General features: G+C 42.7%; 4 protein-coding genes across 4 annotated transcripts; 1 reads left to right on the forward strand and 3 right to left on the reverse strand.

Annotated features, from left to right (window-relative positions):
- Positions 1-16,154: 16,154 nt before the first annotated feature.
- Positions 16,155-23,717, reverse strand: gjc2 (gap junction protein gamma 2). Its single transcript, XM_029641911.2, has 2 exons — positions 23,416-23,717; positions 16,155-18,863 (listed from the first exon to the last, which is right to left on the reverse strand). Exon 2 carries the CDS (start codon positions 18,841-18,843, stop codon positions 17,578-17,580), a length of 1,266 nt encoding a protein of 421 aa, XP_029497771.1. The 5' UTR covers positions 18,844-18,863; positions 23,416-23,717; the 3' UTR covers positions 16,155-17,577.
- A 15,882-nt stretch (positions 23,718-39,599) lies between these two features.
- Positions 39,600-41,941, reverse strand: LOC115114571 (5-beta-cholestane-3-alpha,7-alpha-diol 12-alpha-hydroxylase-like). Its single transcript, XM_029642941.2, has one exon. It carries the CDS (start codon positions 41,884-41,886, stop codon positions 40,348-40,350), a length of 1,539 nt encoding a protein of 512 aa, XP_029498801.1. The 5' UTR covers positions 41,887-41,941; the 3' UTR covers positions 39,600-40,347.
- Positions 41,942-52,957: 11,016 nt separating this feature from the next.
- On the reverse strand, positions 52,958-54,621 carry LOC115114572 (atypical chemokine receptor 2). Its single transcript, XM_029642942.2, has 2 exons — positions 54,487-54,621; positions 52,958-54,378 (listed from the first exon to the last, which is right to left on the reverse strand). The coding sequence occupies exon 2, from the start codon at positions 54,361-54,363 to the stop codon at positions 53,248-53,250; it is 1,116 nt and encodes a 371-aa protein (XP_029498802.1). The 5' UTR covers positions 54,364-54,378; positions 54,487-54,621; the 3' UTR covers positions 52,958-53,247.
- An 849-nt stretch (positions 54,622-55,470) lies between these two features.
- higd1a (HIG1 hypoxia inducible domain family, member 1A) lies at positions 55,471-59,477 on the forward strand. The gene is made up of 4 exons (XM_029642943.2): positions 55,471-55,593; positions 56,101-56,175; positions 56,766-56,900; positions 57,604-59,477. The coding sequence occupies exons 2-4, from the start codon at positions 56,106-56,108 to the stop codon at positions 57,693-57,695; spliced, it is 297 nt and encodes a 98-aa protein (XP_029498803.1). The 5' UTR covers positions 55,471-55,593; positions 56,101-56,105; the 3' UTR covers positions 57,696-59,477.
- The last annotated feature ends 12,612 nt before the right edge of the window (positions 59,478-72,089 follow it).

Genomic DNA, 72,089 nt, shown 5'->3' on the forward strand with positions numbered 1-72,089 from the left:
GGAAGCTCAGGAGACCAAAGGTAACTGGATAAACTCCACATGATAATCCAGAACTCGTAGCTGAATAGGCATGTTGAGTTGCTCCACCTTCCCAGACCTTAGGGGTTGACCATCCAGCACAGTGGCCGACAACGGAATGTCCAGCTTAGTGAGAGGCAGCCCCTGTTGGCGAGCTAATGTATCCAGAAAACGATCCAGAAAACAGCCGGTAGCCCCAGATTCTATGAAAGCAGGAATGTTCAACTGCCCATTGTCCCACTGCAGGTTGGCCAGAAGCAAGGTGCATACCGTGTCGGAAGCTGGGGACTGTAACTGACCCGCCAGTATTCTCCCATCTACTGACGAGTCATCCTGTTTCCGATCAGCTCGGGACAGGAGGCACGGAAATGTCCAGACTGTCCATAGTAAAGACAACGTTAATCAGAACGATAAGCGGAGGCTTTGGGAGTATTCACTCTTGAGATTTCTTACGTCGGCCTCAGAGAGCAAAAGCACCTGGTCATCCGGAGCAGCGACAGTGTTCCAGGATGGCTCAGTATTATCTGCCTTGACGCAAGCATAGAATGTGTTACGCTCGTGTGGGAGGGATGCTTCAGTGGGCACCGCACAGCTGGATTTTCCTTTGTAGTCTGTGATAGTCTGTAGTCCTTATCACATGCACGTCTGAGTTGTCACATCAATTCAAGTTTGAGTCTGTATTGTCTTTTTGCGTCCTTAATGGATTTGCGGACCTCGTACCTTCTTTCCTTGTACACATCACGCGCCACCGAGACATTGGGGTTCATTCATGTGACTCGAGTCCACAACTCTGTGAATTAGTCATTCAAAAATCATGTTAAACACTACTGTTGCACAGAGTGAGTCCATGCAACTTATTATGTGACTTGTTAAGTGCATTTGAGGTCCTGAACGTATTTAGGCTTGCCATAACAAAAGGGGTTGAATAGTTATTGACTCAAGACATTTCAGCTTGTCATTAATTTGTAAAAATTTCTAAAATCAAAAGTCCACTTTGACATTATGGGGTATTGTGTGTAGGCCAGAGCCAAAAATCACAATTCAATCCATTTTAAATGCAGGCTGTAACACAAAAAATGTGTCATATTTATTCATTTATTAATTTTTCACCTTTTATACATTTTTCATCTTTATTTAACCAGGTAGGCCAGTTGAGAACAAATAATTACAATTTAAGAATTAAACACTGAAGTGATATATGTGTAGAAGATAAATGTTCAAGTAGAGATACTGGGGTTCAAAGGAGCAAAAAATAAATAATAATATGGGGATGAGGTAGTTGGGTGGGCTATTTACAGATGGGCTGTGTACTGGTGCAATGATCAGTAAGCTGCTCTGACAGCTGATGCTTAAAGTTAGTGAGGGAGATATAAGACTCCAGCTTCAGTGATTTTTGCAATTCGTTCCAATCATTGGCAGCAGAGAGCTGAAAGAAAAGACGGCCAAAGGAGGAGTTGGCTTTGGGGATGACCAGTGAAATATACCTGCTGGAGCGCGTGCTGCGGGTGGGTGCTGCTATGGTGACCAGTGAGCTGAGATAAGGCGGGGCTTTACCTAGCAAAGACTTATAGATGACCTGGAGCCAGTGGGTTTGGTGACGAATATGTAGCGAGGGCCAGCTAACAAGAGCATACAGGTCGCAATGGTGGGTAGTATATTAGACTTTGGTGACAAAATGGATGGCACTGTGATAGACTACATCCAATTTGCTGAGTAGAGGGTTGGAGGCAATTTTGTGAATGACATCGCTGAAGTCAAGGATCATTGGGATGGTCCGTTTTATGAGGGTGTGTTTTATGAGGGCAGCATGAGTGAAGGTTGCTTTGATGCGAAATAGGAAGCCGATTCTAGAATACATTTTGGATTGGAGATGCTTAATGTGAGTCTGGAAGGAGATTTTACAGTCTAGCCAGACACCTAAGTATTTGTAGTTTTCCACATATTCTAAGTCAGAACCGTCCACAGTAGTGATGCTAGACGGGCGGGTGGGTGCGGGCAGCGATTGGTAGAAGAGCATGTATTTAGTTTTACTTGCATTTAAGAGCAGTTGGAGGCCACGGAAGGAGTGTTGTATAGCATTGAAGCTCATCTGGAGGTTTGTTAACACTGTCCAAAGAAGGGCCAGAAGTATACAGAATGGTGTCGTCTGCGGAGCGGTGGATCAGAGAATCACCAGCAGCAAGAGCGAAATCATTGATGTAATCAGAAAAAATAGTCGGCCCGAGAATTGAACCCTGTGGCACCCCCATAGAGACTGCCAAAGGTCCAGACAACAGGCCCTCAGATTTGACACAATGAACTCTATCTGAGAAGTAGTTGGTGAACCAGGTGAGGCAGTCATTTGAGAATCCAAGGCTATTGAGTCTGCTGATAAGAATGCTGTGATTGCCAGAGTCGAAAGCCTTGGCCACGTCGATGAAGACTGCTGCACAGAATTGTCTTTTATCGATGGTGGTAATGATATTGTTTATGGCCTTGAGCATAGCTGAGGTACACCCATGACCAGCTCGAAAACCAGATTGCATTGCGGAGAAGGTACGGTGGGATTTGAAATGGTCGGTAATCTGTTTGTTAACTTTGCTTTCAAAGACTTTAGAACGGCAGGGTAGGATAGATATAGGTCTGTAGCAGTTTGGGTCTAGAGTGTCTCCCCCTTTGAAGAGGGGGATGACTGCGGCAGCTTTCCGATCTTTAGCGATCTCAGACGATACGAAAGAGAGGTTGAACAGGCTAGTAATAGGGGTTGCAACAATTGCGGTTTATAGTTTTAGAAAGAGAGGGTCCAGATTGTTTATCCCAGATGATTTGTAGGGGTCCAGATTTTGCTGCTCTTTCAGAACATCAGCTATCTGGATTTGGGTGAAGGAGAAGTGGGGGAGGCCAGTTGCTGGGGGTGGTGCAGAGCTGTTGACCGGGGTAGTAGTAGCCAGGTGGAAAGCATGGCCAGCCGTAGCAAAATGCTTATTGAAATTCTCGATTATTGTAGATTTATCGGTGGTGACAGTGTTTCCTAGCATCTGTGCAGTGGTCACCTGGGAGGAGGTGCTCTTATTCTTCATGGACTTTACAGTGTCCCAGAACTTTTTGGAGTTTGTGCTACAGAATGCAAATTTCTGTTTGAAAAAGCTAGCATCTGCTTTCCTAACTGCCTGTGTATATTGGTTCCTAACTTCCCTGAAAAGTTGCATATCGTGGGGGCTATTCAATGCTAATGCAGTATGACCAACACAAAAACATCTTGTGGCAAGGGCAAGCAAGTCGGAAGTGAACCAAGGGCTATATCTGTTCTTAGTTCTACATTTTTTGAATGGGGCATGCTTATATAAGATAGTGAGGAAAACACTTTTAAAGAATTACCAGGCATCCTCTACTGACAGAATGAGGTCAATATCATTCCAGGATACCCGGGCCAGGTCAATTAGAAAGGCCTGCTTGCTGAAGTGATTTACAGAGCAATTGACAGTGGTGAGGGGGGGTCATTTGACCACGGACCCATTACGAACGCAGGCAATGAGGCAGTGATTGCTGAGATCCTGGTTGAAGACAGCAGACGTGTATTTAGAAGGCAGGTTGGTCAGGATGATATCTATGAGGGTGCCCGTGTTTATGGATTTAGGGTTGTACCTGGTAGGTTTCATGATAATTTGTGTGAGATTGAGGGCATCTAGTTTAGATTGTAGGACAGCGTGTTAAGCATATCCCAGTTTAGATCACCTAACAGTATGAACTCTGAAGATAGATGGGGGGCAATTAATTCACATATGGTGTCCAGGGCACAGCTGGGGGCTGGGGGGGTCTATAACAAGTAGCAACAGTGAGAGACTTTTTTCCTGGAAAGGTGGATTTTTAAAAGTAGAAGCTCGAACTGTTTGGGCACAGACCTGGATAGCATGACAGAACTCTGCAGACTATCTCTGCAGTAGATTGCATCTCCACACCCTTGTCAGTTCTATCTTGGTGGGAAATGTTGACGTTGGGGATGGAAATTTCAGAATTTTTGGTGGCTTTCCTAAGCCAGAATTCAGACACGGTAATAAGTCAACAGGTGTAAATCCTTTCTAAAGGCAATGTATATTCCTCAATGTTAATGGATGAGTCCAGGGTGGTTGAATCTTTGAACATATTCCAATCAGCATTCTCAAAACAATCCTGCAGCATTGACTCCAGCACCTCACTATTCTCTGTGTTTGTGGCTCCCTCTGAGTTGCTGATTGTAGGCGGGAAGTAGGAACAGAGAGATTTAATCTGATTGGCCAAAATGGGGGCGGGGGTGGCTTTGTACGCATCACAGATGTTTGTGTATTCATGTTCATGCACGGCGGATCCTCTTCTGGGGAAGGACACATGTTGGTGATATTTTGTGAAAATGTGTTTTAGACAGGCTTGGTTAAATCCACCCGCGACAATAAGGACTGCTTCCGGGTGAGAGGATTCTTGTTGGCTAATGATCCTGTACAGTTCACTGAATTCCGCCTTGGTGTTTGCTTGTGGCGGTAGATGCTGTGATAATAACACAAGTGAATTCCCTCGGCATATAGTGGGGTCGGCATTTTAATATCAGAAACTCCAGTTCAGGTGAACAGTAGCTTGCAATGTTTTCAACTTCAGTACACCAGGAATTGTTTATGAGGAAACATACCCCTCCTGACTCTTACCAGGAGCCGCCGATCGATCCATTTGGAATATGGAGAAGCCATCTGGTTGAATAGCAGAGTCGAGTATATTGACTCTAAGCCACGTCTCAGTAAAAACAAATACATAATGTCCCTTTGCAATTGAAGCCTTTCTCTGAGTTCACAAAGTTTATTTTGCAGCAATTGGACATTAGCCATCAGGATACTAAGAAGAGGAGGCCATGTAGCCTAGCTTGGAGTCCCCCTTTCCTTCCTCTTCTTTGTTGCCTTAGGTCATCTTGGCCAAGAGCAACAGGTAAGCCAGCTGTGCAGGGAACAAATCCAGAAGTGTTTGTCGGTCATAGAAAATAATTGCACAAACATTCTGAGCTAACAAAGCAATAACTCAAAAATAAAATAAAAAAGCAAAGTTGAGAAGGAACTGGAAAGATGCGCACCCTTGTCACGTTCTGACCTTTATTTCCTGTGTTTTGTATTTAGTTAGTATGGTCAGGGCGTGAGTTGGGTGGGCAGTCTATGTTTGTTTTTCTAGGTTTTGGGTATTTCTATGTTTTCGGCCTAGTATGGTTCTCAATCAGAGGCAGGTGTCATTAGTTGTCTCTGATTGAGAATTATACTTAGGTAGCCTGGGTTTCACTGTGTGTTTGTGGGTGATTGTTCCTGTCTCTGTGTTTGCACCAGATAGGACTGTTTTAGGTTTACTCACGTTTGTTGCTTTTGTTAGTTATCTCATGTGTAGTTTCTTTATAAATTAAAGAACATGAATAACCACCACGCTGCTTTTTGGTCCGCTTCTCCTTCACCACAGGAAAACCCTCACAACCCTCCTCAGCGCCGAACATATTATGCTTTTTACCTGTGCAACGAGGTGGAAAAATTCAAGATCACCTTTACTCCACACACACAAATTTGGCAAATATCCCCATGACTCTATCCTCCTGATTCCTGCTTACAAGCAAAAACTCAAACAGGAAGTACCAGTGATGTGCTCAATAAGGAACTGGTTTGATGAAGTGCATGCTAAGCTACAGCACTGTTTCGCTAACAAAGACTGGAATTTATTCTGGGATTCATCCGATTGCATTGAGGAGATTATTAATAAGTGCGTCAACGTCATCATCCCCTCAGTGACCGTACATACATATCCCATGGATTACAAGAAGCCATGGATTACAAGAAACATCCACACTGAACTAATGGCTAGAGCTGCCACGTTCAAAGAGCGAGACACTAATCCGGGTGCTAATAAGAAATCCTGCTATGCCCTCTAATGAACAATCAAACAAGCAAAACATCAATACAGAACTAAAATCACATACTACTAGACCAGTTCTGAAGCTCGCCAGATGTGGCAGGGCTTGCAAACTATCACGGATTACAAAGGGAAACCCAGCCGCAAGCTGCCGAGTGATACAAGCCTACCAGACGAGCTAACCACACTGCACACTGCCCTAACCCATCTGGACAAGAGGAATACCTATGTGAGAATGCTGTTCATCGACTACAGCTCGGCATTCAACACCATAGTACCCTCCAAGCTCGTCATCAAGCTCGAGACCCTGGGTCTCGACCCCGCCCTGTGCAACTGGGTACTGGACTTCCTGACGGGCCACCCCAGGTGGTGAGGTTAGGCAACAACATCTCCTCCCCGCTGATCCTCAACACTGGGGCCCCACAAGGGTGCGTTCTGAGCCCTCTCCTGTACTCCCTGTTCACCCACGACTGCGTGGCCACGCACGCCTCCAACTCAATCATCAAGTTTGCGGACGACACAACAGTGGTAGGCTTGATTACCAACAACGACGAGACGGCCTACAGGGAGGAGGTGAGGGCCCTCGGAGTGTGGTGTCAGGAAAATAACCTCACACTCAACGTCAACAAAACCAAGGACATGATTGTGGACTTTAGGAAACAGCAGAGGGAACACCCCCCTATCCACATCGATGGAACAGTAGTGGAGAGGGTAGCAAGTTTTAAGTTCCTCGGCATACACATCACAGACAAACTGAATTGGTCCACTCACACAGACAGCATCGTGAAGAAGGCGCAGCAGCGCCTCTTCAACCTCAGGGGGCTGAAGAAATTCGGCTTGTCACCAAAAGCACTCACAAACTTCTACAGATGCACAATCGAGAGCATCCTGGTGGGCTGTATCACCGCCTGGTACGGCAACTGCTCCGCCCTCAACCGTAAGGCTCTCCAGAGGGTAGTGAGGTCTGCACAACGCATCACCGGGGGCAAACTACCTGCCCTCCAGGACACCTACACCACCCGATGTTACAGGAAGGCCATAAAGATCATCAAGGACATCAACCACCCGAGCCACTGCCTGTTCACCCCGCTATCATCCAGAAGGCGAGGTCAGTACAGGTGCATCAAAGCTGGGACCGAGAGACTGAAAAACACCTTCTATCTCAAGGCCATCAGACTGTTAAACAGCCACCACTAACATTGAGTGGCTGCTGCCAACACACTGACACTGACACTGACTCAACTCCAGCCACTTTAATAATGGGAATTGATGGGAAATTATGTAAATATATCACTAGCCACTTTAAACAATGCTACCTTATATAATGTTACTTACCCTACATTATTCATCTCATATGCATACGTATATACTGTACTCTATATCATCGACTGCATCCTTATGTAATACATGTATCACTAGCCACTTTAACTATGCCACTTTGTTTACATACTCATCTCATATGTATATACTGTACTCGATACCATCTACTGTATCTTGCCTATGCTGCTCTGTACCATCACTCATTCATATATCCTTATGTACATATTCTTTATCCCCTTACACTGTGTATAAGACAGTAGTTTTGGAATTGTTAGTTAGATTACTTACATTTACATTTACATTTAAGTCATTTAGCAGACGCTCTTATCCAGAGCGACTTGTTGGTTATTACTGCATTGTCGGAACTAGAAGCACAAGCATTTCGCTACACTCGCATTAACATCTGCTAACCATGTGTATGTGACAAATAAAATTTGATTTGATTTGAAATGCCTTATATGCTCGCTTCGAGGCAAGCAACACTGAACCATGCATGAGAGCACTAGCTGTTCCAGATGACTGTGTGATCAAGCTCTCCATAGCTGATGTGAGGAAGACCTATGAACAGGTTGACATTTACAAGGACAGAAGGATTATCAGGAATTGTTCTCAGAGAATGCGCTGACCAGCTGGCATGCGTCTTCACTGACATTTTTAACCTCTCCCTGATCCACTCTGTAATGCCTACATGTTTCAGGCAGACCACCATAGTCCCTGTGTCTAAGAACGCCAAGGTAACCTGTCTAAATGACTATCGCCCCGTAGCACTCACATCTGTAGCCATGACATGCTTTGAAAGGCTGGCCATGGTTCACATCAACACCATCATCCCAGACAACCTGGACCTACTCCAATTCGCATGCTGCCCCAACAGATCCACAGATGACTCAAAATCTATTGCACTCCATGCTGCCCAGTCCCATCTAGACAAGAGAAACACCTATGTTAGGATGCTGTTCATTGACTACAGCACACCATAGTGCCCTCCAAGCTCATTACTAAGCTAAGGACCCTGGGAACCTGGGACTGAACGCCTCCCTCTGCAACTGGGTCCTGGACTTCCTGACGGGCCGTCCCCAGGTGATGAGGGTAGGCAATAACACATCTGCCACGCTGACCCTCAACGCAGGGGCCCCTCAGCAGTGCGTGTTAAGTTCCCTTCAGGACTGTTCAACCTTGAATGCGTCGCCGAACACCATCATTAAGTTTGTTGATGTCACAATAGGGGTTGGACTTATCACAGATGATGATGAGACCGCCTATAGGGAAGAGGTCAGAGACCTGGCAGTGTGGTGCCTGGACAACAACCTCAACGTCAGCAAGACAAAGGAGCTGATCTTGGACTATGGGAAACGGAGGGCTGAGCACTCACCCATTCATGTCGACAGGGCTGTAGTGGAGAGGGTCGAGAGCTTCAAGTTCCTCGGTGTCCACATCACTAAGGATCTATCATGGTCCAGACACAGAAACACAGTCATGAAGAGGGCACGGCAATGCCACTTCCTCCTCAGGAGGCTGAAAAGATTTGCAACCGAACATCAGATCCTCAAAGTTCTACAGCTGCAGCATTGAGAGCATCTTGACTGGCTGCATCACCACTGGGTATTGCAACTGTTTTTCATCCAACTGCAAGGCGCTACAGGGGGTAGTGAGTACTGCCCAGTACATCACTGGGGCCAAGCTCCTTGTCATCCAGGACCTCTATACCAGGCAGTGTCAGAGGAGAAGGCCCTAAAAATTGTCAGACTCCAGCCACCTAAGCCATAGACTGTTCTTTCTGCTACCGCATGGCAAGCGGTACTGATGCACTAAGTCTGGAACCCACAGGACCCTGAACAGCTTCTACCCCCAAGCTGTTACAGCCTTATTCTAAAATTTAGTAAATTGTTTTTTACCCTCATCAATCTACACACAATACCCCATAATGACAAAGCAATATTTTGAAATAAATAAGTAACTGAAATATCACATTTACACAAGTATTCACACCCTTTACTCAGTACTTTGTTGAATAACCTTTGGCAGCAATTACAGGCTCGAGTCTTCTTGGGTGTGACGCTACAAGCTTGACACACCTGTATTTGTGGAGTTTCTCCCAATCTTCTCTGCAGATCCTCTCAATCTCTGTCAGATTGGATGGGGAGAGTTGCTGCACAGCTATTTTCAGGTCTCTCCAGAGATTTAGATCGGGTTCAATTCCGCTCTCTGGCTGGGCCACTCAAGGACATTCAGAGACTTGTCCCGAAGCCAATCCTGCGTTGTCTTGGCTGTGTGCTTAGGGTCATTGTCCTCTTGGAAGGTGAACCTTCGCCCCTGGCTGAGGTCCTGAGTGCTCTGGAGACGGTTTTAATCAATGATCTCACAGTACTTTGCTCCTTTCATCTTTGCCTCGAACCTGACTAGTCTCCCAATCCCCTGAAAACACCCCAACAGCATGATGCTTCCACCACCATGCTTCACCGTAGGGATGGTTCCAGGTTTCCTCCAGATGTAACGCTTGGCATTCAGGCCAAAGAGTTCAATCTTGGTTTCATCAGACCAGAGAATCTTGTTTCTCATGGTCTGAGAGTTTAGGTGCTTTTTGGCAAACTCCAAGTGGACTGCCATGTGCCTTTTACTGAGGATTGGCTTCTGTCGGGCCACTCTACCATAAAGGCCTGATTGGTGGAGTGCTGCAGATAGGGTTGTCCTTCTGGAAGGTTCTCCCATTTTCCACAGAGTAACTATAGAGCTCTGTCAGAGTGACCATTGGCTTCTTGGTCACCTCCCTGACCAAGGCCCTTCTCTGATTGCTCAGATTGACCAGGCAGCCAGCTCTACGAAGAGTCTTGGTGGTTCCAAACTTCTTTTTGTACTTTTCCCCAGATCTGTGCCTCGACACAATCCTGTCTCGGAGCTCCACGGACAATCCCTTCAACCTCATGGCTTGGTTTTTCCTCTGACATGGACTGTCAACTGTGGGACCTTATATAGACATGTGTGTGCCTGTCACGCCCTGACCATTGGAGTGCCTTTTTATTCTCTATTTTGGTTAGTTCTGGGTGTGGGTAATCTAGGTTGTTTTATTTCAATGTTGGCCTGGTATGGTTCCCAATCAGAGGCAGCTGTTTAGCGTTGTCTCTGATTGGGGATCATATTTAGGCAGCCGTTTCCCCACTGGGATTTTATGGGATCTTGTTTATGTGTAGTTTCATGTGAGCACTCCATAGCTTCATGTATCGTTTGCTTTTTATTGTTTTGTCCGTTTCACGTCAATAAATATGTGGAACCCATATCACGCTGCACTGTGGTCCGAATGTTCTTACGACGATCGTGACAGAAGATCCCACCACACCAGGACCAAGCAGCGTGCCCAGGAGGAGAAGGTATCCTGGGCTTGGAAGAGATCAAGGAGGAGAAGATATCCTGGACTTGGGAGGAAATAATGGGAGAACACGAAAGCCTGCCTTGGAAGCAGACGCAAGGAGAGAAGGGAAGACAGCGACAACACCGGGCTTCGCGGCCACAATGAAATCCCAGAGAACAGCCCGAAGACAAAATTTAGGGGGAGGCACACAGGGTGGGTGGCGGAGCCGAGGAGTGAACCAGAGCCAATCTAGGAGAAGATGGAGAAATTGGAGGTGAGTGAACGGAGAGAGTCAGAGACCGTCAGTGAGCTGATGGAGAAATTGGAGGAGAGAGAGTTGTTGTGTTAGTGTATGATGCACGGCATTCGCACTAAAGAGCGTGTCATCAGTTTTATGCCATTTGAGTCAGCTCTCCGTACTCGTCCTGAGGAGCGTGCTAGCAGTCTGGTAAAAACTGTGCCGGCTCCACGCACCAGGTCTCCATTACGCCTTCACAGCCCAGTACGTCCTGTGCCAGCTCTCCGCACTCGCCTTGAGGAGCGTGTCATCTGTCCGGTATCATGTGTGCCAGCTCTACTCACCAAGTCTCCAGTACGCCTTCACAGCCCAGTACGTCCTGTGCCAGCTCCCGCACTCACCGTGCAAAGTGTGTCATCGATCCGGTACAATTTGTGCCGGCTCTACGCACCAAGTCTCCAGTACGCCTTCACAGCCCAGTATGTCCTGTGCCAGCTCCCCGCACTCGCCGTGCGGAGTGTGTCATCTGTCCTGGACAATTTGTGCTGGCTCTAAGCACCAGACCTCCAGTACACCTCCACAGCCCAGTACGTCCTGTGCCAACTTTACGCACTAGGCCTCCGGTGCGCCTTCCCAGTTCCGTACGTCCTGTGTCTCCTCCTCGCACTTGCCCTGAAGTGTGGGTTACCAGTCGGGTACCACCTGTGCCGGCTCCACGTACTACTTCTCCAGTGCGCCTCCCCAGTCCAGAACCTCCTGAGAACGGTCCATGGTCCGGAACCTCTTGCGACGGTCAACGTTCTGGAACCTCCAGCGAGGGTTAACGGTCTGGAGCTTCCAGGCAAGGTGTCGAGTCCAGCTCCAGGGCTGGAGCCTTCCTCTGCGCCAGTGTCCAGTCCAGGCACGGTGTCCAGTCCTGCTCCATGGCAGGAGCCTCCCTCTGTGCCGGTACTCAGTCCGTGTACGGTGTCCAGTCCAGCTCCATGGCCGGAGCCTTCCTCTGCGCTGGTGCCCAGTCCAGGCACGGCGTCCAGTCCAGCTCCAAGGCCAGAGCCTTCCTCTGCGCCGATGCCCAGTCCAGGCACTGAGTCCAGTTCATTTCGAAGGCCGGAGCCTTCCTCTGCGTCGTGGCCCAGTCCGGGCACGGCGTCCAATCCAGCTTCAAGGCCGGAGTCTTCCTCTGCACCGAAGTCCAGGTCAGGTCCGGTGTGCAGTCCCACTCCATGGCCGGACCCGTCCTCTGCACCGATGTCCAGTCCAGGCATGGCGTCCAGTCCTATTCCATGGCCGTAGTCTTCTTCGGCGCCGGTGCCCAGTCCAGGCACGGGGTCCAGTCCAGCTCCAAGGCCGGAGCCATCTTCGGTGCCGATATCCAGTCCAGGCACAGCGTCCAGTCCCGCTCCATGGCAGGAGCCTTCCTCTACGCCGATGCCCAGTCCTGGCACGGTGTCCAGTCCCGCTCCATGGCAGGAGCCTTCCTCTGCGCCAAGGTCCAGTCCAAGCACGGCGTCCAGTCCGGCTCCAAGGCCGGTGCCTTCCTCTGCGCCGTTGCCCAGGCACGGCGTCCAGTCCCGCTCCAAGGCCGGAGCATTCTTCTGCGCCGGTGCACGGTCCAGGCATGGTGTCCAGTCCCACTCTATGGCAGGAGCCTTTATCTGCGTCGATGTCCAGTCCAGGCACGGCGGCCAACTCAGCTCCATGGCCGGAGCCTTCCTCGACGCCGGTCCCCAGTCCCGGTGAGGCGTTCAAACCAGCTCCATGGCCTGGGCCCTCCTCTGCGCCGAGGCCCAGTCCGGGCACGGCGTTCTACTAGGCTCCATGGCCGGACCCGTAGTCAAGGCAGGGGCAAAGTCCCGCACCAGAGCCGCCACCAATTGCGAATCCGTGAGCGGAGTGGGTACTTTGCCCCGCACCGGAGCCGCCACCGGCGCTAGATGCCCACCCGGACCCTCCTCTATAGAGTCAGGTTTTGCGACCGGAGCCCGCACCTTTGAGGGGGGGGGGTAGTGTCACTCCCTGACCATAGAGAGCCTTTTTATTCTCTATTTTGGTTAGGTCGGGGTGTGACTAGGGTGGGTAATCTAGGTTGTTTTATTTCTATGTTGGCCTGGTATGGTTCCCAATCAGAGCCAGCTGTTTAGCGTTGTCTCTGATTGGGGATCATATTTAGGCAGCCATTTCCCCACTGGGTTTTTGTGGGATCTTGTTTATGTGTAGTTGCCTGTGAGCACTCCATAGCTTCATGTATCGTTTGCTTTTTATTGTTTTGTGCGTTTCACGTCAGTAAATATGTGGAACCCATATCACGCTGCACTTTGGTCCGAATCTTCTTACGACGATCGTGACAGTGCCTTTCCAAATCATGTTCAATCAATTGAATTTCCCACAGGTGGACTCCAATCACGTTGTAGATACATCTTAAGGATGATCAATGGAAACAGGATACACATGAGCTCAATTTCGAGTCTCATAGCAAAAAATGGTCTTATGTAAATAAGGTATTTCTGTTTTTTTTTTAAATAAATTCACAGAAGTTTAAAAAAAAATGTTTTTGCTTCACCATTATGGGGTTATTGTGTGTAGATTGATGTTATTAGATTGATGTTGTTGTGTGTAGGATGTTTATTTATTTAATCAATTTTAGAATAAGGCTGTAATGTAACAAAATGTGTAAAAAGTCAAAGGGTCTCAATACTTTCCGAATGCACTGTAGTTATCGTGAACAATAAAATACAGTTATTGAATTGTAACTTGTGCACTTATTAGTTCATTTTACATTACCAATGTTTCCATCAAACCATTTCATGTGAATTTATTACTTGATGCATGACAAAAGTTACAACCGGCTGTTGGAAACATGAAATGCCAGTACAATTTTATAAATGCTGACAGACAATTTGTTCATTTGACATGGTGGGATCTTTTTGTGTCGGTAAAATTAATTATTTGAGAAATGACGGTGGAAACGCAAATATTGATATAATAACCATCATATTGAAATAAACTTGGAGTCACGTGATATGTTGTGTGGTGATGAGGTTGATGCTTCTTTCCAATAAATATTGAGGATCTTATTCTGGTGATATGATGGTCGATGCTTGGCTGCTGTTTGACAAATATAAATAATATCGCTCTTATCCATAATAATTTCATAATGTAGTTAGCCTATCTTTACTGTATATGCAAGATGTTGGCTAGGCTAGAGCGCATGTGTCAATATCAGAGTGGGCACATTTGCAATATAATGCAAAATATTTTGGGACAACACGATCAGTAGAGTTGAAAATGTGATGGAAACCCATTTCAATTGTATTTTTCATTTGGTACATGGGAATTTAACGTAATTTAACTTTTTTTTAATGTGCACAACGTCATCACGCACAACCTTTTTCCCTCAAATAGTAATTTTGATGGAAACACATCTCTGGTGGGAAAATTCACATATTGTTTTATGCAGATTTTAGGAAATTCACATGAACATCTGTTGCAAATTGGATGGAAGCCTAGCTATTGATTATTTGTTTTATGTTTTCCTCCCATGTTAAACTTTTTGCATAATTTAGGTGCTTTTTCACAGGCAGTTCTGACTGATAACCTGTCTCCATAGCTGAGAGAAGTCGAGGAGGAGTATCACTTCGTCCCCAATAATACTACTAATATTTCTAACTGTACCGGTGAGAAAGAGAAGGGCAGACTTATCCATTGTCGCTGAACTGTGTTCAGACAATTTTACAGTGACATTATGTTATCAGCCACTAGTCACATGTTCAATAAGGTATTCTGATAATATAATCACAATAATTACAATGAAGTGCTTTGAAAGGCTGGTAATTAACACCATTATCCCAGAAACCCTAGACCATCTCCAATTTGCGTACCGCCAAAACAAATCCACAGATAATGCACTCTATTGCACTCCACACTGCCCTTTCCCACCTGGACAAAAGGAACACCTACGTGAGAATGCTATTCATTGACTACAGCTTAGCGTTCAACACCATAGTGCCCTCAAAGCTCATCACTAAGCTAAGGACCATGGGACTAAACACCTCCCGCTGCAACTGGATCCTGGACTTCCTGACAGGCTGCCCCCAGGTGGTAAGGATAGGTAACAACACATCCGCCACGCTGATCCTCAACACGGGGGTACCAAGGGCTGCATGCTCAGCCCCCTCCTGTACTCCCTGTTCACCCACGACTGCATGGCCAGGCACGACTCCAACACCATCATGAAGTTTGCAGACGACATAACAATGGTAGTCCTGATCACCGACAATGACGAGACAGCCTATAGGGAGGTGGTCAGAGACCTGGTCGGATGGTGCCAGAATAACAACCTCTCCCTCAACGTAATCAAGACAAAGAAGATGATTGTGGACTACAGGAAAAGAAGGACCAAGCACGCCCCCATTCTCATTGGTGGGGCTGTAGTGGAGCAGGTTGAGAGCTTCAAGTTCCTTGGTGTCCACATCACCAACAAATTAGAATGGTCCAAATAGACCAAGACAGTAGTGAAGAGGGCACAACAAAGCCTATTCCTCCTCAGGAAACTAAAAAGATTTGGCATGGGTCCTCAGATCCTCAAAAGGTTCTACAGCTACACCATCGAGAGCATCCAGACTGGTTGCATCACTGCCTGGTATGGTAACTGCTCGGTCTCCGACCGCAAGGCACTACAGAGGGTAGTACGTACGGCCCAGTACACTGGGGCCAATATTCCTGCCATCCAGGACCTCTACACCAGGCGGTGTCAGAGGAAGGACCTAAAAATTGTCAAAGACTCCAGTCACCCTAATCATAGACTGTTCTCTCTGCTACCGCAAGGCAAGCGGTACCGGAGCGCCAAGTCTAGGACCAAAAGTCTTCTCAACAGCTTTTACCCCCAAGCCATAAGACTCCTGAACAGCTAATCAAAGGGCTAACCTGACCCCTCTTTTAAGCTGCTACTCATCTCCATTTATTATTTACTCTCTGATTATTATCTATGCATGGTCACTTTAACTTTACCTACATGTACATATTACCGCAATTACCTCGACTAACTGGTGCCCCTGCACATTGACTCTGTACCGGTACCCCCCGTATATAACCTCGCTATTGTTATTTTACTGCTGCTATTTAATTATTTGTTACTTTTATTTTCGATTTACTAATACATTTTTTACTTAACATGTTTTTCTTCTTAACTTCTTAAAGCATTGTTGGTTAAGGGTTTGTAAGTGAACATTTCACTGTAAGGTAAAATGTTGAATTCAGCGCATGTGACAAATAACATTTTATTTGACTAGGTATCCCCTTTCACATACAATATACAATATACAATGACATATAATTAGAGACACACATAATCTAGGTTTATTTATTTTTTAATTAAACACAGGAACAATCTTAACCGTTTGAGGCACTTTGGACTGGAGTATCATAATGCTAAAGGCAGAATTATGTATCTACTATGAAAACAATGCAGAAAACTACTTGATTCAAGACAAATTCCTAAATATAGGAAAATATGGAGTCAACTTTATGGGGATAGATTTTTGACTATGTACATTGTATTGTATGTCATATGTGTAAAAAATGTAGCAATGTTTTAAAGTAAAAGCATGCATTATATGCCCCACAAAAACATCAGAAATTATCAGAAATTGGTTTACGGTAAGTTTTCAATACAACAACTTACCTTTTTCTTCTTTAACTAATTTATTCCGACAATGCCTAACGTGACAAAGCTTTAAGAAGTGGAGTGAATTAAAATATGACTTTATGGAGAACAGTGTAGCTCAAATCTTTGCTGCTGATGGAACACCATTTGTTCCATAACATGTCACATCTCTTCTTTCAACAAAACCCATACTAACTACATCCAAAATTTCTTAAACAAATAAATTATTCATGCATCATTTCTCTAAATGTCATAATACAACTCAAAATGAGTTAAAAAGTTACAAGTGCAAATCTGAACAGTTCTGAATTTCTCAACAACAAAAATCTTCACATTTGGTTGACTGTCCATTTTTCAAACATCATGATTCAAGCATAGTACCATTAAACAGTGCTTACCGCTGCATTGCTTTTAACTAGGCTAACGAGGCCACAATTGTTATAGTTAAAACCATTATAAATATATTTTTTCAAATTAATCCAGTTCAATAGCTAGGGTAAAATTATATTGCCAGCATGGTTTATTTTATATCGCATTAAATTACAAAAGTTTGACATATGCAGATATTAATTATGTTCAGGCTATGGCTTTAAATGGCTATGGCATTTAAAGCACACAATAACATACTAATAATAGGATCCATACTACTGTATTTGTTTGTTTGTTTGTTTAAAAAAAAAATGTTTACTATTGTTCTGAGGTCACAATGTGCCTATTTTGTGTGCTCCTGATCTGACATGTCACACTGCTGGTTTCTGCTGGTGACAAAAGTTAAATCTATACTGTAAAAAGAAAAAAGATGTTGATTCAACGTACAGTAGGATTGTGAGTTTGCTCAACAAACATGTTGTTGAGCAAACTCACAACAAAACGGTTGTGTGTGAAAATGTTGTTTCACAAACTCACAATCCTATTGCAGCTAGTTGCCTTACAATTGTATGTTGAATGAAATTGTACTTTTTACAGTGCAGTGCAATCGATTCATGCACCAAAGCCTTTAATATCTTGTCTCATCTCACAAATCTTCCAGTATCCACAGAATATGGTCCTGGAAATTGAAAAATGGCTTTTCAGTATGATTACAGTACCACGTGAAGTTAATCATTCTTAAATCCACACAGAAGTCTTTCCGTTCTTTACAATGGTCGCAGCTTTCTCTGTAGTGGCTGATTTCGGCCTGGCTCCTTGGTTCTCCTGGGCTGTGTTGACCCTGTTCTGCTCTGCCATGGTGCCCCCAGACACTGGACTACTTGTCCTGGAGGTGGGCTGGTTCTTGTTAGTATTGTAGGTCTGGAAAGCCATGTCAAGCTGCTCTTGGGCCACCCGTAGGTGGCGGTGCAGGCTGGCCAGGTCTGAGGGGATGTTCTCGTCTGGACTGGTGCACTCTTGGTGATGTTCCAGGGCATTGTTGGCCATGTTCTTCTCATGGTGGGTGATAAGACTGTTGGGGATGATCCTGTTGGGCTTGTCTGACTTCATGACCAGGTTGTACATGGGGGGAGAGGTGGGGATGTTACGGGAGTACGGGTAGCTGTACGATGTCCGTCGCCCCCCCTTGTTCCTCCTCTTGCGGAGAGTGTCCCGGAACTTTCCGATACCCAAGTGGAACATCTCGCAAACATTAAGGAGCAGGCAGAGGCAGCTGACCACGTACATGATGAGCAAGAATATGGTCTTCTCTGTGGGCCGAGAGATGAAGCAGTCTACCCTGTGTGGACAGGGCACTTTATTGCACACATAGAACGGATTAACATGGAAGCCATAGAGAAGATACTGGCCCACCAGGAAGCCAATCTCAAATACAGCCCGGGACAGAAGCTGCAGAACGTAGATCCTCATCAGGCCCTCTTGCATGATCCGCCGGCGGCCGTCATGTTTCTGCGGCTTGGCCGGCTCCAGCTTGACCTCCTGGACTTCCACCACGTCCTCCTGGTAGATCATGGGCTCTGCATCATCGTCCTCATTCTCCAACACCTCCTCAAGCGGGTGGCTCTCCCTCCACCTGTGGGCCTGAATGGGCTTCTTCCGGCGGTGGAACTTCCGGCGCTCCACCTCGGAAGTGCGGGCTATCTTGTGTATGGCATAGCCCAGGTACATGACAGAGGGGGTGGAGATCATGATGATCTGGAAGACCCAGAAGCGAACATGCGAAAGTGGAGCGAAGGCATCATAGCACACGTTGTCACAGCCGGGCTGCTTGGTGTTGCAGGTAAACTTGGTCTGCTCGTCCGAGTAGATGGACTCGCCCCCCACGGCAGTCAGCACGATACGGAATATGATGAGTACTGTAAGCCACACTTTCCCCACAAAGGTGGAATGGTTGTGGATCTCTTCCAGAAGACGAGTTAGAAAGCTCCAGCTCATGGTGGTCATAGAGGCTTTTCAACTAGAATCTGGGAACACAGAATAAGTATAATTAGGGGTTTGGTTCATTAAAACTTTTGCTTTTCTTTTAAAGGCCCAGTGCAGTCAAAAATTTGATTTTCTGTGTTTTATACATGTTTTTACACTATGAAGTTGGAATGCTACTGTTAAGTCAACAGGCGGTCAATTAGTTAACAGACCAATAAGAAAGAGGGTTCCAAAGCTCTCTGCCAATAACTACTAGTTTTTGGTTTTCCCCTCCCCACTCACTCCACTCTGACAGTCCTATCAAAATTCTGCTCGAGAAATTGCTCTTTGCAAAGAAACTATTGTTGTTTCTTTTTAAGCATTTTAATTGAAAACAATCATAGTAAGGTAATTCATGGTTACCCAGAAATGATTTGATATTGAGATAATCCCAACATAATCCCATGCATTAAAATGATATATTTTCACATAACTTTTGCTATAATAAATAGTATATGATGCCAAAGTTGCTTGGTAAGGCAAGCTGAGGCATTTAATGATCCTCAGCCCATCAGCAGTCAAGATAATCCAATTAAATTCACACTACAGTGTCAACCAAGGCGTTGGACATGCAAGACCTCAGAGGGACACAACACAACAGACTAATGTTAATTAAAAGCAACAACTATGAAGATAATCCCTGGGCCCCGTTTGAAATTAATCAAATGATTAATAGACTGTTCCCACTCACTTCCATGTGCAAAAAAACGATGTCCTAATTTGGCTTTCTTGTATGTCCTTTCTTATACACTCTAATTATTAAACGCACATAAAACTATTGGAGTCATTCTTTTTTAAATAATGTTAATGATCAATTCAATTTAGCTAAAAACACACAGATGTTTTATGACATATCACACAAATTCCTACCAGTGTGACAATGATACAACTCATTTAAATTGTAATCCATTGCATAGGCTATACCTTAGACTAGTCAAACATATACATACATAGTGAGGGGTACCTAACTTACTGTAAAGATTACTCTAAAAGCTTCTACTATTCTTATATTATTTAATGATGCAGCTTCTGATGGCTGAATGAAGGGATAACTAGATGAATTCTCCCCAGGTTAAAGGAGTGTACTGAGTGATGCAGCTGGGTGATATGACGATAGGAGGCATATGGAGGAGGAGAGAGAGAACACATATGTGGAGGTGTCTCTGTGTGCTGGTCTCGGTATTCTGAGAGAGAATTCCTATAGGTTCCCTTGAACATTGACCTGGGTCTCTCAGATCGGCTGTTGAATCTTAGTCTAGAGACGTCTGTCTACCTGTTAAATGTTTGTCATGTCTTAATGTAAATGTAATTTTTTGCAATCTCTTTTAAGTTCTATGGACCCCACGAAGACTAGCTGACGCTATGGCGTTAGTAAATGGGATCCTAATAAAAATTCAAATTCTAGAAGTCAAAAGTAAACCATCTATACCCCAGGATGTTGTCCCACTAGTGTTACTACTCCCCTCACACACAGAGCAGGCCGACTGCCCGCTTTGTGAGTTGATAGTATCATGACTGTATAGCAGTACTGTTTTCCCTGGCGTGGGACGTGCCATCTCCCCTGATCTCCCTTCGCTGCCATTTGAGTGAACACAGTGAACAGGAGAGGCTTGTTCATCTGTCTAGCTGCCACGAGGCCTGCCCTCCAGACCCAGTGCTGCTGCTTCAGTCTCACACTGAGGAGGGAGGGAGGATCAGCTAGCACCACATGGCCAGGCCACAGATGGCAGCTACTGTGGGTAACTCTTCATCTGCCCCAGGACCAGGGGTGTAAAAAATAGGTGGGTGAACCCTTATTTGAAACACTTACCTAGTGTAATAAGTTAGTAAACCGTATCCGTAAAATTACACTTCACTAAAGTACGTCACTGCTTAGATCTTGAGGTAAGGCAGGTTTGTTTAACTGAAGCCCAATCGAGGATTATGACTTGGCTTTATTATGAATAGTGCCCCAATTAGGGCTTGCTTTAGAGGTGGAACTGTATACAGCAATTCAGTGGTTTGTTGGTAGTTTGCAACATTATTTATTCAGTTGGTATTTCATACAGTTGAACTTGAAAAGGGAATATGTTTTTTTTGTAGCTTGTTAACACTACTCTTCCGCTGTGTGATATTGTACTGTTTTATTGTGGGGTCTCTAACACGTACTGTATATATACCATGCTTAATGTCAGAAAGAGCAAGTTACCCATGCAAGAAAGCAATACACATGTTTTCATGCTCACAAGTCTGCTAACAGAGCCTTTGGGGAATAACAATATTTACTTTCTGTAAACAACATGTCTTAACAAAGTATTGGAAAAACCATGATTTGAGAATGCTGTATTAATGAACGCAATTACCATCTTTATGTGTTAGTTTTAATTGTAGGCATATCTTATTTCATTCCCTTTCCTAATATAAATTCATCTTGTAAATATCGATTTCAGTATCTGGATTTAGCTGAAGGAAAAAACAACAGAGTGATATGACCAAAAAGATGCACTGTTATTATGTAGGCTCTCTTTCCATTTCTGTATTACAACATATGCTTTAGGCTTCCATAGGGCTGAGGTCAATAAGAATTGGAGGCAGTCAATTCAGAAAGTGATTTTCATGTATACATTTTTTTTTTTGGGGGGGGATCTTTGAAATACTGTAAATAGCTTCTACTCCTCAGTTTATTGAGAAGTCATTGAAAATAGATACATTTTTAGTTAAGTTTACTTCCTGAACTGACTGCCTTCAATTTGAATTGACCCCAGCCTTGTTCTCCCATTGAAGGCAATTGCACCTGAGGAGTGCAACTTGATTTGCCCTCAAGATCTTGACCTTGACCTTTGACCTGTGTCCTATTATGAATAACTAATGAAAAGTTGTAGTTTATCACTTTTATTCATCATTGAACATGATCTAAACCAATATTTTGAACACGTCAAATATATTCCAAATCGTACAAGTCTGTATAAGGTGGAAACAATAACAAGAACTATACCTCAATATCTTACAACTGTAGAACAAGCATTTACAAGTCTGGTGTAAACAAGTTGCAGTAGCACATGTTGCTGTAATTGTGTGGAATTTCTTCTCTGGATTTAATCTCTATCCCCATTATTGCACAGGTTGCATCACCATCTGTCTCTCCAACTGAGAACCACCAATATTAGAAATGAACAAATGTTGAGGTTGTAGCTGCCTGAGAGAATATACATGATAAAGAATTGCAAATAACTTGGTATCAGATGCAGGGGCACAACCTTGGTTTTAGAAGTGGGGGGGGACATATTATTATTATTTGTAAAAATAAAATATCCGGTCAGATAAACTCTCCAACAGCCTACCCGACCGCACGGAGGCGTCCGCATGGTCGTAAAGCACACCGTTGCCACCTTTTGTATCACATTCCAATGATAAAACTGGGAGGGACGGGTGTCACCCCGTCCCCACTGAAAGTTGTGCCCCTGGTCAGAGGTGTATGTCAAGTTGAACTACTTTTTTTTTTGCTGCAAAATACATTTTACACAGCAGGACTAAAGGATGCAGATGTTTGAGATTAAATTGTTGTCAGAGCGAGGAGGCATATTGGGCTTTAAAGTGATGAGCATAGTGATGGCGGAAAGGATTGATACATTTACATATAGGTATATTTTTGACGATGTATCTTTTTTGACAATATCGCAATATAATTTTTGTGCTAGTTGGCTGTACCAAAACTCCAGTATTTTTCCTTCATTTACATTTTAGTCATTTAGCAGATGCTCTTATCCAGAGCGATTTACAGGATCAATTAGGGTTAAGTGCCTTGCTCAAGGGCACATCGTCAGACTTTTTTGTCGAGTTGGCTCAGGATTTAAACCAGTGACCTTTCAGTTACTGGCCCAAAGCTCTTAATTAATCACTAGGCTACCTGTGGCCCTTTATAGATTGTTCTCAATCTTATTTTTAAATAGTGAGCCAATTTGTTTTCAGCACTTTTATTTCCCTGACTGATCAAAACTTGTTCTCATGGCTCTCTCTTGTCCCTCTGCAACAGACATATGGTCAGCAATATGTTTGAAACATCGAATCGCAATAAAATCACAGCATCGAATTGCAATACATATAGAACCATGAGAATCGCAGTTCACATCGTATCGGCACCTAAGTATCGTGATAATATTGCATGGTGAGGTCCCTGGCAATTTTCAGCCCTAGTTGAGCATATGGAACAAAACCCTTGAGTATTTCTAATAGACACTTATCTCAATGTTATTTCTAAGCTATACTTTTACCCTGTGGATTTAAAACGGTGGTACACCTGGCATAACAGTTTCATTTTACATTCTACTTTTGCATTTTGCATTTTTACCCAGACACAGTTCTTGGAATTTCATATTGCATTTTCAGTCTATAAAAAATAACTATCATTCAAATTCAATCATTAACAATCAGAGACAAGTTCTTTATGGGTTGAAGTCAGCTTTCTATTTCCCAAATACAACACCTACAGTATGACAGTGGAAAATATGGTAACTCTGCAGAGATAGGCATCCTAGGGTTTGGCGAAAATTTTGACGGAGAACTGAGAAAACCCACCTGGAGAAGAAGTTGCACCGCACGCTCTGTTCAAACATAACTTTGTCCACATTTCCACGGCCATCTCTAGAGTTCCCGTGCATAGTCTCCACAACAGCAATGGCATGGAGGGTCCATCCTGATCCTGATCCTGATCTGATGCCGTGACCCCCACTAGCTAACAACAACATTAGCTTCCCCACATAGTAAAAACAACAAACATCTTATAATAAGACTATATGTTATTACAGCATTTTCTGTCTATCCTCTCTCTTTTCTGTTTATCCACTGAGTGAGGACGGAACTGAACTCTTTCTCCTGTGAATGCCTCACATTCTGACTCGTGTCTGGTTTCTATTACGCCAGCCTTCTGCCCAAGAAGGAAGTATAAAAAAGAGAAGAAAAAAATCTCTCCCTCCCTCCCCTGGCAAGTGACCCTCATCAGAAGGGTCAAACTTAAGGACATCTGACTGCAGTTTGAAATGAACACCCACCCAGCTGAGGGAGGCTTGTTAGTGGCAATACCCCCACCCTTTTCTTCCCCACCCACCCCCTATAGCTCAACACTGCTCAATACCCAGCCCCTATAGCTCAATACTGCTCAACACCTACCCACTATAGCTAAACACTGCTCAATACCTAGCCCCTATAGCTCAATACTGCTCAACACCTACACACTATAGCTAAGCAAAGCTCAATGCCTAGCCCCTATAGCTCAACACCCACCCCCTATAGCTCAACACTGCTAAATATACCCAGCCCCTGTAGCTCAACACTGCTCAACACCCACCCCCTATAGCTTAACACTGCTCAATACCCAACCCCTATAGCTCAACACTGCTCAATACCCAGTCCCTATAGCTCAACATTGCTCAATACCCAGCCCCTATAGCTCAACACTGCTCAATACCCAGTCCCTATAGCTCAACATTGCTCAATACCCAGCCCCTATAGCTCAACACTGCTCAATACCCAGCCCCTATTGCTCAACACTGCTCAACACCCACACCCTATAGCTCAACAATGCTCAATACCCAGCCCCTATAGCTCAACATTGCTCAATACCCAGCCCCTATAGCTCAACACCAACCCCTATAGCTCAACATTGCTCAACACCCACCCCCTATACCTCAAAACTCAGTAACACACACACATGACAGGTCCCCATCTCTCTGATCTCAGCAACACATGGTTATCTCCACACAAGTTCCTCTCCTCACCTCCCCATACCTAGGCTACCTGTACAGCTATAGTTCTGTATGTGATAGCTTGCCTTGAAAATGCACAATGTGTAAAGTAGCCGCATCTTCACAGTAGTTGGCATATGGCTAGTCATGCATGTGAGTGCTCTCACTTTCTCTCTTATTCACACACACACACACACACACACACACACACACACACACACACACACACACACACACACACACACACACACACACACACACACACACACGGAACAACTGTACTTCTACTTATATGTCATAATTATAACAGGTGTCCTCAATTGTAACAATCAACAATGGAGAAAGAGAGTGAGAGGGAGAGCCTGCTGGGATATCCACTCTCCAAAGTGCCACCCAGAGATAAAAACCACATTGCCTTACACCAGATTCGTTTGAATGTATCCAACAGGTACGCTCAGTCATATCAGATGTCCAAATATTTAGACGTTCCATCCAGGCGGATGGCCAAAGATGGGACTGGTGGACAGGTCCCACTCTGCCCTACGCTCCGCGTCTTTTCCGACATGGTGTTTACGCTCAAGGCTTTTTGTCAGGCCGTAGAACTGGAACGCAATAGCACACAATGTTAAATAGTGCATGTGCCAGCTTTTTTCACATGACTAAAATAGCATCTATGTGTACAGTGGAAGCAAACCATGCCTTATTCATATTGTATTGTTCTCTGCCCATATTCTATATCCCTACTTCATAACTATTCAACCTGGACTCTGGGGTAGAGCTAATATAGTAAACCTAAATCTGTCTCCCTCCATTTATCATGATATGTTACACTTTGTATGGTATGTATACATGTTTTGGGCTTAAGTAACCTTCTGTCTTATGTAAACATACCAAATGCAACATATCATACTTTTGAGAATAATTTGATTGTCACAGATTTACATGTATTATGTTACGTCCAGTCTTCAAGGCCAGGCTGAAATATTTGTATCCAAGGAGATATATACATAAGTTGTAATTGGAAAAATCATTCCCCAATGTGCTAGCCATTGTACTGTATGCTATTTAATACTGTAAGTGACCTTGCGCTAAACTCAAATACCTTTGGTGCACAACAGTATAAAGAAAACAGTATCTGGCTAATGTTAAAATACATGTATCTGGCCAGTGTTACAATGAACATATAGCTGTGTCGTGTAGTGACTTACAGTCTTCCTCCGAAAGATACCTCAATGATGCCAATAATCACAATTAAATTAAGTATATCTGGATACAAAGCAGATGCAAGCCTTATCCATCTCTGTTGTTAGTATACTGGGGTGTGTGGGTAACAGATTTGTCATTTGTATCAACTGTAATTTGATGTTTCACATCAATGTTTTATTTCTGCTCAGACATCACTGGAAACCTCGGACGCAGGATTAGGGTTACTGGTCATATTTTTCATCTAGGGACAAGTATTTTCAGAAAAAAAGTAATTATTTAACAGTTCTTAAAGACAAACGTTGGCTATTTTTGAACTTCCTGTTGAAAAGCAATATCCCATGTATAAATACAGTAATGTACACACACTTAAGGGGAACAACATATGTTTACACAACTGCAAACTTCAAGGAGAAGGCTATTCAAGGAGTTGATCTGATGTGATGTCATTGGCCTCCCCCCTGGCTTGCAGGAACAGTAGAAGACAAAAGAAGCCCACTTGAAATATACTTTTTTTTTAAATTCAAGCATGAGAGTATGATATGGGAGTCCAGTGAAAAGTGATCCGACTTAAGAGAGAGTGGAGAGCCGTGTGAGAGTGTGGAGAGCTTTCTGAGAGTGTGGAGAGCTGGGTGAGAGTGTGGAGAGCTGGGTGAGAGAGTAGAGAGCTGGGTGAGAGTGTGGAGAGCTGGGTGAGAGAGTAGAGAGCTGGGTGAGAGTGTGGAGAGCTTTGTGAGAGTGTGGAGAGCTGGGTGAGAGTGTGGAGAGCTGGGTGAGAGAGTGGAGAGCTGGGTGAGAGTGTGGAGAGCTGGGTGAGAGAGTAGAGAGCTGGGTGAGAGTGTGGAGAGCTTTGTGAGAGTATAGAGAGCTGGTTGAGAGAGTAGAGAGCTGGGTGAGAGTGTGGAGAGCTGGGTGTGTGAGTGTAGAGAGCTGGGTGAGGGAGTGGTGAGCTGGTTGAGAGAGTGGTGAGCTGGGTGAGAGAGTGAAGAGCTGGGTGAGAGAGTGGAGAGCTGGGTGAGAGAGTGGAAAGCTGGGTGAGAGTGTGGAGTGCTGGTTGAAGGAGTGGTGAGCTGGGTGAGAGTGTGGAGATCTGGGTGAGAGTGTGGAGAGCTGGGTGAGGGAGTGGTGAGCTGGGTGAGAGTGCTCAAGAAGAGAATCTTGGCCATTTTAGTGGTTGAGACGTGAGGCTGTGTGAGTGAGTGGACAGAGTCGGGTGCTGGCTCTGAAACCAAGCCAGCTGGGCCTGAAGGACCCATCCTCCAGAGGCCTTGCTTCAAAACATCCCCTCCTCTACACATCCCTCCCTCCCCTAATCTGACTGAGGAGATCTAGAGGAGAAAAGGGGATGCTGCTGGAATGACTGGAGCATTAGGAGTTCATCTAGCCAGCCATGTGCTGTGCTGTCCCTGGGGGAAGCAACACAGTCAGGCCATCACGTGGCTTCTTCTCCAAATCGGATCACATGCACAGCTCCAAAATCTTGCTGCCATCCAAAAGACACAGATGGTCCAGTAACTAGCCTATTTATATACATGTTCTGGTTATTATAAGTTAGTCATTATCTATTAAGTGGTGCTCACTCAGTTAATAACTAAGACAGTGTATGAAACTTTCTGTTCAAGCTCGGCATTTAATGTAATCTCCAATTGTAATCTCCGTCCCTAAACCGGGACGGTTGTTGCTCAATATGCAATAATGTGACTAGAAAACGTTGAATACAACAGCCACATTTCCGAGACATGTCTTATATGGGCAGAAAGCTTAAATTATTGTTAATTTATCTGCAGTGTCCAATTTACAGTAGCTATTACAGACATAAAATACAATGCTATTGTTTGAGTATAGTGCACAACAACGAAACACTTTTATTACGGCAATTGGTTTGATACATTCACCTCTGAAGGTAAATGAATGTACTTACGTTCAGTAATCTTGCTCTGATTTGTCATCATGAGGGTCCCAGAGATAAAATGTAGCATAGATGAAATGTAGCATAGATTTATATTTAAATGTAGGATCTGGGTTCCACAATTTGACCCCACTACTGTCTCTGACTCCTCCCTCCCGGCCATCTAGATGTGTGAAAATTAGTGTATTTTCTGTAGGGAAGCTAATGATCCATCATATATGACATTCCTGGGAGTGTGTAAACTTAATTTTTGTATTATTATAGCATTTTTGTATGTTCTGTATAGTTATGTACTTGAAAATGTATAAATTGACCAATTCGGCACGTTTGTGCAAACTCCTGGCAGACTTGATACAAAATATTGTGTAGGGATGTAATTCTTCACTGGATCAGTCTGAAACGTTGCACACACTGCAAAATCTAAATTACACCTAGGATCCTAACTTAATGTATGACCTTTCTCTTGCATTTCAAAGATAATGGAACAATTTTTTCTGAAATTATGGAATGTTTTGTTTGTATTATCTCTTACTAGATCTAATGTGTTATTCTCCTACATTCTTTTCACATTTCCACTAATGTCAAAGTGTTTCCTTTAAAATGGTATCAAGAATGTGCATATCCTTGCTTCAGGTTCTGAGTGAAAAAAAGGGTCAGATCTTTAAGAGGTTGGTGATGGTAAACTGACAGAAAATGTAAGTTTGTGTTGGCTATCCCATCCAAGAATTGTATCTACTCAAAATAAAAGTACAAAATGATTTGTTGAGTTGACAAACAGATTCATTTTAGTGTCATCTTTTGCTGCACAAAATGGTGCATGCTGTTCAAACAACCCTTTACACAAGCATTTGATAAGCGCACAAATATACAATGTCAATCAGTTATCACCTTCAAGAGGTCGTTGAGAGTTATGTCGTCTGTCTGCAGTGGAATTTAAATGATGCAACAACAAGGACAACAAGAAGTGAACATCTCGACAGCTTTCCTCTCCTCAGCCCTTAGCCAATGTCACCCAGACACAGAGAGTTTTTTCTCTCTGCAGAACTAAGTTAATGGGAGCCGACTGGGGGCCACAGAGGTCTGTGTTTATGTAACAGATCAAGCACAGCCATGTGACTTGGACGGGTCCCCCAGAGAAAAGAGTGACACAAGACACCAGAGAAAAGCATGCAACTCTATCGGTGCTTGCCCCCCCCCCCCCCTTCTCCTTTCCCCCACACCATCCAACTGCTCTTCCCAGGCAGCACAGAGCAGAGTGGGGTATATCCTATAGGCTTCCTGAGAGTGGTGGCAGTCCTCTCTCATTTGTTCACTTTTCTTTCCGTTTTTTATCCAAGCCTATTCTATCCTACCCCCTGGCTCTGTGCGTCCCGTGCCAGTTTGATGGAGGCTCCAGTCCACTGAAGCGACTGGGGATAAAGAGCCTAGAGGTGAATGCCAACATTATCCCAGAAAAACTTCCTTCAGCTGAGCTTGGATGTCTACTCTTAGTCAACAAGGCATTGCAATATAGTTGTGTAGGACGTGGTAACATATTGCACAAGATCCCTGACATTTTGCTGTACATTTATATAATAGAATAATGTACATCTGATGTAGAACATAAATAGCCTGTAAACTTTGACTGCCCCAAACAACTTGAGAATGAATTGGAATGGTTGAAGTACTCTTCCTCCAATGAAACCCTTGCTTATCATTACGTAAGAACTATGCATACGCTGTAACTCCATACAATTTCTTAGAACAAACACGGACAAAGAGGACATTTCTACAACTACAGCCAAAAAGGATGCTCCAATAGAACATTGGGCCTGCTAAATATCTAACTGGAGGTTTTGGTTGTATTGTGTTCAGATAGTATAAACACACTAAGAATGAAGTCTTCTCTATGCAGACATTCTGTACTAATGTATATTGAGACAGAACCTCTCGCCTGAAGACTGGCATTGCCTGTAGGGTTGACATGATGAGCAGACATCCATGTCCCGTTAATGTTTATGCAAGTTGAGAGAAATAGTGGAAAAGCATATGCTGCTGTGTCTATTCTGGGGTCAGTAGGAAGTGATGTATCAGTGCTCTGTCTTTCAGGCAGATGTTGCACTTGGAGTGAGTGAGATGTAAGCCTAAGGACTGTCTTAAATTCAGTTTCTGCAGATTAAAAGGGATTTGTTTGTTCATTTAATGGATGATCCCAAAAATGTAATTAGTATTACCTGAGCTACACCAATCCTATTTTCTGCACGTTTGGTAGGTAGCATCTAGAAAACATGTATTACCTCACCCACATACAGTCAGGTCCATAAATATTTGGAGTTATTATCATTATTTCTCTGTACGCCACCACAATGGATTTGAAAGGAAACAATTTGAGGATACAATTTGAGGATACTTACATCCAAATTGGGTGAATAGTGTAGGAATTACAGAACTTTTATGTGGTCCCCCCAATTTTAGGAGCTCAAAAGTAATTGTACAAACTTACATATTAATACATTCAATTGTGAGTGTTTATACTTGGTTGCAAATCCTTTGCAGTCAATGACTGTGTGAAGTCTGGAACCCATAGACATCAACTGCTGGGTTTCTTCCCTGGTGATGCTCTGCCAGGCCTTTACTGCAGCTGTCTTCAGGTCCTGCTTGTTCTTGGGGCGTTTTGCTTTCAGTTTTACCTTCAGCAAGTGAAATGCATGCTCAATTGGATTCAGGTCAGGTGATTGACTTGGTCATTGCAGAATATTCCACTTCTTTGCCTTAAAAAAGTATTGGGTTGCTTTCGCAGTGTGCTTTGGGTCGTTGTCCATCTGCACTGTGAAGTGCCATCCAATGAGTTTTGAAGCATTTGGCTGAATCTGAGCAGAGAACATAACCCTAAACACTTCAGAATTCATCCTGTTGCTTTTGTTAGCAGTCACATCATCAACAAATACAAGAGAACCAGTTCCATTGGCGGCCACACATGCCCACGCCATAACTCTACCTCCACCATGCTTCACATATTTTTTATTTTATTTTACCTTTATTTAACCAGTCAGTTAAGAACAAATTCTTATTTTCAATGACGGCCTAGTTACAGTGGGTTAACTGCCTGTTCAGGGGCAGAACGACAGATTTGTACCTTGTCAGCTCGGGGATATGAACTTGCAACCTTTCGGTTGCTAGTCCAACGCTCTAACCACTAGGCTACCCTGCCGAGGTGGTAAGCTTCAGATCGCGAGCAGTTCCTTCCCTTCCCATACTATTCTCTTCCCATTATTCTGGTACAAGTTGATATTTGTCTCATCTGTCCATAGGATGTTGTTCCAGAACTGTACAGGATTTTTTTAGGTGTTGTTTGGCAAACTCTAATCTGGTCTTCCTGTTTGAGGCTTAGCAATGGTTTACATCTTGTGGTAAACCGTCTGTATTTACTCTGATGAAGTCTTCTCTTGAATGTTGACTTTGACACAGATAGGCCTACCTCCTGGAGGGCGTTCTTTATCTGGTCAACTGTTGTGAAGGGGTTTTTCTTCACCAGGGAAAGAATTCTTCTGTCATCCACCACAGTTGTTTTCCGTGGTCTTCCAGGCCTTTTGGTGTTCCTGAGCTCACCAGTGCGTTCTTTCTTTTTAAGAATGTACCAAATAGTTGATTTGGCCACACCTAATGTTTTGCTATCTCTCTGATGGGTTTGTTAAGATTTTTTCACCTAATAATTTCTTGCTTCACTGGCAGTGACAGCTCTTTGCCACCCTTGAAATCAACTCTAGACTTTTTTTCTGCTTACTTGTAAATTAACTAATGAGGGAATAACACACACCTGGCCATGGAACAGCTGAGCAGCCAATTGTCCAATTACTTTTGGTCCCTTAAAAGGGGGGGACCGCATATAAAAAGTGCTGTAATTCCTACACCGTTCACCCAATTTGGATGTAAATACCCTCAAATTAAAGCTGAAAGTCTGCACTATTTCATTTAAACTCCAATATGCTGTGGTAGACAGCTAAAATAATAATAACTTGGTCAATGTCCAAATATTTATGGACCTGACTGTATGTTCTAACAAGTGCTTAGTACTGTCTGCTTGGTACGGACCATGTCTCTCGATTGTATAAAACACACTCTAAGCCGCTTCATGTAAAACTGCATGAAAAATGCCAGAAAAGCACCCAATTGTCCATTCACCTAGGTTCTGAGGTGAAAGCACCAGTCAATTTATTCTGAGACGTTCTAGTATAGCTTCAATGAGGCAGCAAGAGAAATGATTTGCTGATGTCTAAATAGATTTTCATGCAATATTTTTGCATTTGAAAAAGTTATCCTTTTTAATCTCAACATTAAGATGTGATCTGTCTAGAATAAATGATTAGATGATTAGAGATCTTTGTAACATTACTAGCCGACCATCAAATCAAATCAAATTTTATTTGTCACATACACATGGTTAGCAGATGTTAATGCGAGTGTAGCGAAATGCTTGTGCTTCTAGTTCCGACAATGCAGTGATAACCAACAAGTAATCTAACTAACAATTCCAAAACTACTGTCTTATACACAGTGTAAGGGGATAAGGAATATGTACATAAGGATATATGAATGAGTGATGGTACAGAGCAGCATACAGTAGATGGTATCGAGTACAGTATATACATATGAGATGAGTATGTAGACAAAGTAAACAAAGTGGCATAGTTAAAGTGGCTAGTGACATAAGAATGCAGTCGATGATCTAGAGTACAGTATATACATATGCATATGAGATGAATAATGTAGGGTAAGTAACATTATATAAGGTAGCATTGTTTAAAGTGGCTAGTGATATATTTACATCATTTCCCATCAATTCCCATTATTAAAGTGGCTGGAGTTGGGTCAGTGTCAATGACAGTGTGTTGGCAGCAGCCACTCAATGTTAGTGATTGCTGTTTAACAGTCTGATGGCCTTGAGATAGAAGCTGTTTTTCAGTCTCTCGGTCCCAGCTTTGATGCACCTATACTGACCTCGCCTTCTGGATGATAGCGGGGTGAACAGGCAGTGGTTCGGGTGGTTGATGTCCTTGATGATCTTTATGGCCTTCCTGTAACATCGGGTGGTGTAGGTGTCCTGGAGGGCAGGTAGTTTGCCCCCGGTGATGCGTTGTGCAGACCTCACTACCCTCTGGAGAGCCTTACGGTTGAGGGCGGAGCAGTTGCCGTACCAGGCGGTGATACAGCCCGCCAGGATGCTCTCGATTGTGCATCTGTAGAAGTTTGTGAGTGCTTTTGGTGACAAGCCGAATTTCTTCAGCCTCCTGAGGTTGAAGAGGCGCTGCTGCGCCTTCTTCACGACGCTGTCAGTGTGAGTGGACCAATTCAGTTTGTCTGTGATGTGTATGCCGAGCAACTTAAAACTTGCTACCCTCTCCACTACTGATCCATCGATGTGGATAGGGGGGTGTGTGGGTGTTCCCTCTGTGTTCCCTCTGTGGGTGTTCCCTCTGTTGTTTCCATCAGTCATCTTTATGTGAGACATAAGGTACACATCACAACCTTTGCGGTTTTTAGAGTCAATGCAACTGAGGAAAAACTAAATTGCTACCTAGAAAAGTGCCCTTTTTGTCAACTCCGTAAAACATGTTCTAAATCTAGAAGAACATGCCAAATGCTAACAACATTAGACCTGGAACATTATATAACATTATATATAAAACAAAACAACATTTGGAGATTCGTATTTCATATTTGAATAATCTAATGTTAGAATTAAACAATCAAGGTTTCAAACACTTGTTGTACCATACGTTTAAGAATGAAAAGCCTTTTATGGCGTCTGACAGAGTTGACAAATCCATTTTTTATATTTCATGAAGAAGGAAAAAAAATAATTAGGAGGTTGTTTCTTTACATGGTGTGTTAGCTGATACTTTGGTCTATATATAAAAAATATAAAAAAATATAAAGAAAACATTTTGTGGGGAAAAAAGTAGATTGTCCAGACTTTCAATAATCCCTGATATATTTCATCGATGTGCTCTAAAATAGACTGCATAATTATCAGGTCACCAGAAGAATCACTCTACACAACTTCCCCTTAAACCAAACCAAGCAACAAATAACAAACCTTTTTTGGATTGCTGGAGGTCCGTAATCTTTGACATTATCTTGTCATAACTGCCATGTCATGGGGTGGACCCAGGCCAGGCCCAAAGAGTAGCAGACCTATTCAGGGTCATTTTGATTTCAGTAGCAGAGAAATGCTCAGTAAAACACCACCCCCAGAACTCTTAGTACTCTAACAACCTGCAGTGTAAGAGGCAGAACCAGTAACTCAGTGAACTTCAGCCACTGGCAATGCTACTGCAGGCCTAATATCATATCAGCCAATACTTCCTAGCTGTAGCTTTGCCATGCAGTGTTGTCTCATGCAACAATAGCTGACACCATAACTGCATATCTATGGCTCTTGCTCCTGCCACCGTCTAAGTGATATTTCATGACTAACGCTGTAATAATGAGATCAAGGTGTTGAAGTCAGCTCGTTAGTGCTGATTTATGGTTTTTATGTAGACTATGTTTGATAATAAGATAATACTACGTTTTGACTAGTACTATCTCTCGATTGGTCCTGTTTCCTAGTTTTCCCGGTGTTGACCATTCTGCCTGCCCTGACCCTGAGCCTGCCTGCCATCCTGCACCTTTGCCCCACCTATCTGGATTACTGACCTCTGCCTGCCCTGAGCCTGCCTGCCATCCTGCACCTTTGCCCCACCTATCTGGATTACTGACCTTTGCCCTGAGCCTGCCTGCCATCCTGCACCTTTGCCCCACCTATCTGGATTACTGACCTTTGCCCTGAGCCTGCCTGCCATCCTGTACCTTTGCCCCACCTATCTGGATTACTGACCTTTGCCCTGAGCCTGCCTGCCATCCTGTACCTTTGCCCCACCTATCTGGATTACTGACCTTTGCCCTGAGCCTGCCTGCCATCCTGTACCTTTGCCCCACCTATCTGGATTACTGACCTTTGCCCTGAGCCTGCCTGCCATCCTGTACCTTTGCCCCACCTATCTGGATTACTGACCTCTGCCTGCCCTTGACCTGCCTTTTGCCTGCCCCTGTTTGATTAATAAACTGTTACTTCGACGTTGTCTGCATCTGGGTCTTACCTGAAACTAAATAAACTCAAAGAAGATATGCTGTGTATAGACTCATTGACATCCCATTACTAATATTGAATTGCTTGTTATTACATTTGATAGGGTACAAAAATCCTATTTATCCTGGTGTATTCACAGGAAGGGATAGAATATGCCCCTTTCTGTATACAAAGAACAATCTTATTTCTTAATGCAAGAGGTCATATTCATTGTTACTGATACAGAATGTAATTTCTATACAAACGTGTGTAAGCAGGATGTAATTTCCCCAACATATCTGGTTTTGACAGTGGATGTTTTAAACCACTAGGTGGCATCCATGTATCTGAATGGTTGTGCGTCCACACGCTATCTCAGGGTAGTAGGCCACTCCAACAATATGACAAAAGGCTCTCTATTGTATCACTACACAATCCTTAGCCTAGCCTGTAACAAATGCTACAGTAAAAGTGTGGTCAGAATTAGGTAATCAGATCCAGCCTACTTTGTAAGTGAATTGACAAGCTTTTGTTCTACTAGGACCGTAGCAACACTGTAGGGTTTCATGGGACACAATAAAAAAAAAGTTCACTAATTACACATTTACATCAGAAGTGGATGCAAACAGACAGGGTAACATATTAGATATATTTAAATAATGTGTTGAATCTGATAGCTTAGCCTATGGTGCATCTGTCACACCGTCAGAGCCTCCTTTGTTCTTACATAGCAGAAACCACCTTTTTTCCCCATTTCTAAGCTGAGAATATCAAATGTATTGTATATTTTATGCATAATTAATTCAAAGATATCACATTTGGCCATCAGTGCCCCCCCAAAAAAAAAAAAAGAAAGTAGGTGCATGACCCCTATGTATAGCAGCCCATTCCTTTTTTAAATATGGGATCGGTATTTTATGACTTGTTGGTTCAGACTTACAGAAGGCATCAGGTGTTTGGCTTGAGGTGAGCCTACACTGATCATCTTCACCCCAGTATGACACTGCATGTAAAACTTTGAGTAAGGCTGGTAGCCTAGTAACATGCAATAGTCACTGTAGGAATGCCAGCAGAATAACAAATATGAATCTCAATAGATTTTTGTTGCCATTGAGTAACTATTACTCTGTCAACACACAGCACATGTCTAGGGGTTTGGCCATACTGAGAATGTTTATTACATACCAACTATCAATGAAGTCATTGAACAGGACCATGATATTATTGAAATACCCCAATACAGCTGCAATGTCCGGCTGAAAAGTATTTGGATAGTAGTCTCATTACAATGAAAAATCATTTATTTGAACTTTCTTTCTGGTTCAAGTGTGATTCAGGGTGACAAGGTGAATGACCTTGTTGCTAATCCGCTTTTGTAGTGTGCCAACAGTTAACTGGAGGATGACCTGATGTACCCTTTAACCGGCTGACGACACAAGTCACCCTTTAACTCAGGTTGACATTTATTGCCAAGAGTCCTACCCTGGAGACAGAACAAACTGTAAGAACAAGATCATTTCTAAAAAGATTATGCTGATTTCATTCAAAAAAGTCCCTTTGATAAAATGTTGATAAAAGTGACTTTTTAAAAAATGAAATCAAGCATAATCTTTTTAGAAATGATCTTGTTATTACTGTCAGCGATTGGGTGCAGAGTGAAAGCGGAGTCAGGTGCAGGACACATGTATAGAGTAATCCAACTGAGTTTACTCAAAGAAGGAATTCCAAATAGGAACATACAACACAACTCAAACACAAACACAACCACTAACGACATGAACAATCACGGACAGAACAGAAATGTTTGTCAGATGGTTAAATAGGGAACGTAATGAGGGAATGTAAAACAGGCCGTGTGTGTAATCAGACAAAACAAAACTAAACAGAAAAATGGATCGGTAGTGACTAGAAAGCCGGTGACGTCAACCGCCGAACACCACCCGAACAAGGAGAAGGGCCGACTTCGACGGAAGTCGTGACAATTACACTTTGATACAAAGTAACGTTTTTGAATGAAATCAGCATAATCTTTTTAGAAATGATCTTGTTCTCACAGTTTGTTCTGTCTCTAGGGTAGGACTCTTGGCAATAAATGTCAACCTGAGTTAAAGGGTGACTTGTGTCGTCAGCCCGTTAAAGGGTACATCAGGTCATCCTCCAGTTATCTGTATGCAGTGTTCAGGAATCATGGCCATTAAAGACATGATAACACAATGCAATAATGATAATACAATAACTCAAGGAAAATATGTGGTATATAAACTCATTGACATTCAATTACTAATATTGAATTGGTGATTATTAAATTTGATAGGGTACAAAAATCCTATTTATTCTAGTGTACTCACAGCAAGGGAAGAGAATACACACTGTGGTGTATACAAATAACAATCATATTCCTTAATGCATAGTTGGGAAGGACCCATAAGTAAGCATTTCACTTTTAGTGTACAGCTGTTGTTTACAAAGCATGTGACAAATAAAAAATGATTTGAGTGGTTAACGCTAGATGGGCCAGCTGCAACGTCAAAATTGTCAATATGTAAAGAATTCATGAAAACAAAAATGTGTTTTTTGGTCTTAGGCATTAGAGTTAGCATTGTGGTTAAGATTAAAGTTAGGGTTAGGTTTAAAACAGATGTTATGGCTGTGCCAGCTCTTGACCACCCTGCAGAGCATCCTCCAAGGCAACATTGATTGATTGTAGTCTGCAGTTCGAAGGTAACTGACATACAGAAACAGTAACAACACTCAGCTGTACTTCTCCTTTGATTGTAAATACTGTAAATGATATGGTCTATAAGAAACCAAGAAAGCTTCTTTGGAAATAACATGCAAAAATGTACCGGTGTGACCACTGCCCAGAGGGCAGCTGCCTGATCTGCCTGGTGCCCTCATAATTAGAATACGTACATAGCATTACATAGAAATACATCAGAAGACCCCTGAGGTAAAACAAGAGCATCACAAATGGATAACAAATAAAGAAGGCACACCTACCTCTCCATGGGGCCAGCGAGGTTTGACCAGACAAGTATTCTTCACAGTGGAGCATCCTGGGACGGCTTCCAGAGACATTGCTCAGCTTTGCTGAGGTTCGGAAACAGGATGAGAGAGAGAGAGAGAGACAATGGCTCATTTTTCTTCAAAACCCCTCACCACCAAGTACAGGCAAGAGACTCAGGATTCCTGCCAATGGCCCCATTGTTCCCTGGCTTGGTCAGTCGGTCGCCTCCATGACTGGTGGTGCTCTTGCTCAACTACTGTAGTTCGACTATTTGTTTATTTCATCCAGGATGACTTGTTCTGTTACAGCTGTTTATTCACCCAGAAAGTTGTCACTGATGCTGCTATGAACCTCCAGAGCTACAGAGCCTTGTGACTTAACTAACCGTGTGTGTATGTGTGTGTTTCACGGCAGCAACTCAGATGGAGAGAGTAACCACTACAGTTTTCTCTAAATATGTAGAGCAAAATAATGTATTCATGTGGACAAACGTAAAAGGTGAATTTACACCCATTGTCAAATACAAATGAAAAAGTCCTATTCCAATTATATGAACAGTAGTTTTTCCTCTTTCTTTCCAATGTAGTTTCTACATTTTCTGTAATTATCAATGTACATTATAAACTTAACATAAGAGTACATCATGTAGTTTGGCCATAAGACAATTTGTTAATATTACATCAAATGTACGCCTTATCAAAGGTAGAATACAGACCAACGGAACCTTTTTGTCTGTCGTGGTTTAGACAGGGCTGTCGGAAAGATTCAACTATTGAAAATGTCATAGTGTGGATTTATCAAGAATGAAGGTAATCAATACTGGAATAAATGGCAGTGTCTTTCAAAGGGCACAACAAGCTTCAAAGATGATCATATTGTGCATTATTATTGCTAGCACAATACAAATTCAAGCTGTTTGCTGTTGTAAACAGGTCTTCAGTGCCAGGCCTAGTTCCCAGAGCTCAGTTGTAAATTGCCAATGAAAAAACAGGAGTAAATATTCTCTGTTGGAACTGATGATTATCTTGCCCCAGGCATTACAGTACAATCACACTATATGCAGTGTTCAGGAATCATGGCCCATATTGTTGAACACAAGGCAGGCAGCACTATGGAGGCTGAAGTTCGGTATATTTCCCTACCATGTTGGGCTGCCCAGCATTAATAAGAAGCCTAATTCAAGTAACCCTATTACTTGTCTGTTATGGGGTTTGTTAGAAGCCATCCCAGGCTAATATTGGTCTATTTTCAGAAATACAATGAATTCGATCTGAATTTTAGGCTTGATGTTTTCTATGTTTTTTATTTTATTATTATGGTTGAAGGCCATAATGTTAAACTAAAGTGAGAATATACTCTACAACCTTATTAACCAATACTTTTTTCCTGAGTATGGGAGCAACTTTAGTAACCTTAGACTGATTTCCACATTTGCCCTTTGTGTCCACTGGGTGCCCTAGGACACTTGTAGGAGTATGCATCACCCTTTTATGTGCACAGTAAGCTTAGCAAGCTTAGCATTTCACAAAGCTTCCTTATATCTAGCTTACTAGTTTAGCTGTTGGGGAGCTATGTGTTGAATCTGTGGGATGCTTCAACCCCAAATAACTCCAGACAGTCTCTACCAATGCATTAGAGGCAGGTTTCGCAGTACACCTGAGCGTTTCTCAGGGCACATCTATGGGAGCTAGGCTATAGTATTGATGGACACCGTTTCCCAGAGTCGCAGGTCATTGCTCACTTAGCTTCACCGCTGCCAATACATTCAAGGCCACATTTCATGTGCACAATAAGACTTGTATGGCAATCAAGGCTTTAAAAGCATATTTTATTACATTTGACAGGAGGAAAAAAACACAAAGATGTAATGCTTATCATTACAATGTTTTTCAAAGAGCAATGGTTCTGTCTTGTTTGCTAAATGAACAAATTAAATAGACAGTGGCATGGTGTATATAGCCATAGAAGCACTGTGACATACACTGAGTGTACAAAACATTAGGAACATCTGCTCTTTCTATAATATTGACCGACCAGGTGAATCCAGGTGAAAGCTATGAACCCTATTAATGTACAATCTGATTCGCTGGGCCTGGCTCCTCAGTGTGTCGGCCTGGCTCCCCAGTGGGAGTAGGCCCCTGCAATATAGTACACTTCTTCCCACGTCTTAAAATAATTGTCAACTCAACTCCTACATGTAGTTGGTTCTGATCATCTGTGCATTTTTAATACTATATGTAAACCAGCTTTACAGTCTTTATTTTTTCTACTCGTGTCAGCTTTCCATTTTGCAATGTCTGCTTTCCAGCTGACTCAAAATGAATCCTTAAAGATGTTTTTTTTGAGAGACAAAGTTGATGATTTCTCCTCTAATAAATACAACAATTATATCCAGTATTGTAATACTGTACCACTTGTTGCTGTACTATATACTCTAGATAAAATCATGTTTAGGCGCAAGCTAGTTTATAATAATGAACATCAAATTAACAGCTCAGAAAATTGACATTTACATTCCTAGTGTTGTTAATGGCTGGTTCGTGTCAGTCACTCAGTTTTAAAACCTGAGTCTGTATCTAAACTGGATATCTTTGGTTGGCTGCATGGACCCAAAGCCCCAGCGCTTTATGTCAATATCAGGTATCTTTTCCTCTGGGTTCTTGAGCTCAAAGTCAAAGTACGTGAGCATGAGGAAGACAAACTGCTTCAGCTCGTTGGTGGCAAAGAAGCGCCCAGGGCACATGGTGATCCCAGCACCCCACGGCATGTTGTAGTACTTCAACTTCTTCCCACCTTTGTAAAAATCTGTTTTTTTACCCCCCTCTGGGGTCAGGAAGCGGTCGTATTTAAAGGTGAGTGGGTCGGGGTGGACCTCTGGGTCAATATGAACAGCGGTGTAAGGGAAGAGGGCCACCCTGTCTCCCTCTCTGATGCGGTACTCATTTCCGTCAGACATCCTGAGGGACATGTCCTGGAGCACGGCCCTGGTGAGGACAGGGGCAGCAATGAGGCGGAGGGTCTCTTCCACAGCGCTGTCCAGAATGGGCGTCTTCAGCAGCATGTCCCGGGTCAGGTCGATGAGGGGTCCACCGTGCTTCACCTCCTGGTCTGTCTCCTTCAGCACCTCCTCCACCTCCCCCTGCACAGCCTTCATGGCCTCTGGGTGCTTCATAAGGTAAAGGAGAAGCCAGAAGGCAGCAGGGCCGGTGTTCCCCTGGGAAGCCCAGAGGAGGAGGAACATGTACCTGTTCTGCATGAAGTCCTCCATGCCATGCTCTTCCCTCAACTGCTGCTGCTCGCGCACCCAGCCACTGATGTTATCCTTAGTCTTCATCTTCTGCACTGACAGCATGTTCCAGAACAACCTCTTCAGCCTCTCTGCCTCCCTCTTCTCCCCCGGAGGCAGGACCCCGTAGGCCAGATTGGGGAAGAGCTGGTCGTACTTACGAAACTCACAGAAGAGCTCCTGGGACTCCTCTCTGTCGACCTCTTTGGCTTTCTCTAAGCTCCCCGGGGATTTGGGTGTCTCGTTACCAAACAGAGCCAGGTAGCCTGCCCTGAAGACAATATTGTAGCTGTAGTTGAACAGGCCATCCTCATTCCAGGTCTTATTTCTATCATGCTTTGTCCCTACACTGTGCAGCATTAGATTCTGTAGGTTGCTCATCATGGCCTGTGTCATTACCACTAAACCATCCCCCATCAGGTGCTTGTTGCTGGACATCTGCAGAAACTTGTGGTCATTCTCCATGGAGTGGTAACCAAACACTTTCTGCACCAGCTGCTCTGCGAATTTGGTGAAGTCCAGCTTGGCACGAGCCTCCTTCACGACCGTCCCGAAGGATAGAGGGTCCATGAGGAATGTGAAATATAATCCTCCCAGCTGTATGGTGAAAATATCCCCATGCTTCCTCTTCATTCTCTCCAGAAACATTGCAGTGTCCCTACGGAACTCCAGGACGTGGCCCAGCCAGGGGATTGGGCCCCGGTCCAGTGGGGGTTCCCCGGGTCGACGCTGCCTGAAGGCCCCAAGAAAGTAGAGGCCTCCCAGGACAGAGGCTAGCAAAGCCAGAAGGATTGGAAGCAAAAAGCCCATGTTCTTTCCTCTTCGTTCTCACTGAGCCAGTCTGGGGCACAGATTCAATTCCTTTGTGTTGAAGATAGACATGCTCCTCCCCTTCCCTAAGCACTGTGGGCGTCCCCTTAGTTTAATAAATCACTTTTACAGACTCAGGGAACCACTATAGACTTTGGTGTTTTGGACTGTTTTAGTCACTTTCTTTTACAACACTCAGCTATGTTCAGTACCGTAGCCAAAAATGTCTAAACTTTTGGAAAGAATATAATGTAAACATTTTGTACCGTACATGGACAGATCTAACCATGCAGTGATGAAACTATGATGTCCTTGTCAGCAGTTAATGACTAACAAGATTGCGCACCACCCAAAAGTACAGAACAGTCCATGCTGTTGCAAGTTTGTTGAATCATTAGGTATAAAGGTCAATACATTGATATAATTGCATATTACAGTAAGTAAAATTTGATTTAAAATTGGATGTAATAAATGTATCACTAGTCACTTTAAACAATTCCACTTTATATAATGTATACATACCCTACATTACTCATCTCATATGTATATACTGTACTCTATTCCATCTACTGCATTTTGCCTATGCCACATGGACATCGCTCATCCATATATTTATATGTACATATTCTTATTCATCCCTTTACACTTGTCGTGAAATTGTTAGATTACTTGTTAGATATTACTGCACGGTCAGAACTAGAAACACAAGCATTTCGCTACACTCACATTAACATCTGCTATCCATGTGTATGTGACCAATAAAATTTGATTTTTGATTTGATTTAAGTGTTAAATATTTATAAATGTACAATAATTGTGTTTAATAATCCTCCTTTTACATACAGTATTTGAAATATAGGATTGATAGTCCCCGTGTCCTTAATGGTTTGAGTTCAAATACAAAGGGAGACTGGGGCTAAAAGTAAAACTCTCATTTCCCTCATTTAGCGTTGTGTATTTAACCCTCTGTTCCCCCCATGTCTTTGTGTGGAGTGTTTATTGTACGTGCTTGTGCACATGTTGACTGGTGCGCGACGGGTTTTGTTACCCATGTCTTGTTATTCATTATTGTTATGAATTTTATGAATAATGGCTGAACAATGTATACATTTAACTAGAATTATAACTAATTGAATTATACCCTGTTTTACTATATCTGATTTATAATGTGTGTGTGTGTGTCTAAAGCAGTGCTTCTCAATTATTTTCTGTTACGCCCCCTAGGAAGAAGTAAACATTTCGCGCCCCCAACTCTCCGCCGCGACTGTAAATAGTATGATTTGTCTATAAAATTGTTATAAGTACATCTCTGCATAACATTGTATCCATTGTATTTGATACTGAAAAATAAAATATAATCAATAAATAATAAATTCAAATTGATCAGCAACATTAACTCAGGAGCACAATATATGAAACACTTTGACCTATAAAACAAAAATGAATAAAACAATTTGTGCTGATTTAAAAAAAAATCTAAATGAGGAAGTCAGGATTAATGGCTACAATGAGCACGTTTTGCAGAGCACAGCTTTTCGAAGAGGGGTTTGAAGCATGATACTGCAACTCTCAGTTCCTGCTCAATGTTTAGCCGGGACCTGTACTTGGTCTTCAGTGCAGCAACAGCAGAGAAGCCAGTCTCGCAAAGATAAGATGTTGCAAAAGGAAGAAGAATGCCCATGGCCCTCTGCCCTAAGAGTGGATACTGCCTCTATACACTCAGCCAGAATTCACTCAGTGTCTGTGATGTGAACCTCAGTCTCAATGTGGAGTCAGACGTCATATCAATGAACTGGTCCTCCTCTGCAGAGCTGAAACTAGTTGGAGTTGGTGCATTGAAAGGATCTCTCACCCAGTCATATTGGGATCTGTTTTCAGGAAAGTACTTTTATTTTTGCAGCACTTGCATCATCCAGCATGACAGAGACCATGTCTAATGCTGCAGGCAGTATCAGCTCCTCTGCTATGGAGTGTTTTTTTAAAACTGAGCAATTTGGTACGCCACATTATATGATGCTAACAGTGCTTGCTGGTTTACTGAAGTAGCATTCACAAAGCGGGACGATTGTTGGCAATATTCTGCACGTTTTCGCTGAAAAAACTCAAGTGGCTTATCAGCGTGATTGGGGTGTAATGTCTTTAAGTGACGCCTTAATTTATTTGGCTTGATGCTGTCCGATGCCAACATTTTTAGACACAGTAAACATACTGGTCTTTACTCGTCTCCCACCGTAGTCACAGTGAAGCCAAGCGCTACATACGCTTCGTCATATTTCCTTGTCTTAGCTTTCGGGAGACTTACGTTTGTCTCAATATCTCCGTCTCTCTCCGCCTTTCTTTTCATCCCTGTTAAATATTTTTCCATGGTGTCTCTTAAGGGTTTGTTATCTGCACTTCATATCTGCTGCTCTGTGCTGTGTGCTCTTGTTCGGTGCAACAAAAAAAACTACTCTCCTGCGGCAAAAAAAAGCATGTTCCCCGGGGTCACACGCGCCCCCCCTGGTCACACGCGCCCCCCCTGGCATCGCTCCGAGCCCCCCCAGGGGGGCGCGCCCCACTATTTGAGAAGGACTGGTCTAAAGTAAGCAAAGAGAATCATTAACCTATGTTTGAACCGACTCAACTATAACTCTGTGGCGATCAAATAAGACCGCGAGAGCCCCTCCAGGTTTTCCATATCTGGAACTGTCTGCTAAGTGGTAATAAACTATGGTGAGACTTCAGGAGATAATCCAGATATATTGTGTGTCATGTATGTGCGCTAGTAAGTTGGAATGAACTTGCTTTGTCCTGGTCGAGAGGAGGAGATACCTTTTATAACCTATGACGTCATATGTGAAATATAAGCTGTTGTACATGGTTCTATGAGCAGCGTGCACCGAGAATAAATTCTATTAACTAATTTTAATAGACTGGTCTCTGTCTATTTCATGCAAATAAGGATCTTACAAATTCTTAGAAACAGACAGAATGATTTTAATTGAATTGGTTATTGAACACATATAGGAATTGTTAAATTCCTTTGACAATTAGACCGTTGGTTTTGCTATTAAACTGCTCTGGCTATTACCTAGTTCTGCTCTCCTGCGTCTGACTTCCCTGCCACCGGTTACGCACCCCTTACACAGTCATTTACAATTCAACCAAGAGCGGCGGAGGTGAAATGTTACAATTGACACTATGGATGGAGTTAAATGTAACACTGTCTTCAATGGTAAAAATTATGGGTAATTGTCCCCCACTATGAAACTGAGAGGGGGACTATGGATCTGTCTCTGTCCGTACATTAGTAAAAGGATATCTAGTCAGTTGAACAACTGAATACATTCAACCAAAATGTGTCTCCGCAATTAACCTGAATCAGAGAGGGGGGCTGCCTTTATCGATGTCATCGGCACCCGGGGAGCATTTGCTTTTGGGGGTCAACTGCCTCACTCAAGGCCAGAACAGATGATTTTTCCACATTGCCAGCTTAGAGATTCAAACCAATGACGTTTTGGTTACCAACCTAATGCTCGTAACCCCTAGGCTATCTGCGTACTTCATATCTCAGACATCACTGGCCCAATTTTGACAAAACTTGGATGAATGATGTTTCTTGTCATCGAGAGCCAACATTTGCCAAATGAAATGTTGGATCTCGATGACAAGACACATCATTCACCCAAGTTTCGTCAAAATTGGGACAATGGGGGTGCTATAGTAATAAACTGAAATTCCACACTTTAAACAAGCATATCTCCTCTCCCGTTTGAGCTACAGTCATGACATGTTGTAGATATATGCAGCCCCTCATGAGCAACAACTTCCCATAAGAACCTATAAACTCCACACATAGACTTTCTGCAAATTAGACTTTTTGTCCCCTACCAAACTTTGAACAAGTATATCTCCTGACCCGTTTTCATTAATAGTAATAATAGTAATATAATAGTGAAGACATCAACACTATGAAATAACACATATGGAATCATGTAGTAACCAAAAAAGTGTTAAACTTCTTCAAAGTAGCCACTCTTTGGCTTTATGACAGCTTTGCACACTCTCAACCAGCTTCATGAGGTAGTCACCTGGAATGCATTTCAATTAACCGGTGTGCCTTGTTAAAAGTTCATTTGTGGAAATTCTTTCCTTCTTAATGCGTTTGAGCCAATAAGTTGTGTTGTGACAAGTTATAGGTGGTATACAGAAGATGGCCCTATTTGGTAAAAGACCAAGTCCATATTATGGTAAGAACAGCTCAAATAAGCAAAGAGAAATGACAGTCGATCATTAGTATAAGACATGGTCAGTCAATATTTCAAGAACTTTGAAGGTTTCTTCAAGTGCAGTTGCAAAAACCATCAGGCGCTATGATGAAACTGGCTCTCATGAGGACCGCCACAGGAAAGGAAGACCCAGAGTTACCTCTGCTGCAGAGGATACATTCATTAGAGTTACCAGCCTCAGAAATTGCAGCCCAAATAAATGCTTCAAAGAGTTCAAGTAACAGACACATCTCAACATCAACTGCTCAGAGGAGACCGCATGAATCAGGCCTTCATGGTCGAATTGCTGCAAAGAAACCATTACTAAAGGACACCAATAAGAAGAAGAGACTGGCTTGGGCCAAGAAACACATGAAATGGACCGGTGGAAATCTGTCCTTGAGATGTTTGGTTCCAACCGCCATATCTTTGTGAGATGCAGAGTAGGTGAACAGATGATCTCCACATGTCTGGTTCCAACTGTGAAGCATGGAGGAGGAGGTGTGATAGCGTGGGGGTGCTTTGCTGGTGACACTGTCTGTGATTTATTTAGAATTCATGGCACATTTAACCAGCATGGCTACAGCATTCTGCAGCGATACACCATACCATCTGGTTTGTGCTTAGTGGGTCTATCATTTGTTTTTCAACAGGACAATGACCCAACACCTCCAGGCTCCGTAAGGGCTATTTGACCAAGAAGTTGAGTCATGGAATGCTGCATCAGATGATCTGGCCTCTACAATCACCCGATCTCAACCCAATTGAGATGGTTTGGGATGAGTTGGACCGCAGATTGAAGGAAAAGCAGCCAACAAGTGCTCAGCATATGTGGGAACACCTTCAAGACTGTATGAAAAGCATTCCAGGTGAAGCTGGTTGAGAGAATGCCAAGCGTGTGCAAAGCTGTCATCAAAGCAAGGAGTGACTACTTTGAAGAATCTCAAATATAAAATATATTTTGATTTGTTTAACACTTTTTGGGTTACTACATGATTCCATATGTGTTATTTCATATGTTTTTCTTCACTATTATTCTACAATGTAGAAAATAGTACATGTCAAGAAAAACCCTTGAATGAGTAGGTGTGTTCAAACTTTTGTCTGGTACTGTCCGTCTTCTCATTGACATCCGGCATTTACAAAATTACACTGACTGGCCCAAGGGGGCGCTATAATAACAGTGAGGGAAAAATACTTTTGTTTTTCTTTCTCATTAATCCTTGCAACATACTGTAGATTTGAATAATTGTCACTAATTTGTTCAAAGGGGGATGCTTTATCATGGATTGTGTGGTGTGACATGTTTTTACTGTTGCCTGGATGAAAAATAGTATGATTTGAAACTGCTATTCGGATGAAAATACAAAAACAGAGTAGCCAAAATGTATATATTTTATGTATGATACTTTTAGTATTCAAAGGCATGATTTATTATGTTTCTAAGGTCTTGTCTTAGTTGTACTGGGAAACTTGATGTAAAGAAATACAATTTTATGTAATTATGTAAATGTTTCTAAATACTATATAAAATAGCATACACTTTTAGGTAAGGGGTCAATTGTAACATGTGTTACAACTGACCCCAATTACTAATTTGAGTGTAATCTGAGCAATAATTATTATCATCAACTCTATCAATAAAAATACCTCTTCTTATTGCTAAAGATGATATATGATTTATATGTAGAATATTTATGAGTACTCCTAAAACTTCTCAGGTATGTAGACACTAACCAACCACTAGCACATTGAATGACAGCTTTCTACCTGGTTTCATATTTGAGTTATTTAGCTGTTACAACTGACCCTGTGTTACTTTTAGCCCCAGATTCCCCTAAGTACTTTTACAATACATTCAGATCTCTATCTTGTGTGTGATAAAACCAGTGTGTTATTTTTTCCCTCAACAATGTTACAGGCAGATGACATCTTTACCACGTATCAAGGTACGCTTTATCTAAAAGATAAGTATATTGTGTAAAACTGCTCTCCTCCTGAAAGGGAAACTAACTCTAGGCCATTGAAATCAACTTTCAGGGAGTTTCATATTTACTTACATGGTACTGATTTTTTTTTTTTTTTAAAACATTGTAACATGAGGATGTTAGCATAAAAATGACCAATTCATAAAACATTGTTGGATGTTCTGGATATTTGTTAATACTGTCTCTAATACCACAATGTCTTTCTGAACATCACAAATGTAGGTGCCATAACAATTTATAAAGAGGAATTGATGTGCTGCTGAAATGTAGAAAACAGGAAAAGTATAATATTTTGGATCTAAAAATAGTAATTTGTGAAACATTGAAACACTCACCCTCCAAGTTTACATTTCGCTAAAGTGTACGTAGTATGGACTCATTTGGATGTGTGAAAGTCCATGGACTTCAAACCTTATAGACATCCTCCAACGATTGTTTTACTTTTACAGTTGAAAAGCGATATCCCAAGTATAAATACAGTAAAGTACACACATTAAAGGGTCAAATACGTTTTGAGCAAAATAGTGTGTTTTAGACAACTGCAAACTTCAAGGCATTCAGGAGTTGGTCTCATGGGATTTGTGTGATGTCACCGGCCTCCCACCTTGCGTGAGGAACACTCAAGGAGCAAAAGAGAACAACCCTACATTTGTGATGTTCAGAAAGACATTGTGGTATTAGAGACAGTGTTAACAAATATCCAGAACATCCAACAATGTGTTATGAATTGGTCATTCTTATGCTAACATCCTCATGCTACAATGTTTAAAACTTGTACCATGTCATGACTTACTTGGACCACCTTTTGAGATGTGCCTTTTAAGTAAATCAGCTGTTAAATTACTAGAAGAGGTGACTGGAGTGCCACTTTAAGTTTAACTGTGGGGTGGCAACGTACTAAGCATGGACTTCCTTCACCATGATAACACTTTGAAACCCTGAGTGATGATTGAGGAAAAGAGAGAATACCATAAACATCACACTATACTATCTTGTCAGTGAAGGGCCTAGAAACACATCATTTTAGAAAGGATCCGTGTTAATTTCTCTTTTGACATGCCGCCCCCATCTGGCCAAAAATGATAGTATACATTTGTTTTGCTATAGATACACACAGCGAGGCAGGGCTTAACATGAACACGCCTCCCGTTACTCATATGTCTTAAATTACTTACTTTATTCATAACCCGACAACTGCTGTATTCATTTTTTAATCCATTCTATGAACACTTAGGATAGGCTTGGTTGGTCATTTTCATACGTCCATGCCGTCTTAACAACAAACCACATCATTCCTAAAAACCTTTAATTCGAAATGTAAAAATATTAGCATGAACAGATAGACTGTCGCATGGAATGTACGTCTCGATTATCAGCCAAAAACGATTAGAGTGGCAGAATAAGTATCTTTCAAATAACGTGTTGTTGTGACCGCCAAGTAAGTTAAATACGACATGTGAGGCTGCTGAAAACGTTTATTGAAACGACCAAAACGTGCCAGTTGTTTGCAGCGGATACCGCCAAAGTTTGACTAATTACATGGGAGTAATGAGAATACCCTACTGCTGTACACTACTCGGGTGTGTGGTTACGTTAAGCCACGCCTTGCCATGTGTATCTATACCACCACTGACCATACATTATTCTTCACAAAGGGGCCACGGAAAAAAAAGGTCCATGTTGTAGTATAATCTCTTTGAGGCTACTTGTCAGTGATTGTGTCCTGGCAGGAATTGGAGTGGAAAGTCTGATGAGTCAAAGTTGCATCCTGTTTTGTTCCATACCCCTATGATGAACATTGAAGTACCTCTTGGGGAAACAGGAATTGAGATGTCTCTGTGACAAATTACTTACATAAGAAATTAAATGCTGTAGGCTACATTGAGATGTGTACCAGTTTTATAAACTATTATGGTGAGTGACAATTGTTGTATTATTCATTACACTGTGTGATAGCAAAAAATATAAGTTCAACTAATAAACATCTTTATTGTCAGTATCTTGACAATATAACCCCTGTATATGAAATCAAATTATTTTGAAAAGGATCTGAAGGAAAACTTTAGTTATTTTGTCATGGGACATGCCATCTGGCCAAAAATGATAGTATACATTTGTTTTGCTATAGATACACACAGCGAGGCAGGGCTTAACATGAACACGCCCCCGAGTAGGATACAGCCATAGGGTACTCCCGTTACTCATATATCTTAAATGACTTACTTTATTCATGACCCGACAACTGCTGTATTCATTTTTTAATTCATTCTATGAACACTTAGGATAGGCTTGGTTGGTCATTTTTCATACTTCCATGCCGTCTTAATCAACAAACATCATTCCTCCTAAAAACCCTTTCATTCGAAACGTAAAAATATTAGCATGAACAGATAAGACTGTCGCATGGAATGTACGTCTCGATTATCAGCCAAAGAGACGATTAGAGTGGCAGAATAAGTGTCTTTCAAATAATGTGTTGTTGTGACCGCCAAGTATGTTAATAACAACATGTGAGGCTGCTGAAAACGTTTATTGAAACGACCAAAAAGTCTCAGTTGTTTGCTGAGGATGCCGCCAAAGTTTGACTAATTACGTGGGAGTAATGAGAATACCCTACTGCTGTACACTACTCGTGTGTGTGGTTAAATTAAGCCACGCCATGTGTATCTATACCACCACTGACCATACATTATTCTTTAAAAGGGGCCACGGAAAAAAGGTCCATGTTGTTTCCATGTTGTAGTATAATCTCTTTGAGGCTACTTGTCAGTGATTGTGTCCTGGCAGGAATTGGAGTGGAAAGTCTGATGAGTCAAAGTTGCATCCTGTTTTGTTCCATACCCCTATGATGAACATTGAAGTACCTCTTGGGGAAACAGGAATTGAGATGTCTCTGTGACAAATTACTTACATAAGAAATTAAATGCTGTAGGCTACATTGAGATTCGTAGCAGTTTTATAAACTATTATGGTGAGTGCCACATTTTTAAATATTCATTACACTGTGTGATAGCAAAAAAGAAAATTCAACTAATAAACATCTTTATTGTCAGTATCTTGACAATATAACCCCTGTATATGAAATCACATTATTTTGAAAAGGATCTGAAGGAAAACTAAGCTATTTTGTCATATGGCCCAAAAATACCATGTGGTTTGAATATTATTGACTCTCTTCTAATCTAGCGGATATTTTAGAATAGTTCAATCTCTTTGGGTCTACTTATCAGTGATTGTGTCTTGTCCTGCTGTCAGGAATTAGGGGTCACAGTACTATGGTCCATGTTGTTTGCATATTATTGACAGTCTTCTAGGAGATATTTTAGAGTTATTCAATTGGGTCTACTTTTCAGTGATTGTGTTCTGTCCTGGCAGGAATTGGGGTGGAAAGTCTGATGGGTCAAAGTTGCTTTCTTACCACTATGACCTTTCGAAGTACCTCCTCGGGATTAGTCTGTTACAAATGACTTTTAAACAAAATTTTAAAAATCTGATGCAGTAGACTACATTGAGATTTTTAGCAGTTTTATACATATATCCCTTGAATATGGTAGATATCCTCTACCTAGATACAGTGCATTCGGAAAGTATTCAGACTCCTTGCAAAGCTTTTTTCAGGTCTTTCCAGAGGATGTTAGATTGTGTTCAAGTCCAGGCTGTGGCTGGGCCACTCAAGGACATTCAGAGACTTGTCTGTGTGCTTAGGGTTATTGTCCTGTTGGAAGGTGAATCTTCATCCCACTCTGAGGTCCTGCGTGCTCTAGAGCATGTATCCATCAAGGACTTGCTCTGTACTTTGCTCTGTTCATCTTTCCCTTGATCCTGACTAGTCTCCCAGTTCCTGCTGCTGAAAAACATCCCCACAGCAGGATGCTTCACCACAGGGATGGTGCCAGGTTTCCTCCAGACGTGACGCTTGGCATTCAGGCCAAAGAGTTCAATCTTGGTTTCATCAGGCCAGAGAATCTTGTTTCTCATTGTCTGAGTCCTTTAGGTGCGTTTTGACAAACTCTAAGCGGGCTGTCATGTGTCTTTTACTGAGGAGTAGCTTCCATCTGGCCACTCTACCAAAAAGGCCTGATTGGTGGAGTGCTGAAAGATGGTTGTCCTTCTGTAAGGTTCTCCCATCTTCCCAGAGGAACTGACGAAGGCCCTTGTCCCCCGATTGCACAGTTTATCCGGGTGGACAGCTCTAGGAAGAGTCTTGGTGGTTCAGAACTTCTTCCATTTAAGAATGATGGAGGCCCCTTTGTTCTTGGGGACCGTCAATGCTGCAGAAATGTTTTGGTACCCTTCCCCAGATCTGTCCCTCGACACAATCCTGTACGGACAATTCCTTCGACTTCATGGCTTGGTTTTTGCTCTGACATGCACTGTCAACTGTCGGACCTTTATAAAGACAGGTGTGTGCCTTTCCAAATCATGTCCAATCAATTGAATTTACCACAGGTTGACTCCAATCAAGTTGTAGAAACATCTCAAGGATGATCAATGGAAACAGGATGCAGCTGAGCTCAATTTTGAGTCTCATAACAAAGGATCTGAATACTTATGTAAATAAGGTATTTCTGTTTTTTACACTTGCAAACATTTCTAAAAACCTGTTTTTGTTTTATAAAAACCTGTTTTTTTTATTTATGATTTATGAGGAAAAAATTATTTAATACATTTTAGAATAAGGCTGTAATGTAACAAAATGTGGAAAAAGTCAAAGGGTCTGAACACTTTTCAAATGCACTGTACATAGCACTGATTTTAAAAAAATCTGTACTGGCATGAAATTATGAGTTACAGGAAGGGAGGACACCACTTTATCCTTGTAAGATTGCCAAGAGATTTAACTGGTGTCACACATATGCTGAGTGACTTTATTTTATTCAGTACACTGTGTGATAGCAAAACAACTGCTCAACTATTAAACATCTTTATTGTCATGTATTTTGCCAATATAGCCCCCCCCCTATTTGTACAATGATATACTGTATATGAAAACAAGGAATAGAAGGACACAAACACACTGTAAATAAAGATTGATTGTAAATAATCCACTTAACTTCCCAGGTATAGTTAACATGTTATAATGTAAACAGTTATTTGTGCAAAGCCATTTCAAATCTTATGGAGGATTATCTCCGCTCTGTGTTTGTTGGTTGAGTATTATTCTCTAGGTAGCTCTGAACTGCTTGTAACTCTATCACTCCACTCTGAACTGACATGGACTTTGTGCTATCGGAGCACTCCAGCACATATTCATCACTGGTTCTTCTTCTGCATTTCCCCCCACACATTGTAGCAAAGCCCTTCCAAACCCTCTTGTTGACAAAGGCATACACAATGGGATTTACAAAACCATGGCTATAGGCAATGACCTCTGTAACCTGAATGGCGAAATCCAGATGTAGGCTTGTGGCACAATTAGAAATCACATGCAAGTGTTGCAAGGAGTGTAAAAAGGACACAGTGTTGTACGGGAACCATAACACAAAAAATACCACAACAACTATCATGACCAATTTCAGACTCTTTCGTCTCGGTCCCACTTTAACCTTCGCTACAGCACAGCAGACTCGCAGGTAGCAGAAGAGCATGATCAGAAAAGGTGTGAGAAACCCAAAGACGTTCAGCTGAAACTTCATGAGAATCTTCCACAGAGGCAAGTGATTTTCCTCTCCAAAAGGGTACATGCAAATCTTCTGGCCGTGAAACTCTTGTTCCTGAACGAAGGTCCAATGTGGAGCTGCTGCTAAGATGGAGAGGCTCCACACCACAAAGCTCACTAAGGTGTTTTCCATAGGTGTACAGTGGTTCCAGCTGGAAAGAGTCCATACTACACCTAAATACCTATCCACACTTATACAAGTGATGAACAGGATACTGCTGTACAAAGTAGTGATGTAAATCGCAGTAACTGTCTTGCAGGAATCATTGCCAAATATCCATTCATTGTGGGCATACACTGCCCAAAAAGGGAGTGTTAATGCAAACAACATATCAGAAATTGCCATATTCATAGGAAATGTTTTTCTATGATGTTTGGATTTGATTAAAGTTGAAATAAAAAGTATATTTACTATAATGCTGAGGGTGCAAATGATAATGTAAGAGACGGGTAGAAAAATTCTTCCAAATACTTTGACGTGTGCCTTTTCACAAAGTCCAAAGCTGTCCAATGGTTCATCTCCATAGTCATAATAATGGCTGTAATTATAGTCATCACTCAGTTCGGGGATGTTTAAATCCATTATCCTCTTGTATATCTAAGGAGGAGAAATGTGAAATACAGACGTCAGACAGATGATATACTGTCAAAAAGAAGAAACAACTTTCCTCTATGATGTTTTATGCATGCAGTAGGGTAGGCTTACCTCTGGGGAAAAAAGTGTTTCTGAAATCCTAAAAGCCAGTAGTTAAAGTTCTGTTCCATTTAAGTAATAAGCACTATATGTATGACAAAGTAAGCAGTTTGTCTGAAGTAAGAAGGCATTCCTCTGTTTCCTGGTATTTGTCATTCCCTCTTCCTCTTACGTATAAGAGGTTATGTAAAATCCTGTTGTTTTTTTGTGCTCTTAATGGAACCTCAAAATACAGCTGTTGAACTCAACGACTCAACGATTTACCTCTAGACCTATACCTCTATAGACCTAATAGAATCTAGTTTATGTATAGATAGGGTATAGACGTTTATTATTTTAAATATTTAAAACATGAACCACCTGTGTTTTTAGTCAATTCTATCAATGTCTATAACCACCTGTGTTTTTAGTCAATTCTATCAATGTCTATAAACCTATGATAGATATTTGAGTTGTATAAGATAATCATTTCATGCAAATCGATTCACAGCACGAGATCCAAAATAACACATTGCGCACATTCTGTTCTAGCACGTGGGGAATGCGCACATTGGATGAGACAAGCTATTTTAATACACCCCCCCTCCCCACCTGTTTAGTTTTGCACTCTGGGAAATGGCGTTCCAATAAACTTTAAGACGACGTTTAAAATGTAAGTAGCTCAAAAATAAAATGTATGCTCTTATCCTTAAATACATACATACACATGTGTATATCATGGAATTAAACACGTTTTATTTGGAGGTATATGCTCCGTCAAAACCGATTTTGTCATTCCCCCCGAACTACAATTCATACAGATTTTCTTCTGTGAACGATTTAGTTTATTTGCAACTCGAGTTTATTATTTTCCAGGGAAAGGCCATAATAAAATGTACAAGGGATAATAATCAAGAGATTGAACAAATTAATTTAAAAAGGTTGAGAGGTTTTTATTGGCTAAACGTGTGAGATAATTCAATGGAAAAAGACAGCCTACGTCACGTGTGTGAAAATGTTACTTAATTTTGGACTGCTGTTTGAGTAGCTCGATGTAAGGACAGCGCGGTGTCTATTTGGTGTGTAGCGCATACAGAATCAGTCCGGATCCATTATCTCCAATAGAAGTTTGACAAAACGGTAAGAATAAATGTTAATTCTAATGTCGGATGTTGTCTTTATTTAGGGTATCACAAGTGATATTTACTATGAAACAGTTCCCTTTGACTTTCATTCAAAAGTGTCCTTGACGTGGGAAGTCTTATATAGCTAGGCCAAAAGTTATTCTGTATTCAATTATCACATTGCTTTAATATCTGATATTAACTACTAGGTTACATCCTGACAGTCCTTGAAATAAGTCGACGTTTTACTGTATTTCCCAAGAGAACACCATGTTACTGATATCTGAACTTCTACTTTAAGTTATTGATTACGTTTGGTGTTGTAGGTTTTACAAGCTCAAATAGGCCTACTGAGACCTATAAGTATGTCCCAATATTTTCCAATAGTATGACTGCTAATAGCCTATTTAATGTAATTATCTGTGTCGTTGATGTAGTGAGACAATCATTGTGAATAACGTCTTTGGTAGATTTATGTTATAAAGTACAGTACCTCTGAGTAATTATACTTTTCTGGTTTCAGCCAAGATGTCTGCCTATGATGAAGAAGAATCTAAGTTTATGCGAAAGGTGAAGGAGAATCCTTTTGTCCCAATAGGTGAGTAGTATAAAATGTTGTATGTAAACCCTGGATTGCTGATGCAATGTATTGGCCATATTGGCACTCCCCAGAAGAAGCAGTCTCCATAGGAATGATTTCAATGTTTCAAGGACAAAATTACATGTATTAAGTATTTTGTTGTTGTAGTGCGGACAGTAACATTAGAACTTTATAAAAATTATACTTTAAGGAAAATGTTTAAATTATTTTTAGCTCACATAATATGTAAAAGTATGCAGTCTCTGTAATAGAATGAACATGGCAAAAACAAATGTAGACATTGACAAAGTAATTTCCATTGCAACTCAAATATTTTTTATGACGGTGGGGGATTGCCAAGATGGTGGCTTTAAAACAGTGCCCCATGTCAGTCATCTAGTGTATACTACCAATCATTTATATACACAGCACACACAACCACACCTGTAGCCCATATCATCATAGTTTTTTCATGCACCTTTATGGAACTGAAAATTGGTTGTTTTTTATTGATGTAGATATTGACTGTATGTCTTCAATTGCCATTGTCCTATATGTCCAGTCATCCTTTATCTTGTTTACTAAGTTAACTTTTTTTTTTTTTTAAGGAATGGCAGGATTCTTTTCCATTGTGGGCTACAGACTTTACAAGTTGAAGAGCCGTGGAGACATGAAGATGTCAGTGCACCTTATCCACATGCGTGTTATGGCCCAAGGATTCGTGGTGGGAGCTATGACCATTGGTATGTATAGTATTACAGGCTGTTGGACCCTGTTGACACCTAGGGGCTGTTCCAGACAGCAGGATCAATAAGTAAGCCAGGTAGCAAACTGTCCCAAAAATGAAATAACTTAATATTTTTTAGAAATATAAACTTTAAATAATTGACTCGATAACCCATATTCAAGTTTAGCATTCTAAATCATTTAGAAAATCAAGAGCTATATTTATCAAAGTTCGATTGGTAACTTAATGGTCCTGCTTTCTGGAACACCCCACTGGTATTAAACTTGAAATCTGTATTTGATGACATGACCTTTAAATGTGTCATGTGTCCACATTGTGATTGGATGAGGTTGTAATGTTATTTAACGTTGCAGGCACCAGTTTTCTGGCACATGCCAAATTGAAATATTTTAGCACAGTGTTGTAAGGTTTCTGGTGAAATGTATCTGTCCCAAAACAGATTTGGCTACTGATCAGATCGCACAGGATGTGGAAACTGTTATTTTGATACATTTTCATTCTAGATGTAAACTAGTCTTAAAGCCTCTCACGATGCAGATGTCGTCATTATGTTGCTATGTTACATGAAAAAGTATACCGTATGAAATTATGTACACTTTCCTATTTAATAGTTACAGCAGCTCCAATACAGTGTAATGTTTTATGTACCAGTTTTGGAAATTATCTTCATTTAACATTTTCTTCCCTCTGTTTTTCAGGTGTCATTTATTCCATGTACAAAGACTACATTGTGAAGCCAAGAGAAGAACTGAAGGCTTTGCAACAGCAGACTGCAGTTCAACACAAATAACCTGATAAATGAATATGGACTCTTTTGGATTTATATTTTGTACGTCCCCTTAATATTACCTCAGTTTGCCATAAGTTGTATATCTACACCTTTCCCACATATAACACACCTCTTAATGTACTAGGTAGTTTTAAGGAATTCTCACTCACCAAGAATGTCTACTGCACTCTTTTTAGACGAAGATGCCATGCCTTACCTCAACTCAGTTTTGAGTCTCCATATCCTCAAAATGTGTGTGTTTCCTGAGTGTTGTCACTTTGATGAGACATAGATATGAGCCAACTGTAACTACCTGAGATGGTATTGCATCTTAGTGACACACAAAACATGACGTATGAGATTATTGTGAATGCAAGTCTGTTGAAGGTACGTGGTTGACGAGGACAATTGGTAATGGAAACTCACATTCTAAAAAAAAATGTTTTAGATTTTAGGAGAACAATATTTTGGGATAGGTCACAGGATGTTGTATGAAATATTTATTGGATGTTAGTTACATCTGGTTATCAAATGAGGAGCAAACAGCCATTTGATGCTATAAAACGGGTACTCTTACCCCACGAGATCCGAAGCCTGCTGGTTCTATTCTACCTGACAATTAATTGCATGCACCTATTGTCCCAGCCTCTGATTAAAGGGGAACAATTAAAAAATACAGTGAAACTGGCTTTGAGTTTGAGGGCTATATAACATGCTCTGGATCAGCGAAGGCTATTTTTATTTTATTTATTTCACCCTTATTTAACCAGGTAGGCAAGTTGAGAACAAGTTCTCATTTACAATTGCGACCTGGCAATTGCGACTACCTATTGGGTAGTTTGAGTTGAAGTGACTGTGTTGGTACAAGACAGCCAGCTGTTATTAGGACACAGGTCTTGCTCAACCACCACTATTCCAATCGTCACTCTGAATGCTTTTCTGGATTTCCTTTGAAGGGTATTTTATTGTATTTGTTTTATTTTATTGGTTGATTATTAGATTATTTAGATTCACTCTATTATTAAAGCTGCAATGTGTAACTTTTTGGGTGACCTGACAAAATTCACATAGAAATGTGAGTAATCGATATGTCACTCATTGACAGCAAGTCTAGCTGTAGATCTGTTCTATGTGCACTATTTCTATGCTTTCCACTTTTAAGTTTCATTTTTGTGACTTTTACTTTCGGTTTTGTGCACCCGCTTCAAACAGCTGAACATACAATATTTTTGCCTATGTGAAAATACATTTCACAGCAGTTTAGACGGTACAATGATTCTCTACACGATACTTGCTTGTTTTGTCACATAAACTGAAATTGGACAAACTATTGTAATTTTTGCGATTTCTGCATAGTAAATCTTTATGTATTGTATTTTACCAATGAAAAATGTGTTGCACCTTACTATTGTCAAATGGCCTTTACTTATGAGTGCAATAAAGCATCCCCCTAATAGGTGGTAGTGACCTGTGACCTGAAAATAGGAGAGGCTACCTAAATCTACCTAAATCAGGATCTCAAAAGAGATCCTTATGTGATTTTTGTTTTCTGATAGAAGCTTAATAAATTGATATTCTGTAATAAAATGGTCTCCCACAGCTAATGGCTGAATTGTTTATACAGAGTAAGTAATTGGGCAGTAGGCCTATAATCATAACTTTGATGGAACTGCATTTAAGGCATTATTGTCTACAAGCTGCTGAAATTTTACCCATCTATGTTATAAGTCATTCTCTCCCAATGTTGAGTGCACTGGAACATATTCATCAACAATAGTGTGTGAAATAAATACAAATTATTAAGTGTTGTGTATGACAATATTACTTTAGAAAATCAGTCAGAAAACAATATTAACCCATTTCATCACACTCATTCTAATGTACCTTGGATTATTATGGTTTTCAATAATAACTAGACTGATAATGCTGAATGCACAGGCACACAGGTTGCCAAATCAAAATGGTCATGTGTTTGATTGAATGACGTAGGTCTAATGTATGTCTATGATTTGATCATCCAGTATGTCTGGCAAAAACATCAGACCGGACACGGGGCCTGGTCCTCTCCCCGCCTGTTGACCCTGTTGCGCCGTGCGTGCCTCCAAGGAAGAGCACGTTAGCATGGAAATGATAGCATTCGATGGGACTAGGAAGTGCATCGCCACTACCAAAACAACAGTCCATGCCATTCGGGATCCGTGGGGGACATCCACAGTACCGTTGAAGTTAAAATTCAAGATGGTTAAGGGTTAAAACCTCTTAAGGATCTGAACTTTTTTTTCTTCAATTTTCGCCTAAAATGACATACCCAGACACAACAGGGGTCCAAACTGTAGAACCCAGTTCCTACCTCTAGATGAACTGTCTGAGAGAGGAGTGGAGCCAGGGCCTGCAGTGGAGGTAGTGGAAGAGGAGTGTGAACTGGTGGATCTTGAACCATCATTAGAGACAGCAGTGGGGGTTGTGGATCTGGCAGAGGAGGGTGAAGACCTTGATCGGCAGGGGGAGCAGGTTGAGAGCTCCAAGCACACCAAGACAGTCGGGAAGAGGGCACGACAAAACCTATTCCCCCTCAGTAGACTGAAAATATTTGGCATGGGTCCTCAGATCCTCAAAAGGTTCTACAGCTGCACCATCAAGAGCATGGTGAGAACTGGTTGCATCACTGCCTGGTATGGCAACTGCTCAGTCTCCGACCGCAAGGCACTACAGAGGGTAGTGCGTACGGCCCAGTACATCACTGGGGCCAAGCTTCCTGCCATCCAAGAACTCTACACCAGGCGGGGTCAGAGGAAGGCCCTAAAAATTGTCAAAGACTCCAGCCACAATAGTCATAGACTGTTCTCTATGCTACCGCACGGCAAGCGGTACCGGAGCGGCAAGTTTGGGTCCAAGAGGCTTCTCAACAAGTCACAAGACTCCTGAACATCTAATCAAATGGCTACCCAGACTATTTGCATTGCCCCCCCCAGTCACTTTAATAACTCTACCTACATGTACATATTACCTCAACTTACCAGTGCCCCCGCACACTGAATCTGTACCGGTACCCCATTGTGTATAGTCTCGCTATTGTTATTTTACTACTGCTCTTTAATTACTTGTTACTTTGATTTCTTATTCTTACTCATATTTTTTTAAACTGCATTGTGGGTTAGGGGCTCGTAAGTAAGCATTTCACTGTAAGGTCTACCTGTTGTAGTCGGCACATGTGATTAATAACATTTGATTTGGGGGGTGATTTGCTCCTAAACGTCATCATCCTCTCTGTGGAGAATAAAATAAAGGAATACAAAAGGATCGATATTGCTAAGATACACATCACTACATTACTGTTATGTAAAAGCAATATACTTAACGTTTACACCCAGCCTCAACTTTTCTACAAATTCCCTGCTGGGGACTTTTATCACGTCATCTCACAGCCCTCTCTCAGAGGCAACACTGTAAATGTCTAACTACTTCAGTAAGTCCCCCTCCCCCACTGCACATAGCAGGTCATGGGGAATTATAAACTGGTTCCTTTTGTAGTAATAATGTGTTCTTTTTTGTTTTTGCTCAATCTGATTGGGTGGGCTTGGCTCCCAAGTGGGTAGGCCTGTGTCCCTGCCTCCCAGTGGAAAACTAATTAGAAAATATTGTACAAACAGGACACAATTAGATAGGTCTACACTGTGTGTTGGCTATACATACAGTCCAAAACATATTCATGCCAAGGCTTTGAAAGCATCTGTTCAAAATACCTAATGTGTTCTGAGTGCGTCCTTTCACAATGCTGGTAGCAATGGTTACTATTACGCAAAAGAGCAAGTCAGACCTACCCAGTCCCACCCAGATCATCTGATATGACTGTAAAGCTGATTTTATTGGTAACATGACTGTCCATCTTTCATTTTACCAGCTGATATACCATATAGTTTTAGCTTCTCCACACTAACGGACTGTCGCAGCCATCTTGACAATGGGATTATGGGTGGGGCTTTCCCTTTCTTCTTATTCTTGTTTGGGATCACTTCCCTCCCCTTTCCTCCCCCCACTACACCACCCAAACCCTTTCACACAATCTCTCGCTATCTACTTCATGCAGTTCACAAAATATCAACACATGCTCCACCGTTTCCTCCACTAAACACACATCACACAGACCTGTTTCATGTTTCCTTATCATCCACAATGTGGCATTCAAACCCTTGTGCCCAAACCGTAGTCCACTCCACACAACTTCCTCTCTCCTACATCCCATACTCCCCACCTCTTCCTTTATTGACAGGTGAACGTGATAAAATTGCCTCCCCTTACTACGAACATCCCACTCCCTTTGCCAAAGATCACGCCCTTTTGCCCCAATCAAGGACTTAACTTAACTGCGGGCCAGCGGAACCTGAATATCTACTCCCTCTCTTGTCACGGCACTCTTAGCCACCACATCGGCCTTCTCATTACTATCCACACCCACATGGGAGGGAACCCAGCAAAAGCTTACCACCACTCCCATTCTCTCCAATCCCAATAACAACACCATCATCTCCACAAACATGTCTCCTCTATCCAACCTGCCTGTATTCACACTACTAAACACTGCAGCCAGATTAGAACAGATCACCACTCTGGTATGTGGTTTCGCCTCTTCCACCCATCTCAAATATATAATCATGGCCATCAACTCAGCCACATACACTGACACAAAATCAGTTAAATGCTTACATACTCTAACATTGAAATCTGGGATATACACCCCTGCCCCCACCCTACCACTGACTGGATCCTTTGAACCATCTCTATACAGTATATCCTTAAAAACAAATAAAAAGGATTATCTATATATCTCTCTACACGCTGTCTCACGTCCTCACCCTATTCTCTCCTGCCCTCAATCATGTGCACATCTACACATGGTTTCGGAAACAGCCATGGAGGATCGTTCCCCAATGCAATTGCTGGCCCTATCTCTCTCTCCCCCAGTCCATATTCTACCACTTTCTTCCCGATTGTCCACCCGTTCTCCCTCTGCTTACCCATTCCTTGCTCCCAGCATTCCCCAGTTACTGTGACCGCAGGATGTCCTTCTGAACTCCCTTTCAACCTCGCCCAAGTACGCTAATGCAAGTTTGTTTTCCGACTTATCCTCAGTGGCAGTTCTTCACTATCCTTGTAACTTGTAATGCCTCAACGGGTGTCGTTCTGAATGCACCCACACACAATCTCAATGCCCTTGACTGTATCTTATCCAGGTACTATAGTACCGTTTTGGCTGCTGATCCATATACAAAGCACCCATAATCCAAAAATTACCTGATCAATGCCTGGTACATACACAACAGTGTTTGTCTATTTGACCCCCAATCACATCCTGCCACTGCCCTCATGAGGTTCCGCACCTTCCTGCACTAAAATTAAATATACTCAACTTCCACGTGAGCCTCTCATCAAACCACATACGTAGATATTTAAGTTCGGACACCCTACCTACAGTCGTGGCCAAAAGTTTTAAGAATGACTTATGAATGAATGAATATTAATTTTCACAAAGTATGCTGCCTCAGTGTCTTTAGATATTTTTGTCAGATGTTACTATGGAATACTGAAGTATAATTACAAGCATTTCATAAGTGTCAAAGGCTTTTATTGACAATTACATGAAGTTGATGCAGAGCCAATATTTGCAGTGTTGCATGCTGTCAATTAACTTCTGGGCCACATCCTGACAAATGGCAGCCCATTCTTGCATAATCAATGCTTGGAGTTTGTCAGGTTTTGTGGGTTTTTGTTTGTGCACCCACCTCTTGAGGATTGACCACAAGTTCTCAATGGGATTAAGGTCTGGAGAGTTTCCTGGCCATGGACCCAAAATATTGATGTTTTGTTCCCCGAGCCACTTAGTTCCCAGAACCACTCACTTTTGCCTTATGGCAAGGTGCTCCATCATGCTGGAAAAGGCATTGTTCGTCACCAAACTGTTCCTGGATGGTTGGTAGAAGTTGCTCTCGGAGGATGTGTTGTGTTCTCAGGCAAAATTGTGAGTGAGCCCACTCCCTTGGCTGAGAAGCAACCCCACACATGAATGTTCTCAGGATGCTTTACTGTTGGCATGACACAGGACTGATGGTAGCGCTCACCTTGTCTTCTCCGGACAAGCTTTTTTTCGGATGCCCCAAACAATCGGAAAGGGGATTTATCAGAGAAAATGACTTTACCCCTGTCCTCAGCAGTCCAATCCCTGTACCTTTTGCAGAATATCAGTCTGTCCCTGATGCTTTTCCTGGAGAGAAATGGCTTCTTTGCTGCCCTTCTTGACACCAGGCCATCCTCCAAACGTGTTCGTCTCACTGTGCGTGCAGATGCACTCACACCTGCCTGCTGCCATTCCTGAGCAAGCTCTGTACTGGTGGTGGCCCGATCCCGCAGCTGAATCAACTTTAGGAGATGGTCCTGGCGCTTGTTGGACTTTCTTGGGCACCCTGAAGCCTTCTTCACAACAATTGAACCACTCTCCTTGAAGTTCTTGAAAATCCGACAAATGGTTGATTTAGGTGCAGTCTTACTGGCAGCAATATCCTTGCCTGTGAAGGCCTTTTTGCGCAAAGCAATGATGACGGCACGTGTTTCCTTGCAGGTAACCATGGTTGACAGCGGAAGAACAATGATTCCAAGCACCACCCTCCTTTTGAGGCTTCCAGTCTGTTATTCAAACCCAATCAGCATGACAGAGTGATCTCCAGCCTTGTCCTCGTCAATGCATGAGAGAATCACTGACATGATGTCAGCTGGTCCTTTTGTGGCAAGGCTGAAATGCAGTGGAAATGTTTTTGGGGGATTCAGTTCATTTACATTTACATTACATTTAAGTCATTTAGCAGACGCTCTTATCCAGAGCGACTTACAAATTGGTGCTTTCACCTTATGACATCCAGTGGAACAGCCACTTTACAATAGTGCATCTAGGTCTTTTAAGGGGGGGGGAGGGGAAGGATTACTTTATCCTATCCTAGGTATTCCTTAAAGAGGTGGGGTTTCAGGTGTCTCCGGAAGGTGGTGATTGACTCCGCTGTCCTGGCGTCGTGAGGGAGTTTGTTCCACCATTGGGGGGCCAGAGCAGCGAACAGTTTTGACTGGGCTGAGCGGGAACTGTACTTCCTCAGTGGTAGGGAGGCGAGCAGGCCAGAGGTGGATGAACGCAGTGCCCTTGTTTGGGTGTAGGGCCTGATCAGAGCCTGGAGGTACTGAGGTGCCGTTCCCCTCACAGCTCCGTAGGCAAGCACCATGGTCTTGTAGCGGATGCGAGCTTCAACTGGAAGCCAGTGGAGAGAGCGGAGGAGCGGGGTGACGTGAGAGAACTTGGGAAGGTTGAACACCAGACAGGCTGCGGCGTTCTGGATGAGTTGTAGGGGTTTAATGGCACAGGCAGGGAGCCCAGCCAACAGCGAGTTGCAGTAATCCAGACGGGAGATGACAAGTGCCTGGATTAGGACCTGCGCCGCTTCCTGTGTGAGGCAGGGTCGTACTCTACGGATGTTGTAGAGCATGAACCTACAGGAACGGGCCACCGCCTTGATGGTATTTGAGAACGACAGGGTGTTGTCCAGGATCACGCCAAGGTTCTTAGCGCTCTGGGACGAGGACACAATGGAGTTGTCAACCGTGATGGCGAGATCATGGAACGGGCAGTCCTTCCCGGGAGGAAGAGCAGCTCCGTCTTGCCGAGGTTCAGCTTGAGGTGATGATCCGTCATCCACACTGATATGTCTGCCAGACATGCAGAGATGCGATTCGCCACCTGGTCGTCAGAAGGGGGAAAGGAGAAGATTAATTGTGTGTCGTCTGCATAGCAATGATAGGAGAGACCATGTGAGGTTATGACAGAGCCAAGTGACTTGGTGTATAGCGAGAATAGGAGAGGGCCTAGAACAGAGCCCTGGGGACACCAGTGGTGAGAGCACGTGGTGAGGAGACGGATTCTCGCCACGCCACCTAGTAGGAGCGACCTGTCAGGTAGGACGCAATCCAAGCGTGGGCCGCGCCGGAGATGCCCAACTCGGAGAGGGTGGAGAGGAGGATCTGATGGTTCACAGTATCGAAGGCAGCCGATAGGTCTAGAAGGATGAGAGCAGAGGAGAGAGAGTTAGCTTTAGCAGTGCGGAGCGCCTCCGTGATACAGAGAAGAGCAGTCTCAGTTGAATGACTAGTCTTGAAACCTGACTGATTTGGATCAAGAAGGTCATTCTGAGAGAGATAGCGGGAGAGCTGGCCAAGGACGGCACGTTCAAGAGTTTTGGAGAGAAAAGAAAGAAGGGATACTGGTCTGTAGTTGTTGACATCGGAGGGATCGAGTGTAGGTTTTTTCAGAAGGGGTGCAACTCTCGCTCTCTTGAAGACAGGAGGGACGTAGCCAGCGGTCAGGGATGAGTTGATGAGCGAGGTGAGGTAAGGGAGAAGGTCACCGGAGATGGTCTGGAGAAGAGAGGAGGGGATAGGGTCAAGCGGGCAGGTTGTTGGGCGGCCGGCCGTCACAAGACGCGAGATGTCATCTGGAGAGAGAGGGGAGAAAGAGGTCAGAGCACAGGGTAGGGCAGTGTGAGCAGAACCAGCGGTGTCGTTTGACTTAGCAAACGAGGATCGGATGTCGTCGACCTTCTTTTCAAAATGGTTGACGAAGTCATCTGCAGAGAGGGAGGAGGGGGAGGGGGAGGAGGATTCAAGAGGGAGGAGAAGGTGGCAAAGAGCTTCCTAGGGTTAGAGGCAGATGCTTGGAATTTAGAGTGGTAGAAAGTGGCTTTAGCAGCAGAGACAGAGGAGGAAAATGTAGAGAGGAGGGAGTGAAAGGATGCCAGGTCCGCAGGGAGGCGAGTTTTCCTCCATTTCCGCTCGGCTGCCCGGAGCCCTGTTCTGTGAGCTCGCAATGAGTCGTCGAGCCACGGAGCGGGAGGGGAGGACCGAGCCGGCCTGGAGGATAGGGGACATAGAGAGTCAAAGGATGCAGAAAGGGAGGAGAGGAGGGTTGAGGAGGCAGAATCAGGAGATAGGTTGGAGAAGGTTTGAGCAGAGGGAAGAGATGATAGGATGGAAGAGGAGAGAGTAGCGGGGAGAGAGAGCGAAGGTTGGGACGGCGCGATACCATCCGAGTAGGGGCAGTGTGGGAAGTGTTGGATGAGAGCGAGAGGGAAAAGGATACAAGGTAGTGGTCGGAGACTTGGAGGGGAGTTGCAATGAGGTTAGTGGAGGAACAGCATCTAGTAAAGATGAGGTCGAGCGTATTGCCTGCCTTGTGAGTAGGGGGAAGGTGAGAGGGTGAGGTCAAAAGAGGAGAGGAGTGGAAAGAAGGAGGCAGAGAGGAATGAGTCAAAGGTAGACGTGGGGAGGTTAAAGTCGCCCAGAACTGTGAGAGGTGAGCCGTCCTCAGGAAAGGAGCTTATCAAGGCATCAAGCTCATTGATGAACTCTCCGAGGGAACCTGGAGGGCGATAAATGATAAGGATGTTAAGCTTGAAAGGGCTAGTAACTGTGACAGCATGGAATTCAAAGGAGGCGATAGACAGATGGGTAAGGGGAGAAAGAGAGAATGACCACTTGGGAGAGATGAGGATCCCGGTGCCACCACCCCGCTGACCAGAAGCTCTCGGGTGTGCGAGAGCACGTGGGCGGACGAAGAGAGAGCAGTAGGAGTAGCGGTGTTGTCTGTGGTGATCCATGTTTCCGTCAGAGCCAAGAAGTCGAGGGACTGGAGGGAGGCATAGGCTGAGATGAACTCTGCCTTGTTGGCCGCAGATCGGCAGTTCCAGAGGCTACCGGAGACCTGGAACTCCACGTGGGTCGTGCGCGCTGGGACCACCAGATTAGGGTGGCCGCGGCCATGCGGTGTGGAGCGTTTGTATGGTCTGTGCAGAGAGGAGAGAACAGGGATAGACAGACACATAGTTGACAGGCTAGAGAAGAGGCTACGCTAATGCAGAGGAGATTGGAATGACAAGTGGACTACACGTCTCGAATGTTCAGAAAGTTAAGCTTAGGTAGCAAGAATCTAATTGACTAAAATGATTAAAATGATACAGTACTGCTGGGGTAGGCTAGCTGCGTTGTTGACACTACCCTAATCAAGTCGTACCGTTGAGTGTGAAGTTTCTACAATGCTGCTTTTCGGGAGCTAGCTGGCTAGCTAGCAGTGTTGGTTACGTTACGTTGCGTTAGGAGAACGACAATAGCTGGCTAGCTAACCTAGAAAATCGCTCTAGACTACACAATTATCTTTGAAACAAAGACGGCTATGTAGCTAGCTATGTAGCTAGCTACGATCAAACAAATCACACCGTTGGGACTGTAATGAAATGAAATGAAAATGTGATCCTACCTGTGGAGCGAAGCGGAATGCGACCGGAATGCGAAAGTTCTATTCAGTAGATGTTGGCTGGCTATTGGCTAGCTAGGAGTGTCTCCTACGTTAAGGACGACAAAATAGCTGGCTAGCTAACCTCGGTGAATTAACATAATCACTCTAAGACTACACACTCTAAACTACACAATTATCTTGGATACGAAGACAGCAAAGACAACTATGTAGCTAGCTAATACTACACTAATCAAGTCGTTCAGTTGAGTGTGATAGTTACTACAGTGCTACGGTAGCCGGTGAACGTATGCTAGCTGGCTAGCTGCTAGGCAGATAGGAGGACGACGAAATACGATAATAACGCAATTATCTTTGATACAACGACGACTATGTAGCTAGCTAAGAAGAAATTGCTAAGATTAGACAAATCAGACCGTTGTACTATAATGAAATGTAATGAAAAAGTTATACAACCTGCAGACCCTCTTTGCATGGCAAAGAGGGACTTTGCAATTAATTTCAATTCATTTGATCACTCTTCATAACATTCTGGAGTATATGCAAATTGCCATCATACAAACTGAGGCAGCAGACTGTGAAAATGTATATTTGTGTATCATTCTCAAAACCTTTGGCCACGAATGTATATCCTGACTGTATATTTGCAACCTAACGTCTTTAACCTCCGCCCTAGAAAACACCTCAGACATCCTAAAACCCCATGTTAGAGACCGATCTTCCACAACTTCTTGCATCTTCCTCATCACATATTTCACATTCCCACCAGTCTTCCATACAGCCCCATCATTAGCATACAAGGCCACGCCCATTACCTGTCCCACCTCCTTAAATATGTAATCTGTCATCAGGGTGAACAACACCGGACTAACCACAGTTCCCCGAGGAGTACTATCCTTCACTTCAACCCCATTGACAAATCTGATCCCACCCTCACCCATATGAGTCCATGATCCAGTTATACAGATCTCCGCCAATGACCCCCAATAGCCTACGACTACAGTTCCAGGCTCCACGGGAGCAGCAGGAGAAACATCACCAGGGAAGACTAGACAAACAGACCCAGGACGACTTGAACCTCTCCCAGCTAGAAACTGATCACACAGATGATCTTAGTAAAAGGTGTGCATTTTTATAAAGTTAGGTCAATATTATTAAAGTTGGACAACATTTTATCCCCCAATGCAGCCTAACATTATGCATACCGTAAGCCTGGGGTTCCCAAACTTTTTAAGGCCACCACCCCATTTTGAAATCTGTAAATTCTCATGACCCCAACCATCTGGAAAAAAATGAGGCAATTAGCAGCCATTGATTGTCTTCTCAACTCACCATCACATACCTTTAATGTGGGGCTATGACAGTCACTTGCAAATTAGTCTGACACAATGTATGTTCTCTCCACACTAATGAGATGGGTGTGCTTGATGCATGTCGCATTGGAGATTTTAAAAGTCAGGGGGCGTGGTCGACAGTGCGCACCTCTTCTTTGCTGTCAAATTAAGCCTGGATCGATATTTGTTTTTAATGCAGACGAAAACACTGAATCCAGCTTCACATATATATGAACTGGCGAAGGGTAAAATTAGTTTTATGGTTCTTTCAAGAACACTAGGTAGTTGGAAAAATACAAGGTCAAATCATTATGTCGGTGATTTTCAGGTCGGAATGTTGGAGCGCTAGAAAGAGGCAGAGTTCCCGAGTTGGAATTCCGAGTTGGATGAACGTTAAAAACTATTTTTCCGAGACAGAGCTCTGTTTTTTCCAAATTCCCAGTTGTCTTGAACGCCCTGAAGTCGGAAGTTTGAGATTTCTGAGTTTTGAAAGCGGAGTTAATGGTCAGAGGGAAACAGCAGGGTAATTCCTTTTGAGTCAGGAACCAACGCTTATCCGTAGTCACCCGTAAATGCATTCGGTCACATGACAACTCGATCAGCTTTTCATTTTCGCTTACCGGCATGTCAACTGAGCAGTGGCAACCTGTCATTCAGGGCATGTGGGGCTGAACGCCACCTGTTTTTGGGGCTTGCCTGTTTTGCATGTTATTTTGGCATTAATACATGTCACATATCAGTTTGCAAACAATGTAAAAAAAATACAGATCTTTGAGTTAATAAAGCCGCATACAAACGTGGTCTCTTTTTTTGTTTTCTTGAGTAAGGCAGCTCTAAAATGGAGGTGTTTCAGCCTAACTCAGTGCTTTCTGTGATGGTGGGGCAAGCCCTGACAAAAGACGGTGCATTGCGCCGTGATTGCCTCAGTGTTTTGTCACTCATGAGGACACTTCGTCACCGCAAAGTCTAAGGGTAGAGCTAGAAAAATCTAGCCTCTTGGGTGCTGCCATATAGTTACATTAGAAGTGTCCATCCAAGAACGCTCATGGTCATTGAACACAGATAAAATTACTTCAAATCACGTTATATGTACTGTAGCTGTGAATGGACTGATCATGTCAACATCATACTTTCAAAATCTTAGCTCGCAATCGTCATCATGAATCAAGTCGACAATCTACTGGCAAATTATTTTTAATCCTTGTCATATGAAGAGAAATAATGAACTGAATAATGAACTGTGAACTCTGAACTGCGAAAACTTGACTTCAGTGTGTTCAAGACAACTGGGAAGTTGGGAATAAACAAGCTCCGACTGGGAAAATACATTTAGAACGGTCATCCAACTCGGAATTGTAAATCCGGCCTCTTTCTAGAGCTACAACCTGAACATCAATGACGTCATCATGATTCAACCTTGTTTTTTTCAGAGTTCCCTGTTGTTTTGAAAGCACCATAAATCCAGAGAATGCCAGACTTTGATTACAACATTTGCCCACAAAGGACCACTGCGCCACCTTCCTGTTCAAGTGAGCACAACACAAGGTGAGTCCAAAAATGTATTGTATGCTGCAGTAATATGCCAGGGATATATCTATACTGTAGCTAATAAATTAATACTAAGTGTGTGTTGTGTATTAAGATGTTAGTAGCCCATATGCCTCACCCTAATAATTTGGTTTACTTACCTCTATTCATTTTCATGCGGTTCTCACTTGGTGGTGCACATGTAGCCTATAACCTGTTTAAGAGAAATGTAATCTTTGAATATGGTAAGAGCTTTCATTGTCTGCTTATATGCCCCCTTTATTTATCCTACGCTTCTGACTTGGTGTACAAGGAGAACACTGTAAGAATGGCCCATGTTCTGAATTCTGTTGCTGTACACTTCAAAAGTGCTAAACAAATAGTTATTGACTACGTCCATCCTAGCTCGCTCATTAATGTCTTAATCGGAATTACGGATAGTCTTATGCGCTTGTCGTCCCCTTATGCCATAGTTGTTACATCTCAATTGTCATTAGAAACCACAGTTGTTTAAGCAAGTCAGACATATCAGCTATGATTTTTTTAAATGCAGTAAATGAGGCTGAATGAACTGTTTTGCTGACAGACAAGGCTCTGCTGATAGCCAGGTGTAGCAGTCGTAAGATGTTGGGACTGCTGTTGGGACAGCTTTATGTAGACCCTAACAGTTTGTGGGCACCATTTGTCACCATTATAGTGCGATGAATGTATTGTATTTTGAACTAATTATACTTACCTATCTCCAGTAGCAGTGTGTGGGTAAAATCACTGGGGAAGCCAAGCACTCCAACCGTGATATATACAGTACTTTCCCCACATTTTGTTATGTTACAGCCTTATTCTAAAATTGATTAAAGTCATCAATCTACATACAATACCACATAATGACAAAGCAAAAACTTTTTTTTTAGAATGTTTGCACATTTATAAAAAAAAATGTTAAACAGAATACACTAAGTTTTTAAATAGGTATTTAAAAAAAAGTTTTTTAATAAAACTTTATTTGACTCGGTAAGTCAGTTAAGAACAGATTCTTATTTACAATGACGGCCTACTTTTTGTAGGCCGTCATTGTAAACTTGTTCTTGTTCAGAATAAATTCAACCACACCTTTTTATTAATCACAAAACCGGATAGAAACCTGTCTTGCCTGCTCCCGCTCTCCATCTCTGGCACCCGAGGACACCAGGCTGCCTTTCATTAAGCACACCTGTC

The sequence above is a fragment of the Oncorhynchus nerka genome, linkage group LG9b (genome assembly GCF_034236695.1).
Source record: "Oncorhynchus nerka isolate Pitt River linkage group LG9b, Oner_Uvic_2.0, whole genome shotgun sequence".
NCBI classification, from domain to species: domain Eukaryota; kingdom Metazoa; phylum Chordata; class Actinopteri; order Salmoniformes; family Salmonidae; genus Oncorhynchus; species Oncorhynchus nerka.

Excerpts from the sequence above, each read along its gene's own strand:
- gjc2 (XM_029641911.2), bottom strand. The coding sequence starts at position 18,843 with ATGACCACCATGAGCTGGAGCTTTCTAACTCGTCTTCTGGAAGAGATC.
- LOC115114571 (XM_029642941.2), bottom strand. The coding sequence starts at position 41,886 with ATGGGCTTTTTGCTTCCAATCCTTCTGGCTTTGCTAGCCTCTGTCCTG.
- LOC115114572 (XM_029642942.2), bottom strand. The coding sequence starts at position 54,363 with ATGGATTTAAACATCCCCGAACTGAGTGATGACTATAATTACAGCCAT.
- higd1a (XM_029642943.2), top strand. The coding sequence starts at position 56,106 with ATGTCTGCCTATGATGAAGAAGAATCTAAGTTTATGCGAAAGGTGAAG. Across the intron at positions 56,176-56,765 it reads GAATCCTTTTGTCCCAATAG|GAATGGCAGGATTCTTTTCC; the intron begins GTGAGTAGTATA and ends TTTTTTTTTAAG. Across the intron at positions 56,901-57,603 it reads GGTGGGAGCTATGACCATTG|GTGTCATTTATTCCATGTAC; the intron begins GTATGTATAGTA and ends TCTGTTTTTCAG.